General features: G+C 37.0%; 7 protein-coding genes across 8 annotated transcripts; 5 read left to right on the top strand and 2 right to left on the bottom strand.

Annotated features, from left to right (window-relative positions):
• Positions 1–10,917: 10,917 nt before the first annotated feature.
• LOC130744848 (uncharacterized) lies at positions 10,918–14,591 on the bottom strand. Its single transcript, XM_057597010.1, has 9 exons — positions 14,295–14,591; positions 12,869–13,111; positions 12,146–12,756; positions 11,890–12,063; positions 11,694–11,798; positions 11,539–11,602; positions 11,325–11,420; positions 11,170–11,229; positions 10,918–11,016 (listed from the first exon to the last, which is right to left on the bottom strand). Exons 1-9 carry the CDS (start codon positions 14,589–14,591, stop codon positions 10,918–10,920), a joined length of 1,749 nt encoding a protein of 582 aa, XP_057452993.1.
• Positions 14,592–16,005: 1,414 nt separating this feature from the next.
• On the bottom strand, positions 16,006–17,910 carry LOC130744847 (uncharacterized). Its single transcript, XM_057597009.1, has one exon. The coding sequence runs from the start codon at positions 17,908–17,910 to the stop codon at positions 16,006–16,008; it is 1,905 nt and encodes a 634-aa protein (XP_057452992.1).
• An 8,623-nt stretch (positions 17,911–26,533) lies between these two features.
• On the top strand, positions 26,534–29,728 carry LOC130746472 (uncharacterized). Its single transcript, XM_057599101.1, has 4 exons — positions 26,534–26,870; positions 27,867–28,465; positions 28,947–29,033; positions 29,339–29,728. Exons 1-4 carry the CDS (start codon positions 26,634–26,636, stop codon positions 29,580–29,582), a joined length of 1,167 nt encoding a protein of 388 aa, XP_057455084.1. The 5' UTR covers positions 26,534–26,633; the 3' UTR covers positions 29,583–29,728.
• Positions 29,729–32,450: 2,722 nt separating this feature from the next.
• Positions 32,451–42,346, top strand: LOC130746471 (transcription initiation factor TFIID subunit 12b). Of its 2 annotated transcripts, none has more exons than XM_057599099.1 (8): positions 32,451–33,121; positions 34,127–34,348; positions 35,641–36,204; positions 36,283–36,357; positions 40,312–40,390; positions 41,400–41,464; positions 41,578–41,610; positions 41,910–42,346. In XM_057599099.1, exons 1-8 carry the CDS (start codon positions 32,609–32,611, stop codon positions 42,090–42,092), a joined length of 1,734 nt encoding a protein of 577 aa, XP_057455082.1. In that variant the 5' UTR covers positions 32,451–32,608; the 3' UTR covers positions 42,093–42,346. The 2 variants fall into 2 exon arrangements, with proteins under 2 accessions (XP_057455082.1, XP_057455083.1); XM_057599100.1 differs by having other exon boundaries at positions 32,452–33,121; positions 41,913–42,346.
• A 1,048-nt stretch (positions 42,347–43,394) lies between these two features.
• On the top strand, positions 43,395–45,732 carry LOC130746470 (transcription factor MYB1-like). The gene is made up of 3 exons (XM_057599098.1): positions 43,395–43,774; positions 44,423–44,552; positions 44,841–45,732. Exons 1-3 carry the CDS (start codon positions 43,645–43,647, stop codon positions 45,346–45,348), a joined length of 768 nt encoding a protein of 255 aa, XP_057455081.1. The 5' UTR covers positions 43,395–43,644; the 3' UTR covers positions 45,349–45,732.
• A 6,374-nt stretch (positions 45,733–52,106) lies between these two features.
• LOC130746469 (transcription factor MYB1-like) lies at positions 52,107–53,462 on the top strand. Its single transcript, XM_057599097.1, has 3 exons — positions 52,107–52,293; positions 52,392–52,521; positions 52,695–53,462. The coding sequence occupies exons 1-3, from the start codon at positions 52,161–52,163 to the stop codon at positions 53,329–53,331; spliced, it is 900 nt and encodes a 299-aa protein (XP_057455080.1). The 5' UTR covers positions 52,107–52,160; the 3' UTR covers positions 53,332–53,462.
• A 6,229-nt stretch (positions 53,463–59,691) lies between these two features.
• Positions 59,692–62,377, top strand: LOC130746468 (ubiquitin-like protein ATG12). Its single transcript, XM_057599096.1, has 5 exons — positions 59,692–59,851; positions 59,932–59,990; positions 61,239–61,307; positions 61,389–61,451; positions 61,974–62,377. The coding sequence occupies exons 1-5, from the start codon at positions 59,818–59,820 to the stop codon at positions 62,031–62,033; spliced, it is 285 nt and encodes a 94-aa protein (XP_057455079.1). The 5' UTR covers positions 59,692–59,817; the 3' UTR covers positions 62,034–62,377.
• The last annotated feature ends 8,684 nt before the right edge of the window (positions 62,378–71,061 follow it).

Below are 71,061 nucleotides of genomic sequence, written 5' to 3'. Positions count from 1 at the left end.
TACTAGTACCACCACTTATAAAAAAGTACGGTTCGAGTAGTAAGCACCTTTTGCTTGGTGATACTGTTCCACCAAAGTATCTAACATAGATTTTTTTCACTTTTACTTTGTCATAAAAGTTTTTTTACTGAAGGTACTAACTTTTTTTTTTGTTACACTGAAGGTACTAACTTTGAAAATAATTTTAATGTACAAAGAAGAATAGTCAATAAAAAATAATCTATCTGCTTTAAAAAATAAATAATAATAATAATATCTAGTTTGTTTTTCTTTTGATACATAATTAATTGCAATAAAATTTCATTCACGAGCGGTACGAAGACTAAAGAGAATAGAGAAAAAATAAGACTTTTTAAAAAATAAAATAGTGATGGATAAATGTGAAAATTGAGTTAAAGTATGAATCAAGCATGTTGGGGACTTCGGAGACTCGGTTTGGATCGATGAAGTTCCCCACTTCTTCATGTCGTTGGTCCTGAATGATGTACGAGCATCAGTGCCCACTTGATCTTTCGTTTTAATATTATTATTACATTTCAAAAAAAAAATCATAATTCAATTAATTGGCTTTGGCATTCCTAAACCCTACTTCTTATTTTTAATAAAGATTTTTAAATCAATAATGAATTATTTTGTATATTGAAAAGATAAACTGCATTATACAGGAATTGATCCCTGGATCTCCCTACCCAACCAATATGTCTCGTAACTCTTACCACTTGAGTTATCATTTAGAAACAAATCAATCCTGAATTTGAAAACAAGCTACAATTTAGTTAATAATAACATAAATCAAAATTATCAATATACTGCATGTCACGCCAGGCTACAAATTTGAAATTTGAAATTATTTAACAATTATTTTAGTTTTATAATATTCATTGAAATAAAATTAATGTAGATATTTTAAATTATAACTACACGCGCATCGCACGGGCTCTTACTCTAGTATTATTAGTAGCACAAAAATACACTTCTGTATAGCAAGGGAACAATATCTTGTTAATTTTGATTTATGTTCATATTGTTTGATAAAATTATTTTTTTTTTAATGAGGAGACACATCTTATGACATTTTTAAGTGGTCATATTACATGATCTTTAAATTGTTTTAATCTTAATCATTCAAAATTAAATTTAACGGGCGTGATTTATTCTCATGTTCTTATATTACAATATCTCTCATAAAATACATCATCATTTAATGATGTACATTTTTTTTGATAAGGCATGAGATATATATTGAAAAGTAGTACAAGAGTTACTTCAAGTCACACATATATATGTATTTTTTTTTGTACATACACACATAGAGAATGTATCATGTGAGAAAGGTGTTCTTATGTGAGAACATGAGAATAAATCATGACCGTTAGATTTAATCATGAACGGTCCAGATTAAAACATTAAGTCATGTGAGTTTTTAAGAAAGTCACATGACTTTTTTAAGTGATCATGTGAGCATTAAATTGTTTTAATCTGGACCGTTCATGACTTGATCTAACAGTCATGATTTATTATCATTTTCTCACGTAAGAACATCTTTCTCATATGATACATCCCCTACACACACATATATATATATATTAAATTAAAAATTCTTTGAACAATAATGAAAATACTAATTATTGTATATTAATGACAATATTATTTACCATTAATCATATTATACATTTTAACTTTTTTTGGAACATCGGAAAGATAAATTGCACCCACCAGAGACTGATCTCTGAACCTCCATCACTCAACCTACATGTCCTCTAACTCTTAACACTTGAGCTATCATTCGGGGGCATTCTAATTTATTCTTAAATAGGTTCTATATATATAAATAATAATAGTTTTATGAAATTTTTAAAAGTGTTATTGTAATATATTATAAATAATCTAGTACTTGCACGAGGATTAAATCTTGTATATATTTATAAAATTGACTTGAAGAAAAGTGAATTACAACATTAGTTATTATTTCAAATAAAATGTTTAAATGCATTAATGAAATTTAATATTAGTAAGCATATTATTGTTTCAAAAAAATAACGTGCCGTTTTCAAGAGATTGGGGATGGGACTAGACTTGGAAACGAAATAAAAGTATGAAAACAAGACAAGAAAAATACCAAGGGAAAAATTACCTTCACATCCAAAATTCATTCATCTACACATACATAGAGAGAGAAAAAAAAAATAAACATTGAGAAGTAAATGATGGATTGAGTGATGTAATAAAAAGAAAATAGATAGGTAGAAATAAAAAATGTGTGGAATTGAAATTGAAGATAAAATGAGGTGTATGTGATTGATGTATTAAAACTCGAATAAGACCATGAGCAATGAATGTTGAGGATTAATGTTGAGGAGTGTTGGGGATTGTTGAGGGCATCCAATGGTTGTTGAGGTTTGTTGAGAGGAGAGAGGGATGGCCGGCTTGTTGAGAATTCTCAACATTGTTGAGAGGAGAGAGGGACGCCACGTGGCGCGTGGCGCCCTCTGAGAGGCCCAGCGACAAGGGGCGTGAAACCGGCTGGGAGGAGAGAGAAAACGCAGGTGGAGATAGGCATGTGACACGTGTCCTGATCTGATTGGTTCGCTGGATTTCTTTTACCCTTATCTTTTGAACTCAATTATTTCATCAAAAAAAAATTTTTTGGAAAAAAAAATTATACCAAAATTCATGATTTTTTTTCTCTATAAATAGAGACTTGGTTCGTTTGAGTTGGACACAGAAAAAAAAACCAAGTTTTTCACCATCTTATTATCTCTCTCACCATCTTATTTATCTATCTATTAGCATTTGTTTTGAAATGGATCCCAACAATCACCATTTCAACACCCAGAATTCTTCAAACAACCCATTTTACAACCAAAATCACAACAACTATTAAGATCCAAATCAAATTTCTTACCAACGTCCTCAAAATCCCACCAATTATCAAGTCCCACATCAATTCTCCAACCAACGTCCTCAAAATCCAAACTATTATCAAGTCCCACATCAATTCTCCAACCAAGGTCCTCGAAATCCAAACTATTATCCAGATCCAAATCAATATTCAAACCAACCTCCTCAAAACATACAAAATTTTAACCAGTCATCATTTGTTCCAAACTTTCATCCATCTTATGGATCTGTGAGATATTCATCTCAAACACCCCAGTCTAGTGGTTATATGCCAGTGGTTCCTGAAAATTTTCCGAGTGTTGATGTACCGGAATTTCCGGAATTTTCAACACAAGTCAATCTTGGTGGCGGGTCAGCTGATAATGAAGTCAATGAAGTCACTCCTAAGAGCAAAAAAGCCCCTTCACCCGCATGGAACACTGCACAAAATCTAGTGCTAATTAGTGGGTGGATTAATTGTGGAACAAGCAGTGTTGTCAGAAGAAACCAGAAAGAAGAAACATTTTGGAGAGATATTGCTGAGTATTGTAATGAGCATTGCTCATTCGATCCTCCGCGCGATTGGGTTGCCTGCCAAAATCGTTGGAATTATATGAACACAAGACTGGGTAAATGGATTGGCGCTTATGATAACGCTAAGCGTGAGCAACGAAGCGGTTGGTCAGAGGATGATGTTATCGCAAGAGCGCGGGAATTATTCGCAAGTGGGAAGATTGGTCAATTTACTTTAATGGAAGAATGGCGCGCTCTCCGTGATCAACCACGTTTTTGTAGTCAGGTAGGAGGAAATACTGGCTCGAGAAGTAGTGGATCTAAGAGATCACACGACAGTGATGCAAGTGCCTCAAACTCTATAGGATCAATTCCTCGTCCAATGGGTAGGGAGGCAGCTAAAAAAAAAGAGTAAAAAGAAAATTAGAGAAGATGCCTACGAGGAGGTGGACAAAGAGTGGGATTCTTACATCCAATTCAAGGAGAAAGAGCTTGAACGATTGGACAAGATAGCATCGGTGCAAGCAGAGACTAACGAATTGATTAAAGAGAAGACTAATGCGATGAAAGAGAAGACTAATGCTAAGAAAATTAGTATGTATCTAAGGCTAACTTCGGAAGAGCATCTCAATGACCGTAAGAAAGAGCTGTTAGAGCAGTTGTCCAAAGAGCTATTTGAAAATTAATTTCAAACGAGTCTTTGTCTGTATTCGGTCAAACTTGTCAGTGGTGTGAAGTCTGTAGTGTTTGCTTTAATGTTTGCTTTAATAATTTTCAAGTGGTGACAAGTATGTAATGTTTGCTTTAATGTATGGGTAACTGTGTTTGAATATGTACCACTCAATTCGAATCTTGTCCTTTTCCGATAATTAACTCCGGTTGATAACTTATTTCAAATCCACCAGTGGTGTCAAGTTTGTAGTGTTTGCTTTAATAATTTGCCAGTGGTGTCAAGTCATTAGTGTTTGCCTTTAATAATTTTAGGGTAACTGTGTTTGAATATGTACCACTCAATTCGAATCTTGTCCTTTTCCGATATTTAACTCTAGTTGATAAATTATTTCAAATCCGGCACTCAACCACCATTCAATGTACTTATATATATGGACTCATAGATCCATTGATGTACCAATATCCCAAATCTCTTCCAATCTACTTCAAATTTCACAAAAAATGGATCCATCTGATTGTCCTTTTGATCTTGCAGCATACATTCAAAATAGTCAAATTGAAGAAGCTTATGTACTCAACCGATTTAGAGAGCGTCGAAGAAAAATTCGAGAAGATACTGCACCTCGTAGTAGAAAATATCTCGGTAGAGATCATACAGCGGCAAACCAGAGGCTAATTGACGACTACTTTGCCAATGAGCCTACATATGACGATGCAATGTTTCGTCGTCGGTACCGGATGCAAAAACATATTTTCCTTTGAATCGTTGATGACCTTTCAAGTAGTGATAACTACTTCACCCAACGCGTTGATGCAGCCAATAAACAAGGTATATCACCCTTAGCAAAATGTACCACAACAATGCGAATGTTAGCATATGGTGTGGCAGCAGATGCGGTCGATGAGTACATCAAAATTGGAGGTACTACAGCATTGGAGTGTTTACGTAGATTCTGTAAAGAAATCATACGATTGTATGAGCAACAGTACCTGAGAGCACCAACCCAAGAAGACCTGCAAAGAATACTACATGTTAGTGACATGCGGGGGTTCCCAGGCATGATCGGGAGTATTGACTGCATGCACCGGGAGTGGAAAAATTGTCCTAAAGCATGGGAAGGTCAATTTACTAGAGGGGATAAGGGAACCACAACAGTTATTCTTGAAGCAGTTGCATCTCATGATCTATGGATCTGGCATGCCTTTTTTGGATGTCCTGGAACGTTGAACGACATAAACGTTCTAGATCGGTCACCAGTGTTTGATGACGTGGAACAGGGAAAGGCTCCAGCTGTGAATTTCTTTGTGAATCAACGTCCCTATAATATGGCATACTATCTAGCCGATGGTATATATCCTTCTTATCCAACTTTCGTCAAAACGATTAGACTTCCTCAAAGTGAACCCGATAAGTTATTTGCAAAAGTTCAGGGGGGATGTCGGAAGGACATCGAACGTGCATTTGGAGTTCTTCAAGCTCGTTTTAAAATCATCCGTGAACCAGATCGCTTGTGGGACATAGATGATTTGAGTATCATTATGAGGTCATGCATCATATTACATAATATGATTGTTGAGGATGAACGAGATTCATATGCTCAACGTTGGACCGATTTTGAGCAATCTAGGAAGGTGGATCTAGTACACAACAACCATACTTGACCGAGGTGTTACCCGTTTTTGCAAATCATGTGCGTGCTAGATCCGAGTTGCGTGATTCAAATGTTCATCACGAACTGCAAGCAGATTTAGCGAAGCACATCTGAGCAAAGTTTGGAATGTCTCAGGATTGAAGATGATTTGAATCGTACTAATTACGTTATTTGTGTGTTGTGTGCTTAGTTTGTTGTCTTGCATTTTAAGTTATTGTGTGCTTAGTTTGTTGTCTTGCATTTTATTTTAAGAAAATAAAATAAATTCTTGTATGTTTAGTTTGTTGTCTTGCATTTTAAGTTAAGAAAAATAAATAAATTATAGTCTATATTTTAAAAAAATTAAATTGTTAAGTGTTTATTGTTTTAATTTAATTTAAATCGATAATTGTAATTTTATGTAATCATAAAAACAAAAATATAAAATTAAATAAAAATGTGAAATAAAAAAGTGGTGGGGTAGGGTGAGTGGTGAGTGGTGGGGTAAGGTGTTGAGAGTTAAGTAAAACCATTGGAGTGAGTAATTGTTGAGAGAGTGTTGAATTAGAGAGAGAAGATGATGTGAAGTGTTGGGAAGAGAAAAAGTGAGATAGGGAAGGGGTAAACAAAATGGTTTCCAACAAACCATTGCTCATGGTAAGAGTTGGTAATGAAAAAAGGGGTTCATTTGTGAAAAAGACAATTATGGCCTTATTGTCATAAAGATGGCATGAGGATGTTGAAAGCAATCAATTCAAGTTGCCAACAGTAGTGCAATGATTTTAAGATTTTCACCTAAGAATGGAGGAAGACATCATGCGATTTTGCTTCATTTCTTTGTTTCAGTTATGTGCACACATTTTTCATCTCCTTCGAGTAAGATGGACCACGGTGCCAAATAATGCCACGTCATCATGGAATAAAACGTTTGACTATCCACTCAGGATGTGCCACGTTTGATTACAGTGAGTATTGGTACTTAAATACTTAATCAAGAGTTCGATGCAATTAAGAAGCTGATAATATAGATGTGGAAATTAGATTGGCTTCACTGACCAGATTGAAAGTAAAAACTTAGAAATTTCCAAATGGAGTAAAAACCATTTTAAGTTTTTAACAAATGCAAATATCACTTGATAGAAACTAAGGAATATAATCACAAAATTATTTTTTAATTTATGATTTTAGAGTGGAATGATTTTGAAATTAATTAGTAAAAGATTATAATAACTTTGTTTTTACCAAACACATTTTATTTCTCAAATTTATATTTAAAAATTAAAACAAAGAACATACAACCACCCCGAACGACCCCAATACCCCATTCGGAGTGATTTTTGGTTTTATGTTTTGAAATTTTTAAAACTCAAAACTAGTTTTCAGTTTCATAAATCTAGATTTAGTTTTTGTTGATTTTCAGTTTTAGAAAAGTTATCAATTTTGTAAATCCACAGTAGTCACAACAACTATGAACTTTGTAAATTCATGACAATCGCTGGCGATATAGGTTGTGGGCTTATGGAGACATGACACAGGTAGCAGTGGTGGTAGATGTCGACGTTACCTAGTGGCAACGACAATGGCAGTTGTGGGCTTATGGTGATGGAGAGTGACAGTGGCAGCGATAGTGGTGGACGTGGTGGTAATGGCAATGGTGGGCAATGGTGGGGGTAGTGGCAGCAATGGAGGTGGTAGTGCCAACATCGGCGGCAGTGGTGGTAATGATAGAGGTGGTTGTGACAGTGTCGAAGGTATGTGGTGGAGGTGAATGTTACTGGTGTCGCGACGATGGTGGCAGTGGCAACAATGTGGTTGTGGCATTGATGGTGTCGACAATGATTATGGCGATGGTCGCATTGGAGTTGGCAGCGGTGGTGGTGTTGGAGGATGGCGGTGGCGGCGTAGTGGTTGTGGCGATGTTGGAGGTTGTGGTGGTGTTAGAGGGTGGTGGTGGTTGTGGAGGTAGCAACGATGGTGTTTTTGCGCTAGAAGCTAGGAGGGTGGTGGAGCCAGTGATGGTGACAATGGTGGAGGTGGTGGTGTTGGAGGGTGGCAATGGAGACACTGAAATTGGTGGAGGCGGAGGTTATGGCGATGAAGGTGGGTTGTGGTGGAGGGTAGTGGTGGTAATGCTGTTATATGTTATTGAAATTAAAAATCATAATCCAAAACCATAATCAAAAAACCATATTTGGTGGTTTTTAAAAGAAAGCTAAAACGATTTTGAAATTCAATAAAAATTCACTTCAACTTCATTTTTGCCGAATACATTTTGTTCTTACATTTACATTTTGAAAACCAAAACTGAAAAAACTTGTAACCTCTCTGAACGACCTATAAATTAATTAGAGTATCTTCAACCATGAGTTGTTAGATGTTTGCTTAAATACTATTCTGGTGGACACAAAATGTCACATAGGATTTAAGAAACTCATAAGCAACCGATGGAGATTTTGCTCCAACCACGGTTTTTTATTTTACTTTTAGTTGGATCACACTATACCTCATATATCTACTTTTGGTTGGGTCTTGAATGAAAAAAAAAATATAATTTTAATCAATAAGCAACCATAAAGAGAATAAGCAAACCGTTAAACAACAAGGAACAACATGTCACTATGCTCACATGGTTCCTCCAAAATAAGCACCGGTCACTAAAATAAAAACCTATCTAAAGACATTTATTGAAGAAGCTCTTAGTCTGGTGATCCCATTTGTGCACATGAGAAAATTTCCACACAACTGAATCATCATTAATGGATTATGGGAATATATCACGACAGTTTCATTTGTGTCTTTTTACGTAGCTATAGTTTTAATAATTTAATCCAAAATTTTCACTTTTCGTACTAAATTAGGATCATGTTTATATGTGTGTAAGCACTGAGAAATGGAGCTACAATAAGGCTTTCCTTATCCTACGGGGGTAGATTTTTCATTATCCTAGCTACTTTGTATTATTCAACCTTTTTGAGGTAAACCATCCATTTAATTAGCTGGTATCATTCGAAACAACTATTTTAATTGATGTCTTTTTATTTCTCATAAATTATATTTTTGACAACACGTGGATTTTAAGAGAGAAAGAGAAAGGAGAGAATATGCATAGAACTATAGAAGTGAGGAAAAAATAAATTAAATTTGATAGGTTATTTTGGTCTCATAAGAGAAGATAAAAAGAGTTAAGAACCCGATGAGACTGGTGACCAAAAGACAAAAAAAAAATTAAGAAAATTACTTTTTATATTTCAAAAGAATTATAATTTATTTCATTTTAAACTACTGACAATTTTAAACACATTTTTATAGGTGTCAAACAGCCAATAGACACGCAACAAAATGCAAATTTTAAAAATACAACAATTTTATTTTTCTTTAATTTGAGGAGACCACAAAAGTTAATAGAACTTACGACTGCATCTCTCCCACTAACAATAATAGTGATACTGATCTCCACTTTATCTCTCATATTTCTCTCCTCTTTAAGGCATGCCTAGCTAACAAACAATGGCTAAATAGTAGTATCAAGTAGGGGCATCCATTTAGAACTTTCATGCAGGGTACAAATTTTGTTATTTTCTTTAATTTGCTGTTCTTTATTGGGGTTGTCTAAATGACCCATGATAAAGTTTGGGTTAAATAACCCACCATCCAATCACATTGGAGATAAGTGAGTTGAAATTTCTATATTTTATTTATTAATTTATTTCCAACTCATTTATCTCCAATGTGATTGGATGGTGAGTTATTTAACCCAAACTTTATCATGGATCATTTAGACAACCCCTTCTTTATTTTATTTAAAATTTAAACACCATTGTCTCGTCTATTGTTTTATGTGCTTTAACTTCATCAATGCACACAACCATCAGCTTGACTCCAATAAGTGCCCAAATATCTGAGTGTCAAACCCAACACTCATCACTTATAGCATTTGCAGCTAGGCATTGAACTCCTGTTGCTTGCATATTTATTGAGTTAGGAGGTCCTATTCTTTGAAATATATATGAGCTCTCTTAAGATCAACTTTTGATCTGAATCTTACATTTCCAAGCCATCATTCTTCATGTTCACATAGTTGTCCAAGGCAAGATTACACTTCATAGTTCATACCAGGAACATATAGAACATTCTCTATTACATTGCCAACTCATTCAACAACTTCTATTCTATCACTACTAGAAAAACTAGTTTTCACATCGGGTATTTTTGAGTTTTAACATCGGTTTTTATCCGATGTAAACAATGTTGATGTGGTATCTCCTAACCTTTTCACATCGGGTTTACAACCGATGTGAAAGGTATACCTTTCACATCGGTCTTTCACATCGGTTGAGGCAAGCAACCGATGTGAAATGTATATCTTTCACATCGGTTCAGCCAGCCAACCGATGTGAAAAGTATACATTTCACATCGGTTGGCTGACAGAACCGATGTGAAATGTATACTTTTCACATCGGTTAGACTAAAAACCGATGTGAAATGTACACTTTTCACATCGGTTAGACTTAAAACCGATGTGAATGCTCAACCATTTTTTATCTTTTTTTTTTTTACACGAATTTGACCTGAATATACATACTTTTTTAATGAAAATTTATTAAATAAAAAGAGAACTTGAGAACACACTCTCTCAAGTGAGTTAAACATCCAAGGTCCCAGCAAAAAAAAAAAAAACATATAATAGCCTAAAATAGCAACAGCTCATGAAAGCTAAATGGATATTATTAATATAAGGACCTGAGCCAAAATAACTCTAGGTGAAATAGTACACAATGAATAATCTGTCTAAGCACAAACTAGCTCAAAAACAACCCAGAGCTATATAAAAACCCACCACCAACCCGCAAAATGACTACAAACATCACCCAAGACAAGACCTCATTAAAACCTTGTTAGGAAAAACCCAGTGGGATAAAAACCTAACAAGGAAAAAGAGTACCACTATCTTGGGTTAGTCATTCTGCAAACGATAAAAAACAATACATTTGTTGCCCTCCTCCGGTCTAAGTTCCTTTACCTAAGAGCAAAGCAATGAAAAACAGTAGCAGCAAACGCCTCAACGGCAGCACCAGCAACAACAAGACATAACCAGCACCAGCAATCCAGATCCGCGTAAAAAACAGCAAGAACGCAGCAGCATCAATCAGCAACAGCAACAGCAAGAAACAGCAGCAAAAACAACAGCATTTACAAAAACAGCAAACAGCACCAGCGAGATCAACAATAACAGTTCAGCAAATTAATGCACCAAGCAGGAAAGCCACCAGCACCATAAGCATAAATTAGGAGAGCAGCGGAGATGAGCAACTTTGAACCCTACAAACAGATGCAATAAATACAGAGATCAACAATCCAAGTTATAATGTAAAAAACAAGTTGCCCAAACTTTAATTCAGACTGTTTAGGCACAAACTTTAAATACATACCAAATAAGTTCTAAGGTTTATACAAGTCAAGAAAGCAAGTTGCCCAACTGTTTCGCAAATCATACAACTCTTGTTCTGTTAATGCCGTTGGATCATTGAATACCTATAATTTGTAGAATAGGTTAAAATACCTATTTTGTGACATTTTGATGAAAACTCAAACAATGAGACAAATAGGGAGACAAACATTTGTAATACCTCCATCCAAGACTTAGTAATACTAGCAGAGACAATGTCAACCATATTCTTCATCACATAATATCCACAATCATTCCCATTAGGCTGCAACCTTGCCTACAAATGAATAGATTTTTATACACTGAATATATATCAAAACAGTACATATTACAACCAGTGTTAAGTAGTATAAACAGCAACATCAAGACGCAACCATAATCTACACTACACTTACTTTGGGCTGAAGCCATTGAGTCTTTTTTTTATTACCCTCAGCCAATTGATAAACCGACATAGCTCTATATAAAAAACAATCATCGAAGTAAGTTATACATTTTAGTGTAAGGACATAATAATATATAACAAAAGCGACATAAAATATACACTTACTTTGTAACAATATTCTTCATTTGTGAATGAAGATCATTGTGTAATGAACAAAGGAGAACTACAGTATTGTCTTTAGGACAAATGATTATTAATTGCCAATGCCCTCTGTACACGTGGAATAACAATTAGTGTGTTAAGTAAGATAGAGTTATGGATAAAAATAAATAAGAGAAAATATAAATTTACATATACTTACTTTTCAAGATATGGTGCTAAGTAACACACTTTGTCCAAATCACGCAACTTTTCTTGTATGTATGTTTGAACTTTATGTTTAGACTTTGTGGAATCTGGATAACTGAAGAATACTGGGTCCAGAATTCCAAACACATCTGATTTGTTACTTTCGTCACATAGACGATGGATATACCTGATTAAATTTGAAATTAATATAAATTAATATTGAATATTGCAATCATGAAAAATAATAGTAAAAATGAAAGTCTACTTACGTGCACCAAACTTGTAGAATAGAGATGTCAAGCCAAGCATCACCCACCAACAACTCTCTGATACACTTTGGTGAAATCCAAAAGTTTTTTACAGCAAGATCATGTTGTAATGGTAAACATATATGTTTTTGCTGTTTCAAAAACATGAATAACACTCTCTGAACATTGTCAGTGGTCGAGTCCTCCTTGTGATTTTCTTGTGCGGCGGTACAAGATTCTTTTGTGCTTCCATGCAGAAGAACATTTTGTTCTCCTTGTTGGTTTGTTGGGGAGATTTCAGATAAACCCATAGTCTTAAGCGTCTCCATAAATGATTGTTGCATCTTCTCACTCGCCATGATCAACTGTTGTTCAAACTCTTCTTTACATTCTGCTTTAATCTTTGCTGCAAGTTTTTGTTCAAGTTTCGCCTCAAGTTGTGCTTCAATCTCCTTAACATCTATGGACTGTGTTGGACGTGAAGACCTTCCGAAGTAGTTGCTTAGATTAGCAAATCGTCCAACACCACGAACACGACCACCATGCTCAGATGTTCCAATTGCCTTTGTCAAGATATCGTCACGTCCTTGTGAAACAAAGGTTCCTTGTTCAGTCTCTTCAGCCAATGAATCCTACATTTGCACATAAATTTAATATTTCATTAGTGGTAAAGAAGGATGTCGCATACAAGAAACACATACAACCATAATGAGAAAGTAATCATGGAAAAAGTATTTCACTTACAATTTTCTCAGCAACAACTCGGGTAGCCTCTGATGTGTATTCCCCTCCTCGCCTTTGTCTTGCTCTCTTCCATTTGTCATGACGTGACGGTGGAGATGGAATACGATCTAATTCTCCTGATGCGTCTAGTTCTTGTCTCTTTTCATTAATCCTTTTCTTCTCAAGCAATTCATATCCTCCCCGAGATAATGTATGTGGGTATAGATTCTTAGCCACATTATCCTTACCCTTTTGACTTTTTTCCTATTATAAATCAAGCTAAAGAAGTAAGCATAAAAATAAGCATAGATAAACGACCAAAGTTTGCTGGTTTGGCTGTGATATGCTAAAAGTTTTGAAAGCTTTGGCATTAGGATAACAGGAATGGTTCATGCAGCTTTGCAGAGGATAAAACGCAGTTCCTAAAATACAGCTTTATCACTCAACATTTAAGGATGATAATCAAAATGAATCACGATATATCCTAACTTCTCAGGTTAAAAATAAAACTGAAACTGCACTGTTCTTAAAATCAGTAAGGTAGTAATGTTTTCCTTTGGATAGTCAGACAGAGAGTGAAGTAAATTGAAACTTCACAAAGGCACATAATATTTGCAAGTAAACAAAATAAATTCTTATGACAGATGTATAATTTCCAGTCCATTCAATTTCTGTTTTAGGAGGGTAATAGTAGGGGGAAATTTTAGTTGTCAAAAGTTGAAATATAGATTACTTAAATAGTTCATAAAAGGCTAACTTCCAGCCACTCATCAAAAAGACCAATTTTAGAACATGAATATGACTAAAACAAGAATCAATGCAAGAAAAGAAAAATATTATTAATACTAACCTTAAATGTAGGGGTATTTCGATGCTCCAAAAACTTCTCCCATAAAAATAAGCATAGATAAACGACCAAAGTTTGCTGGTTTGGCTGTGATATGCTAAAAGTTTTGAAAGCTTTGGCATTAGGATAACAGGAATGGTTCATGCAGCTTTGCAGAGGATAAAACGCAGTTCCTAAAATACAGCTTTATCACTCAACATTTAAGGATGATAATCAAAATGAATCACGATATATCCTAACTTCTCAGGTTAAAAATAAAACTGAAACTGCACTGTTCTTAAAATCAGTAAGGTAGTAATGTTTTCCTTTGGATAGTCAGACAGAGAGTGAAGTAAATTGAAACTTCACAAAGGCACATAATATTTGCAAGTAAACAAGGAAGGCGATTGGGGTTGGGGTTAGTGATATAATCGGAAGTGAGTTGTGTCTTAAAAGCTCTCCATCGGTCCCCCAAATACTTCAACCATTTTTTCTTCAAATCACACTTATTTGAATCATCACTTTCTGTGATATCAAAATGAAGCTATACACATAAAAAAAGTTGGTGTTAGTACCAAAGAATGGGTAAACAATAGTGAATTAAGAATGCAACAATAATACCTTAAGATCATCCCAAATTGAATTTTTTGAGTCTACATCTACCAACCGCCACTCATCTATTAAAATACTACAAGTACTTCGAGCAAGATATGCTGCATAACTCCTAAACTCATTTGAATTTTCACCAATACAATCCCCAGTGTGTGGATCAAACTCAATCTTCAATTTCACACCCGTTTTCCGAACTTTGGCAATTTTAAGCATCTTAGTGCAACCTCTAACCATTCTCTTTTTATCTGAACTAGACGAATGACTAGGTCCACTAGATGAAGGAGGGGTGTTGGTTGAATCATCCATTTATCTGTTTACAGAAAACAAAAAGATTTCAGATTCAAAGCACAAATAAATGCAAAAATATAAGCATCATAAGCATATAAACGAATGACATATAAACTAATTAATCAAATAGATGGGTACTGAATTTACTAACTTATTTCAACACCCTAATAGAAACTTACTAGCTCTCCCATATCCCTTCTTCATGATCCAAACGAGTAACTTGCACATCGTCTACTTCATTTTCTTCGTTGGAGGTAAGCAAATTTGTTGCAGAAGACAGAATCTCAGAAATATGAAGGGATTCTTCACTACCATGTGTGGTTTTTGGTTGTAGAGCCACCGACCACCTTTTGTTAGAAGGATCTGTGACATAAAACACCTGTTTTGCTTGGGATGCCATAATGAAAGGTTCTTCCCTATAAGCTACCTTGGAAAGATCAACCAGTGTATATCCAAATTCATCAATTCTTACACCATTGGAAATATCAATCCACTTGCATTTAAATACAGGCACTGTAAATGTAACATAATCAACCTCCCAAATCTCTTCAATCACCCCAAAGTACGGTGTAGATGCCATTATAGGTATTTTATCTTTGGAACTAGAGAAGTGCATGGACTCGGCCACAACCATAACCCCACTATTTTGCATAGTACTTCTATCATCTTTTGATTTTGTATAAAAGGTAGTTCTATTAATATCATAAGCACTCCAAGTCATAACATTACATTTAGGCTCAAATGAGAGTCGTTTTATTGTATCAGAAGCACTTTCATCATTAGCAATTGTTTCTTTAAACCATTCAGAGAAACTCTTATTGTGCTCTTTTAACAACCCTATTTCATTCATCTTGGGGTATTTTTCCTTTATAAAGCTTTTGTGGGCAGATAAGTAAGGTTGAACTTCATCAGTGTTATTCAATATATACAAATGCGCTGGATGACGTACCTTCCAAGTCATGGACTTGACATTTAAACCTTGTGTACCCTTACCTTCACATCTTCCATCATGACGAGACTTTGGAACCCCTATAGCATCCGCTTCTGACAAATAATTTGAACAGTACTCAATAGCTTCTTCTGCAATGTACCTTTCAACAATCGAAGCTTCCGGACGGTGTGGATTCATAGTATACCCTTTTAGTATCTTCATGTACCGTTCTACCGGATACATCCACCTTAAACAAACTGGACCGCACAATCTAATCTCCCTTACCAAATGAACAATCAAGTGTTCCATAATGTCAAAAAATGAAGGAGGAAAATGCATCTCCAACTGACACAAGATGACTGCAGCCTCATTTTCCAACTCGTCTAACTTCAATGGATCAATGACTTTACTACATATTGCATTGAAGAATAAGCACAGCCTAGTTATAGTTTTCCTAACTTTAATAGGCAATATTCCACGCATAGCCACTGGTAGTAATTGCTACATCAGAACATGAAAGTCATGAGATTTTAAGCCAATTAACTTGAGATCTTTCATTGAAACAAGTCTCTTGATATTTGATGAGTAACCTTGCGGTACTTTGATACCTTGTAAACACTCACAAAAACTTGTCTTCTCTTTCTTAGACAAAGTGTGACATGCTGGAGGCAAATATGTCTTGTTACCTATCTGTTGTGGAGTTAACTGTTGTCGTATACCCATTTCAGCCAAATCTAAACGAGCACTTAACCCATCTTTTGTCTTGCCATTAATGTGAAGAAGTGTGCCAATTAGACTTTCACAAACATTTTTCTCTACATGCATCAAATCAATACAATGTCTTACATCAAGACTTGACCAATATGGAAGATCAAAGAACACCGACCTCTTTTTCCATACATTTTTTTCAGCAGGCTTCTTTTGTTTCTTTCCAAAGATAACCTTCACATGTTGTTGTCGTTGATAAACTTCCTCTCCAGTCAAGGGTTTTGGCGCAACACCATACTCTGATTTTCCGTTGAAAGCTTTCTTCAATTTACGATATGGATGATGACGGTCTAAAAATTTCCGATGCCCAAGATAAACGGTCTTCCTTCCATGATTAAGCTGATGGTAACTTGTATCTTTCTCACATATAGGACACGCTTTATGCCCTTTAACGCTGTAACCAAACAAATTACCGTATGCCGGAAAGTCATTGATGGTGCAAAACAACATGGCACGCATATTGAAATGCTCACCAGAATACGCATCAAGAACATCAACTCCTTGCTCCCACAACAATCTTAAATCATCAATCAATGGACTTAGATAAACATCTATGTCGTTTCCTGGTTGTTTTGGGCCCGGAATCATCATAGATAACATCATATATTTACGCTTCATGCACAGCAAAGGAGATAGGTTGTAAATTATCAAGAGAACAGGCCATGAATTATGGTTACAACTTAGACTACCATACGGATTCATTCCATCGGTAGCAAGTCCAAGTCTAAGGTTTCTCGACTCTTTTCCAAAACTTTGAAACTTCAAATCAATTTTCTTCCATTGCAAAGAATCAGCTACATGGCGAATTTTTCCATCTTCATTTCTCTCTTCTGCATGCCATCTAAGGTTCTTTGCGTCATTTGCATTAGAGAACAATCTCTTGAACCTTGAAATTATTGGTAGGTACCATAACACTTTTGCAGGAGGACCCTTTGTGCTCACATCATCACTGGAATCACCATCTTTCTTTTTGTAGCGTGACGCCTTGCACTTCGGACAATGATCATAGTTTTCAAACTCTTTTCTGTATAAGATGCAATCATTAGGGCATGCATGTATTTTTTCATACTCCATGCCCATCGGACACAATACTTTCTTGGCTTCATAATGACGATTCGGCATTGTGTTACCTTCTGGAAGCATTTCTTTCAACAATCCAAGCAAATCAGTGAAACTTTTATCACTCCATCCATTTTTCGCCTTCAAATTAAACAATCTTAACACAGCTGACAACCGTGTAAAGTTTGTGCATCCCGGGTACAAAGGTTCTTCCTTGTCTTTACATAAAGTATCATACACATGCACTCTCTTAAATGATTCTTCTCCAATATCATGTATCATGTCTTCCAGCCGATCATCCATATCTACACATACTTTCTCTCTTTGTGATACACTTGGCATTACTACTTCACCATGCCATATCCATTGTGTATAATTTTGACAAATCCCTCTCCAAGCTAGATGGTCCCTTATTTCATCCTTAGTAAGTTTTGGGTCCCGGTTCCCACAAGAAACACAAGGACATGGAAAGAGTCCCTTATTGTTCGGAAGATTCTTTTCAGCAAATTCTAGAAATTCAACCACTCCATTATCAAACTCATCACTTAATCGATTAGCTCTCATCCAACTACGATCCATAACTACGTTCTGCAAATTATCACATACTAAATTAAAGAATTGTGACCCTAGAACCAAACTCATCAACATTTTTCAAATGATAAGCTAAAGACAACCTAAAAATTAATTGTAAAAAATCGAACATGAACAAGCATTCAAATTAAATAAGCCAAAAACGAATCACGAATTCAGATAAAACAAACTTACAGCAAGATGGAAGAGTTCTGCAGTGGCTGGAAGAGTTCGTCGGAGCTGGAGTGGCTGGAAGAGTTCGCCGAAATCAAAAACTAGAAATCCTATCTAAAATATGAAAACAGTGTGCAATCAAAATTCCTGTAATCCCTGTCTCTGCTGGATCTGTGATCATCACGATGCCTGCAAATAACACAAATCGCGTGTAACTGAAACATCACTGCCCAACTTCTACTATCACAACGAAAAACAATTTGAAATTGGTGCTTTCAACTTCCAAAATTCTCAGAACAAAAATCAGCAGCCACTAAAACAGCACATGACATACCTTCTCCTGGGGCTGCGGCTCCTTGACCCCTGCTTTGCTCTTTCCTCTGATTCAATAATTCTTCCTTTGTGACTGCAATTGCAAGAAACTAGAGTGATTGAAGCATAACAGAATGCAAGTACCCAATAACTCTTTCCTTTGTGACTGCAAATGCAACATAACAGAATGCAAGTACCCAATAACTCTGACCAACAAAAAATCCTTATTAGATTGAAGGCTAAGGCCAATTAAACATCATCACGAGAAAAAGAAGAGGCCAAGTTATGGGTAAAAACCAAGGACTCTCTGCTGCCAATTTAACATAGAGCAACATCCAAACCCAAGCTAGTTAAAATAAGAGCTTAAACAAAACCGAGAGGAATAAAAATGAAGTTCTTTAACATCTTAATTTGTTATTAGTTGAAAGTTTTATACATCTTCAGTTCCACAGTTTAGTCTTTCATGCCATGAGGTGCAACCATGTCCTATAATTGGAAAAGCTGCACTTTTCAGGTTTGATTAAACCACTTTTTATTTCATGATAATCTCATTTTCTCATTTTTATGGAGAGGTGTTATTTTTGTAAGGAGTTTGTCTTATTTGCTGGGAGGGTAGAAATATGAGCCTCATCAAGGTTAACTAATAGAGGCCAATTAAAACTGTAACAAACTAAATGCAACCAGCAATTACAGAACAAAATCAAATACTGAAATCTATTACCTCAGAGAAATTTTATCAGGAAATGCTGACTTCACCACCAGAACTTTAACGTTCTCATCAACTGAAAGTATATCGCTGACAGAAGTAATTTCAGCTCGACTGATATTTGAAATATGCAGCAACCCACTGAAAGGCACCGAATAGATTCATTTTAAATGTCAGGTCGATGTGTACGGACAGGTTTAATTCACCTCTAACAAGTTAAATTCATGATGTTGATATCTTGTGTATGATAAGGAATTAAGGATAAATGTGTGCATGGGAATATTAAAACAATGATAGGTAGGGACACAAAGAAGAACATTATGCAGGAACTAGTATTGACCCACTTCATTAATTTGTCAAATTCAGTTGCTAAAAGAATCAATGTTCAATGAACTGGCACCTATACCTGTTACAAATCATGTAATATAGATATTGTGCAAATTGAGCAAGTCAGACAATTGAGCAAATATTTACATCAGTCAGTGTCATCTTGAAATTTCAAGGAAAACACTTATTTACATCTCTCAGTGTCATTTTGTTCCAAAGTGTGAGTGAACCCTAAAACTCCTTACTAATTCCGAATATGGTGCTTCCCAATTATTATTTTTTGGGAAATTCAACTTTCTAATTTAAAGGTTATATTCGGTCAGTAATGATCTTATAAGATGAAACTTGTTTTCTTTTCCCTGTAAGATCAGGTTTTATTCTGCTTCTTTAATAATTTGTAAATAAGGTATAACTGAGGAAATCATTAGCCAAGGAAATCAACCTGAAATAAGTTTTCATTTTTACACCGGTGGCAGAACCAAAGGACTTGGAAACATCCAACAATACTCCAACTTGGAAATTGTGATATACCAAACAGGAAAAAGATGCACAAGCCACAAGGGTTTGTTACTATATCCAAATGTCCACTCACCTTCTGTTAGAAACTCCTATCTTAATTTGGGCTCCATACAGAAAGATCTTTTTCACAGTCCCATCTAGAAGTGTTCCTTCGCGAAGAAATAGCTTTTCCTGCAACATCATTTTGCACAACAGGAATTTCAATGTAAAAAAAGAGAATGTAAGATTTGAAAACTTAAACTCATAAAATTTGAAGCAAGAAAGCAAGGAAGAATAGGAAAACGACAGATTTGAATACTAACCCAAGCTTTCTTCTCACTAAGCATTAAAGAATTAAAGAAGGTACCTGCGGCAGTGCTTCCAGCAGTGAACCGTGGTTCCTGCAAGTTTAACGACAGAGGGAGGGACCTGCGAACAGGAGAGAAAACCAGAAGGAGAATCTGAGTGAGTATTACGGATTCACGATTTAGGGATTCAATGGAGTGAAGGGAATATAGGGATTTAGTGGAGTGGGCGAAACAGGCCGGACCTGCACAACGCACGAGCGACGGCAAGCGACGGCGAGCGACGGCAAGCGACGGTGAAAGAGGAGCAAGAGCGTAGGGCGACTTAGGTTTTCAACGGTGAAAGAGGAAGAAAGCACTTTGAACGAATACTACTCTTTGTATCCTGTGTAAAAATTAAAAAAAGAATGATCTTTCACAACGGTTATAACAAAACCGATGTGAAAACTAAAAAACTGAGACTTTTCACATCGGTTATAACATAACCGATGTTAAAACTAAAGAAAATATGGACGTTTTACATCGCTTATACTTCAACCGATGTAAAAAGTACTTCATTAAAATTTCAAAAATGCCACCGCATTTAGCTTTCACATCGCTTATTATAAAAACCGTTGTAAAAAGTATTTCCTAACTACTTTTCACATCAGACATATTCCCAACCGATGTGAAAACTATCATAAAAGTTCACTATAATTTCAATATTGCCACCGCGTCATCTTTTACATCAGGTTATTGATTAACCGATGTGAAAACCCTGATGTGAAAAGTCTTTTTTCTAGTAGTGTATCATGAGCGAACCTTAATTTAGTTTTCTTGATAGCATCTAGATCAACTAGCTAGGATTTATGACTAGTTAAATGATTAGAGCATCCACAGCGCCCAAGTACCAGGATGTTGAATGAACAAAATCACCATCGATTGTAAATCCATGTTATGTGTTTGAGTCTTCCTAGACCAAATGAGCTTCATCATCAGTACTGTTTCTTTAATTTTCTGGGGCCTCGTTTATTATTTTTTCACTCCTAACCAAAGTGTCCCCATTTTTTACATTTAAAACATTGAGTCTTCGTCCTGTCAAATTTTTGTCTTCCTCTATTATTCAAGCTGTCTCCTTTTTCATTCTTGGACAGTTTGTCATTCTGAAACTCATCAGAAACATGTTGATTGTGATCGGTACCGGCAACACTAGATTCACCTGGCCTTTGAGGAACCTTCCTCCTACAACTTATCTACTATGCTTGTATCTGTTCCTTTCCCATCCTTTTACCAATTTGAGCCTGAAGTGCCCGCTTTGCTTGAGCTTTTTAGCACTGCTTCTTTCATCTAAAGGTTGCTCATGTTCTTCCAAAGAACCTTGAAGTTCTTTAATTTTCATGGAATCCAAATTCTTGTACTCTTCAATAAAAAAATGATCAAATTTGGGAGCAAGAGGTTGAAGTACCTTCTCAATGATCCTGACAGTATTGATTGGTTCTCCACAAATTTTCATGAGGTTGGTGATGGAGAGCACTTAGGTAAATTAGTGTTCCACACTCATCTTTTTTTTTATAAGCTTCCCACACTTTCTTGAATCTCCATCTGCATAACTCGTGTTGCTTTCTCAGTGTTTGTAGCTTCACTTTCTTGAGTTTTCCCTCTTGTGTCACACTTTTCAAGTGTCTTCCATGCCTCCTTCGCATTTTGTGGAGAAGCGATATTTTGAAAAGAGCATAATCTACACACTCATGCATTAAAAACATGGCTTTACAATCCTTCTTTTTGGCTTCTCCGTACGCAGTTCTTTGAGTTTTATTGGAATCTTCGCTCATATTATGAAATCTATCTATCACAACTTCACTCACATCGTGAAAGCTGAAAATGACTATCATTTGCACACACCATTGATCATGGTTCTTGCCATCAAGAATTGAGAGATTTCCTAGAAGATTTTCATTAGAGCTTAGCCATCGCAATTCTACAACGTTTACAATTGCATAGCACACACAATTTCTCAAAGTTTTACCAATTTGAGAGGGATTGTGATACAACGGAAGTCGTACTAGGATTGCAAGCGCAAATCCTAAAGGAAAAGGTTTCTGGAATCCACCAGAAAGTCTGGAATCCACCAGTAAAGAGAGAGAAATCTCAAATTTGATTATCAATAATAAACTGAAATAGGCTATGCCTTACAAATGCTTAAATAGGAGAAGAAAACATCCTAATAGAAAAATAAATAATATCCTAAAAGATCCTAATTGAAAATAAAAGATCCTAATTGAAAATAGATAAGTTCCTAACCAAAAATAAATAAGATCCTAAAAGATCCTAATTGATAATAAAATATCCTAATTGAAAATAAATAAAATCCTAATAAAATCCTTAAATGATATTCTGCGGGCCCGCGATGGATTCAGATGGGCTAAATCAGGAAATCTAACCGGACTCATCCGTCGTCGAAGCTCGCATCCAACCGCGCTACATCAGTCTCCCCCACCTCTGAAGAACTCGACCTCGAGTTCTCATCGTGATAAAGGACATCATCTGCTTGATACTTGAGGGTATTTGGGATATTCGTGTCATGTGGGAGAGCCTCCAACCGAGCATTTACAACTTCTTCAATCATCACTGGGCAGAAACAGTTAGTTTCTTTCACGCCCTCATCCTTGTCACTTTGCGTCATCACCAAGAAACTCGACTTCTTTTCTTCTGGACTCTCATCAAAGCGTAAAACAAAAGCCATAATAATTTTGTGTGCTCCCCACGTAAACAATATCACATTATCCCTTCCTTTGTATGTAAAATCAATATCAGACTGCCAAGGTCGCCCAAATAAAACATGACATACATCCATACTCATGACGTCACACAATACCTCCTCTCTATAGTGCTTCCCAATATAAATAGGCACCTTGCAAGTCTGTGAAACTTTCACCTTTGGCCCTTTACGCACCCACCCTAAGGTGTACGGTTTATCATGAGGCTTTGTTGTCAGCTTCAAGTACTCTACCAGCTTCTGGGAAACCAGATTCTCAGTGCTGCCACTGTCCACAATCAAGTTACGCACCTTGTTCTTAACGGAACAATGTGTTCGAAAAATATTTTTCCTTTGACCTTCTTCTTTGGATGATAGCAAGATTCTCTGGAGCACAAAGTTTACTCTTTCCTCAGACTCCTCTTTAGCAACCTCAAATCCTTCATACTCATTGCTTTCTTCTTCCTCCTCATTCAGAATGGCGGCAGTTCTCCTGGAAGGACAAACATTCGATCGATGACCTTGCCCACCACAACGAAAGCACTTATCACCGATCGGTTTCGCATAAGGGTTAGTTGGTTTCTGGCTGAGTGTCTTACTCTGTTGCACACCGCTAGAATTACTGGCTCATATGTTTCCAGAATTGGGATCCCTTGTTGCGGTACTCTTCTCATTTTCTTCTATTGACTCGATGTTATTTTGAGGAGAAAAGCTTGGAAAGGATGAGAAATTTCTAGGGGATTTTTCCATCAATTCCGCCTTCAAAGCAAGGCTGGATGCTTCAGCCACGGTCCACGCAGTTTGCAAAACCATCTTCTCTTTCAAGGAACCCTTCAAGCCACTAATGTATCGAGCCACCTTCGTATTTTCGGATTCTCCCAATTCGTTACGCTCAGACAGACGTATTAACTCAGTTGTATACTCCGTCACAGTCTTCTTTCCTTGCACACAATCGATATACATCTTATAAAGAATCTGCTCATAATCTTCTGGTAGAAATCGCTCCATCATCAATTGTTTCATTCTACGCCAAGTCCGGACTGACCCTTTTCTCTGCCTCTGCCTTTGAATGACAAGCTTATTCCACCACACAACAGCAGTACTCTTCAACTTGATAGCAACCATCTTGACTTGCTTGTTCTCAGGGGTGCCCATGATGTCGAAAAAATCTATCGACTCCAATCTTCCAATCTAGAAACTCCTCCACTCCCATAGTTCCGTAGAATAATGGAATATCAGCTTTCACTCGGTAGTCACAGTTGTGTTCTGATTCCCTTGGTCAACTGTTTCTTCTACATCAGATTCGTCTCCATCAGAACTTGAATTTCTCATAATAATGGGACGACTGTTGTTGCCTCCGTGTGGAACCCTACGCGGTTCTCTTCCCTCGTCTCTTCGCTGGTTCATGTTGTTGATGCTGTCAGTTAAAGTCGTCATTAACGTCGCCATCTGTTGTGTCACCTGTTGTGTCATCTGTTGTGTCATAGCAGTTAGGACCGCGGTAACAGCCGCGGTAACATCCTTCAGGTCTGCTTTGGTCACTGATTGATCTTCCATGGTTGATCAAGCAAAGAAAAGAGACAGGAGAAACCCGCTCTGATGCCACTTGATACAGCGGAAGTCGTACTAGGATTGCAAGCGCAAATCCTAAAGGAAAAGGTTTCTGGAATCCACCAGAAAGTAAGGGTTAGCAAGCACTGAACCCTAAAAAGATAACTCTGGAATCCACCAGAAAGTCTAGAATCCACCAGTAAAGAGAGAGAAATCTCAAATTTGATTATCAATAATAAACTGAAATAGGTTATGCCTTACAAGTGCTTAAATAGGAGAAGAAAACATCCTAACAGAAAAATAAATAATATCCTAAAAGATCCTAATTGAAAATAAAAGATCCTAATTGAAAATAGATAAGTTCCTAACAAAAAATAAACAAGATCCTAAAAGATCCTAATTGAAAATAAAATATCATAATTGAAAATAAATAAAATCCTAATAAAATCCTTAAATGATATTCTGCGGGCCCGCGATGGATTCAGATGGGCTAAATCAGGAAATCTAACCGGACTCATCTGTCGTCGAAGCTCGCATCCAACCGCGCTACATCAGATTGAGAGAATGAAAATAAAAGCTAAAAACCAAGACAAGCTAACAACATCCAGTTACAAACACGCAAAAACAAAGGAAGGGGACGCCTCCATACTTGTTGATGAACGCCTGCCACAATCGCATGATGATGAGCCAGACAATCCGCTATGTTATTCCTCTCACATCGAATGTGTCGGAGCTGCACACGCAAGAACCTTGACATCAAATTTCTAATACATTGAAGGACATCACGAGCCTAGAAAGTCGTCAGCATCTCCTTGAAGGTAGTAACCACATATACACAATCAGAAAAGCAAATCACATTATGGTAGTCCAAATCAAGAGGATGCCGATAAATATTTGTTTGAAAAGGAATGTATTTAAAAATAAAATAGTAATGAGCAAAACACATAAAATTTGTTTATTGAAAAAAAAAGGTTGAAAAAGGATTGTGTTTTTATTTTTATTTTTTTTAATTAACCATGACCCAAATTTATCCAACACAGACAGGCACACACACACACGAGAGTCGACATAAACAGGAGCAGATCCTGCGAGCTGAGGTTGGAGCAGCCACCACAAGCACCACCATGGTTTGGTTGAGAACCGTGACCGCCATGATCCGATCATCTCATTTCAATTAAAGATGATGACTTGATAAATTTTAGCGTAAAGCGCGCACTAATGGTTTGTTGAATCATCAAGTCGTCACATGGGCCAAGTGAGAGATTGTTAAATTATTTTAATAATTAATGTGGCCCATGTAACTTATAGAACTAACTTTATGAAAAGATCCTCAATGTGATGGTCATTAGGATATTAAAGCAATTAAAGTTAGTTGGGGTTTCATAATTCAATTTTGAATTCTCTCTCCTCTTCCTTCAGAAAATTAAATGATGAGTGGGTGGTTACAATAACCAACCTACAATAAAGGGTTTACTGAGCAGTTTTCAAAGTAACGTATTCTGCTTCACTTCTCATCCATCAGAGAATGACTGAAAGTGGAAGGCAAAGAGGAGAGAAAATGATTCAGAGAGCATAAGGATTTCCTCATGGATTCTGGCATGAATCCAGGTTAGTTATCTCCTCCCTTTAAAGTTAGTGAGAATCATATGAATTAAAGATCCTGACTTAGGTTTTCTGTATGTTGAAAACCCTAGAGTAGATGAAATTTGCTTACATGTTATTCCTGTCACGCCGAACGTGCTGGAGCTGCACACGCAAGAACCTTGACATCAAATCTCTAATACATTGAAGGACATCACGATCCTAGAAAGTCGTCAGCATCTCCTTGAAGGTAGTAACCACATATAGACAATTATAAAAGCATACCACATTATGGTAGTCCAATTCAAGAGGATGCCGATAAAAATTTGTTTGAAAAGGAATGTATTTAAAAATAAAATAGTAATGAGCAAAACACATAAAATTTGTTTATTGAAAAAAAAATGGTTGAAAAGGGATTGTCTTTTTATTTTTTTAATTAACCATGACCCAAATTTATCCAACACAGACAGGCACACACGAGAGTCGACATAAGCAGGAGCAGATCCTGCGAGCTGAGGTTGGAGCAGCCACCACAAGCACCACCATGGTTTGGTTGAGAACCGTGTCTGCAATCGCAATCGCTTTTCTTCTCGCATTCGAAGAGTGGGTGTCAGTTCCCGTTTGCAAAGTAGTTCCCAGCACCACCACCAACCACGTTCCCTTTAGAGACAACCCAGATGACTTGAAAGTCATGATAGTCGCTGACCTCCTCCTCTTGGGCTCTGAAGCTGGTTATGTCAATCACTTCTTCAGAGACTACTACATGTCCAAATTCTTTCAGGTACTTTCTTCCCATTTCCCCTTTGACTCTGTTCACCACTATCAAATCACTCTGCTTCACCAACAATTAGTAATGGGTAGCCTTATATGTTGCTTTTAACATGTTTGATCAAAACCCATTTCCAATTTTTGATTTTTTTAATGAGAAAAGCATGGGTTCCAGAGAAATGTTTTGCTGCTGGAGTAAGTTCTTACTGCATACCAGCTGCTTGGAAAAATGTTTCTATGAAGTACTTATAAGAAAAGTTGAAGTGATCTTATTATAGCTGATGAGTCTTTTAAATGATGATTTCTTTGAAGTTGACATCTGATTTTTTTTTTCAATAGCTCCCCCAACTAACTTCTTTACAATGAATCAGCTATAAGCTTATAGTAGTTTTTGATAAGTTAGTAATCAAATACTTATGTTAGTTGAGAAGTGTCTATATATAGTAGACACTTATCTAAATTGGAACTTATAGCACTTTGGCAATGGCGTGGTGTTGAAGTGGGAGAAAATAATGACCATTATATATATATATATATATATATATATATATATATATATATATATATGCATGTGGGAACTTGGGGACAGTAATCTTGCAATAGTGTTGAGTTTTCTAAATTAGAACTTGTGCTTTGAGTAATTGAGTCAAAATCAACTTTTGTACCTTAACTTCTACAAACACTTTTCCATTTAATTTTATCGATAAGCACTTATAATTTTTTGTTAGTTAGAAACTAAATGCTTATCTCAAATTAAAAAAACTCCCATAAGGTTGAAGTTAATCAAGACTGGAGCTTAGTGTAATGCTGTATTCGTGTGGCTTGTGTTTGAACTTTGAAGTCTTATGATTGCTAAGTTTTTTTCCATGTCTTGCAAAATTTTTGTACTCCCAAGGATCATGCTAAGATGTGGGTTCTGCTTCACTTCATTGTTGATTTTGTACTCAATATTAACCTATGAGTTTCATGCCTCCGACCCTTTTAATTTATTAATGCGCCGACTGGCCAGAAATCTTTTGAAACTTTGAAGCCTGATTTGCTTCTTGTCTTGGGAGATGTTTCTGCAAAAGGTTCGGAGCTAACAAAAAGCAAATGGGTGTCGGTGCTCCATCAGTTTTACAAAATATTGGGACCCTTTGTTGATCTTCCATACCATGTAATTCTTGGTGATAGGGATATTGGAAAGTGCGGCGATCTTGATGTGAACAAAGTTAATTGGATTGCTCACAAATTACCAGGATTGGACTCTTCTGGTTGCGGTGCATTTGAAATTGGTAACATCAGTTTTGTCACACTGAATGCTGTGGCCTTGCTTTGTGGCAATAGCAGTTTACGTTTTGATGTTGAAAAAGCAATTGAGAGGGAAAGCCTAGAACTTCGAGGGGAAACAGAAGGTGCAACAAAAACAATTAATGATTATACCAACTTTGGTGGTGCAAATAATAACTTCTTGTGGAGGGAAAGCAATGCGTTATCTGGATCAGGCTCTGTACTTTTACTCCACTTACCTTTGGACCAGACGAGAAATGAGCACTATGGTGGAATTGATGCTTTCAAGAGATCTTCTAGCTCTTTTATAGAGGGGTTAAATGTGATGCCAAAAAGCAGGTTAGTGGAATCCTTCATATGGATAATCTATCATACATTTTTTAAAGTCTCATTGCAAGTTTATGAACTATTTATTCATTGTTATCTGAATAAACTGCTCTGTATATCAAGTCATAAAAGCATGCTATATATTTGAAAAGGACGTGATACATCATTCTACCTTATTTTATTTTATATAATGGTGAGGAAGCGCATACAATTCAGTATTGTTTGATTGCTTTTGTAAGTCCAATTTTTCTTTTTACAAATCATAGCCGTGAGTTTCAGGCTTACCTTTTTTTTGAACTAAAATCTCTGATGAATTCTGAGTTTTGGGGATTAAAAACAGTATTCTAGAAATTTTGGAAAATTGTGCATATAGTAAGTGTTTATTTTTCGTCATATTGATAGTTTTATATTGTTCAGTTTGTAGACTATTGCAGTACTCATGCTGTTATACTTCTTATTTCATATATTAATGTGGGATTTATTTTCATATTAGGGAGCTTATTGGGGCTGGCCTGTATAATCTACTTCATACCCTCCCACTAAATGCTTCTGAATACATATTACAAGCTCTGAAGCCAAGGTAATCCAGTGCACATTTGATTGTGAGTTCATGAGTATATGACAAGAAAGAAAAACAGTTTTTTTGGTGTTAGTATTGCATGCTGTGAATGCAAGGTACTTGCACAATTGCTTGTTAATATTTGAAATCACTTCCATCCTGTTATTATCCAATATATAATCTGGTTTAGTGGAAGTTTGTTGCTAATAGTTTTTTAAATCACGTTTTGATTATATTTCGTGAGCATGAAAGCTAATTCAGTTTGTATTCTCATTTTGAACGTTTAGATTGATGGATGTTTATATGGTTTAACCTTCTGTCTGCAGGATTATTTTCAGCGCGCACAGGCATACATTTTCTGATCACGTCCACGCAGACACAACTCGTGAGATCACGGTTCCAGCAATGTCATGGAATGCAAGAGATGACCCTGGATTTGTTATTGCCACTTTTCAAAAGACAGGAAGAGCAGGGAGCATAAGCTATTGTTCTGTCGCTAGGGAATCTCATATTCTTATAGTTTATCTTTCTATAATAGTTTTCTTTTGTTTATTATGTTTAAAAGGGTAGCAGGGAAAATTACCCCCCAGAGTATAATAGGAATGATTACAAGAAAAAATGATAGAAGGGATTAGGGAATCTGAGCTCCACATTTTTTTCATCATCATTACTATCTAGAAACATAGATCTCTCTCTCCCTCCCTCCCTCCCTTTATCTACAGTGGAAACTGGAAACATAAAAACAAACAACTATCTAACAGAAGTTATTCTTTCAAATCTGTTAAAATAAACCTTCAGCACATCTTCCTCTTCCTCCTTAGCAACAAGACAAAACTGTTAAAGAAAGCAACATCATTATGATGATCTAATGTATTTTCCTTTTTTTGGTAGATGTGTTTCGATTTCAAGTAAGGTTTTATACATTTGCAAAAGTTGAGGGTTAGCTCAAGTGGTAAGAGCTAGAGGACATAAAGATTGGGGAGGAGAAGGTCCAGGGTTTGAATCCTGGAAGGGAAGTTTGAAGGGATTTTCTAACTTACTAAAACTAACCACTAACATTTGCCTATAAAAAAAAGACTTAATTGCACTTTTGGTCCCCCAACTATTGCCTTCTTGCGAAAATCGTCCCCAAACTTTAAAATTAGCAAAAAATGTCCTCCAACTATACTTGTTGTTGCACTTTTGGTCTGTCGTTTGCCTTCTGTGAGAAAACTAACGTGAGAAGCTGATGTGGCTCCCTCACGCGCGTCTCAGGTGACTTTCTTCAAAAGCTTGATGACTGGACAAGTCACATGTTTCTCACGTAACTCTGAAAGGCTCCAACGGTCAACTCCCTCCTCCATCGTCTTCTTCACCATGGAACCCTTTTAGAGTCACGTGAGAAGCATATGACTTGTCCAGTCATCAAGCTCTCTGAAGAAAGTCACGTGAGACACGTGTGAGAGAGCCACATCAGCTTCTCACGTTAGTTTTCTCACGGAAGGCAAACGGCAGACCAAAAGTGCAACAACATGTATAGTTGGATGACGTTTTTTTTGCTAATTTTGAAGTTTTGGGACGATTTTCGTAGAAAGACAATAGTTGGGGGACCAAAAGTGCAATTAAGCCAAAAAAATGTATGGATCTTTGTCCAAAACAAAATGTATAATTTATCCTAAAGTGAATTAATACCACTAGTAGATGTTAGTGAGTAGCGTTTGAGTAGAGTATTGAAGTGTATAGGGGCCAGTTTGATACTTTTTTTTAGATACTTTTATTTTACTTAAAAAAAAACTTGTTTGATAAGAATTATTTTAAAAGTTAATCTTACTTGTGTTTTATTTAGATGAAATATTTTTTCCGCATTATTTCTTCATATAATAAAATAAGAATACTACTTCACTAAATTTGAAAAAACGCCTTTAAAAAAACAGTTTTGGAAAAACCAATGAAATAAAGAATACTAACGAAAGTGTAATATTTAACTCGATTTTCTTCGTCAAATCTTGCTAGCTCTTCGCGGTTGGCAGAATTGGAGCTCGCTACGTTCACCTTATGTTGCGGTTGTTGTCACGAACTTAGAATTGATGCGTCTCACAGTGGATGGAAGTTGGTTGCTTGATGCAAACAAGATGAGTGCATGAGGGGCTCTTTGTGATTCAAATGAGAGATGAATTTCAAACTTCTCATACAGTTTTGGCGAGGGGTTTCTTTCCTTGCGGAGTTACTCAATGGAGAGTTAGGCCTCCGTTATGTATGAGAGTTGGGGTTTCGTGATGTTGTATCTCTGTCTAATTGCAGAGAAGTTGTTGATGTTCTTACTAATGATATAAACCTTGATAGATACTCGCTTAAAGAGAATATAACAACAAATTGAGAGATGTTGGGTTGAGAATGATTAGTTATTTTCTCTCATGTTCCCCGTAATCTTAATTTGATTGTGGATGCGTCGACCCATCACACGTCTTGAGATGCAACTCTTTTGCTGATGTTGAAGTTTCTTTCCAATTTGATCCCTTTTTGGCAAGATCTTCTTGTTTAGTAACTTTCCAAGTGTAACAAAACAGAAATATGTAAGATCTTAATATCTTATCCTCGTTTGATGTTGTTTTTACAGGCTTCTATCCTCTCCATTCCAAAAATAAATAAATTGTAATAATGGGAAGTAGGAAAATATAGATTTAACCGATAAAAGCTTAAACTATAGTTTCTTTGAGTTTTTTTTTATGGAAGGTTTGAACACTTTGAACTTTTGAACTTTCAATTAACTGAAAGGGGACACAATGTCTGAAAAATACAGAGTCCTTTCCAACCTCTACCTATGCAGTTTGCTGGGTTTCTTGGTATAATGACAACATCCTAGCTCTTTGCTTACCCTTTCCTTTGAAACCTAACGTATCCCTCGCTGCTCAAATACATGTAGCAGCAACCATTTCAGCTACTTCCCTCGGTGCATAGACGGTGATCAAACCACATCAATCACATAGTTTCTAGTCCACCACTGCATGCCAAGAGAACCCCGTACCTTTCTTGCCTATGGACAAAATCATAAAGAGCATTTTATTTTTATACTTTATTTTTAGGGTTAACTTAGACTATAGTTAAACTTTGCATCAAATTCAAATCCTCCTAGACTAGTGAAATCTCAGTTGGTGGACAACTCTCATCTAAAAGATTCCTCGACGCTTCTATTTAGGAGTGAGCTTCTGCTGCCCCCAACCCCCCCTGCATGTCACTGACGCACTATCTTGTAGTCCAGAGATGGAGAGATCTTTGTTATATTATTTTTGTAAAAAATAAAACTATAGTTTAAATTGAAAAATATAACTATTTTTTTTTGGTACATAGAAATATAACTATTTTACCAATACATAATTTTTAAATTGATTTTGAAATCAGGTCAACATAAAAAAAAATTGTTTTTCTATGCAGAAGAATTAATTTTCAAAAGAAGAAAAATTAGGATTGAGTTGAAACTTGAGAGGGGTGACGTGTAAAGGATCCAGATTCAGCGTCTTCCTCCTCCTTCCTCCGATTCTTTCTCCTCCGAGTTCCGGCCATGCCGGCACCGTAGCAGCCACACCAGAACGACAGACACCGCGATATCAAGCCCATCAATGGCGGAACCCGCGTGTGGATCATCACCCTCCACCACCATGGACCCTCAAGCTCAAATTCCCAACGCAATTCCCTCATCTTCAAACCCTACAATCCAATCCCCTTCTCCAATCTCAAACTCCAACCTCGCCCAGCAACAACAACAACAATCCCCTTCACTCCCTCAAATCCCACAAGACCAGCTACAGCAGCCACAACAGCAACAACAGGCGCAGGGGCAAGCCATGAATATGAACCCTAATGTCTCCACCTTTCAACTCCACCAAACGCTTCAACGCTCGCCTTCCATGTCGCGCCTCAACCAAATTCAACCGCAGCAGCAGCAGCAGCAGTTCAGTGTCTCCAGGCAGCAGCCGGGACTCTATGGCGGACAGATGAACTTCGGTGGCTCTGCCTCCGCTCAGCAGCAGCAATTAGGCGGCGGCGCCAATCTGTCGCGGTCGTTGATGGGGCAGAGCAGCCACTTCCCCATGTTATCCGGTGCCGGAGCACAGTTTAGCCTATTGTCCTCGGTATAAATTCACTCGTTTTTGATTGTTTTTGCATTTAGCTTTGCTATAATTTTTTACTGTTGAAGTATCAATTGCATTTGTCTGTTAGGCATAATCAATCAAGTCTTGTTATTATTGTTTTACTATTTTATGATGGTTAGAATGATATAGTTCATCTTTCGAGAATCTGCATTTGGGATACCCAGATTCAGAGCTAGTGAAGTGTGCAGTTCAGATAATTTAATTCTTGACGGTATGACATGGTATCAGACTCTATGACTAAATGATCCGAAGCTCGATCCGTGTTGCCCTATTATTCTAATACAGAGTTGTCAGTTTGTGGCCATGGCGTCGTGGGTTTTGGATGGGTGCACAATGCCTACTGTGGCCATGGTGGTGCTGGCCTCCATGGCGTTAATGTGTGGACAATGCACAAGCCCGCCTAACTTGTGCTCAAATTCAACTCTTTATTAATATAACGGGGCAATAGTAACTGAACTCTAGACCACTTGACACTTGGTCATAAAAGCTCTGATGCCACGTCATATTGGAATGGCAACAGCTCGACAAAGCTTATTCTGTCAAGAATTGAGTCGGACTCTTCACTGACTCTGAATCTGGCTATCACTAATGCAAACTCTCTAAGAGATGAACTGCATCATTATAAGTAGCATCACTCGACAACCAAGATGACTCTACTTGGGGATTAATTTTTAAAGAGGTATATCATTTTGGGTGCGGGGTGATGATGGATTTTGATTAATTCATGCATCAACACATTTCTGTTAACCAATTATAGTTGAAGATAAAATAATTTCAATGCTAGTTATAATGTCTTCTTTAATATTATTAAATGTATCTTGAACTTTTGATTGATTGTGCCCAATTGACACAATAATCATGCAAAAATTGCTCAGTGTTTTTTGTTTACGAGATGATTTTATAGCTTTTAATCATTGAAGTATCAGTTGCATTTTTGTGCCTTCACATTAGAAAAGTTTTTGACAGAATTTATGTTTTGTATAGCCGAGGCAGAAAGGTGGGCTAGTCCAGTCCTCTCAATTCTCTTCGGCTAATTCTGCCGGACAACCACTGCAAAATATGCAAGCGATTGGGATGATGGGGTCGCCGAATCTCAGCTCCCAACTAAGAGCCGCTGGAGCCCTTGCTTATGCTCAGCAGCTCCGGATGACTCCGGGCCAAATAAGGCAGCAACTATCACAGCAGAGTTCGCTTAATGGGCAGCAGGTATAATCTATTTTTTTATGTTTTTTGATCTTCTTTTAGGGAATTATGAAACATTAAGCTTGGCGATCTTCTGCATATATCTTTGAAGAACCAAGTTGTCTTGTGCAGTTGTGCTGACATGGTTTAGATCTTAAATGTATATATGGTCTAAGAGCTACAGTATTTTTTACACTGGGACATGTATTGCACTTGCTCTTTTACTGTTTTACAACAGTCCACGCTCCCAGATTGCCAAATATATAGTCTCTTTTCAACATCATACCACAATTTGATTAGTTTTGAGTAGAACATTTAAATGGTCATTTTTCTACGAAGTCTTAATTTAATGTTTGAGTAGAACATTTATCCTACTTTTGCTGTTCTTCATTTTGTCTTATAATTTTGGATGGCCAGAATTTAGTCATTCTTATTTCTTTGTAATTGCAGGGTAAAATGTAAAATTTTATCTTTCTTGTGGGATTACCTTTTTGTCTTGAGAACACAAGCATGGCATAAAACCTTCCAAATTGCCTACCACCTTCCATTTTATCTCTCTCTTGTACTGTCTGTCTGCATTCAATTCTTGTCCATTTCAGATTCATAGATTACCAATGATCTAATTCATGGTGGACATTATCTTCCCTGAACTTCTCAGCCTGTCTTGTGTTCACTCTCTGATTCACTTTCATTAGCTAACCAGTCTTATTCTTTTGAGTCTCATTGAGGTGCTTTTTTTCCAGCTTTGGTCCACCTCTGGAAGTTGGATCCATTTATTACTTCAGATCCATATTTATAGGTTTATAACCAATCCTGTAAGAAAAAGGAAAATAAGCAAAAGGACAGAATTGAAGCATGTGATTTGCCACAATGTCATGGGGGGTGATTAGTTTATCCTTTTTCTTTTTAGGGAAATCCCTTAGATTGACAACTTGAATTAATTGATAAACATTGACCATGTAAAATATTTAAATTGTTTCCATATATATTAATGGTTGATAAAGACAAAAAAAAAATTCATCCATAAAGTAGTTAAATGTTGTGTCTCTTATCATTCATTACTGATGCAAAAGCTAAACAAGTTTTTTCTTGCATTTAAAAATTGGTAGGGAAAAAGGAATATGAGAATAATTTTTTGATGTTATAATGAAAAAGTTACTAATAAATCTGATACACTTAAACTGTAACTAGAGTTCCTTATGTGGAGTAATATCTAGAATTACTGTAGTTTAGGTGTGCTTCCATTTGTATATATTATCTTTCAAAATGAATTGAAGCGTGATAGAATATTGACACGACAGTGCTGTTGAATGCAGGTTCAAGGTTTACCAAGGTCGTCGTCCCTTGCTTTTGTGAATTCCCAGTTGTCTGGGTTGTCTCAAAACGGACAGCCTGCAATGGTTCATAATTCTTTAACACAACAACAGTGGATGAAGCAAATGCCACCAATGACTGGCCCTGCTTCACCATTACGTCTTCAACAACATCAGAGGCAGCAGCAGCTGGCTTCATCTACTCAACTTCCACAAAGCTCTATGACCCTGAGCCCACAGCAGTTGTCCCAGGTGATGCAGCAACAGAAATCAATGGCACAGCCTCAGCTGCATCAGCAGCAGCAGCAGCCGCCTCAGCAGCAGCAACAACTTATACAACAGCAGCCACAACAACAATCTCAACTACAAGCATCTGTTCATCAACAACAACAACAGCAATCCCCGAGGATACCAGGGCCCACAGGCCAAAAAACACTTAGTTTAACAGGATCGCAGCCAGATGCTACTGCATCTGGAACTACTACACCAGGGGGAAGTTCAAGCCAAGGAACTGAAACAACAAACCAAGTCCTCGGGAAAAGAAAGATACAGGATTTAGTTGCACAGGTTTTTTCTTATCTTTGAATTTTTCTCCAAATCTTTGTTTAATGGTTCTATTTTGAATTGTAATTTTCTGTCCTTCAGGTGGATCCACAGGGTAAACTGGACCCTGAAGTTACAGATCTTCTTTTAGAGCTTGCTGATGACTTCATTGATTCTGTAAGGATTCTGATGTGCTTAACTTTATTTCCTCATTTTGATTGATGCATATATAGTGGGCATGCTAAAAAGGAGGTCATATGTCTCACACATCTTATCTAAATATCTCACATGGAAATATTCTACTTTGTTATTAATATTTTTTTAACTATATTTGAAATTCATAGTAATGAAGTTAGTTTTTTCTATTGGAAACTAGAGAGGGAGATCTCTCTCTGGGTCAAAGGTGGATGTCATGTGGGGGGATTGAAACCTCAAGCCCAGAGCAAACTAATTGAACTGGATCAGAATCAATAGAAGAAAAAAATAAAATTTATTTAAGGCAAACTCAATCCTAGGCTCCTAGCTCAAGTATCACATTGATACAAGAACAAAGATTCAGATGTTAATACAAAAAGAGATTAGAAAACACTCCTTCCAGGTATTTGAGACACTTGGCCTCTTCCACTACTGAAAACTCCCGACCATGGTTATCAAATTGAGATACGTATCGTGTATTGTAAGACCCTAATCTCTGAATGGTGAATCGTATCGTTTAATGTATCGTAGGATGCATATACAAAAAAATTATGCACAAAGTTCAAGTGCTTAATCCCTAAAAAAAGTCAATAATTGCAAACAGTAGCAATAAAATAAGGAGAGGAGGAACCAAGCTGTGAAAGCAAGAGAGGGTGGTAGACCAAGCCTGACAAAATAAACAGAGGTGGGGGATCAGCACTCGAGCACCGATAAAAAAATAGAAGTGGACGATTTGCATCGTTAAAGGGAAAAACACATCAAATCACGATACATATCTCACGATTCATGGATTCTAACTACCATGCTCCCGACCAAATCAGAAATACCTCACTTACTATTCCTCTTCCCTATTTATTTCAGCCCCTCCTTTATTTCTATTTATTGTCTACTTAACAGTTACTAACTCCCTACTTCCCTATTTATTCCTCTACCTCCACCATCTATCAATTGTAAATCCTTGTGGTTCAAATCTTCTGTTACCACTCTTCCTCCTCTTCTTATTGTGATCCTTCTTAATGAATTGATTATTACTAATCATACTCCCTCAAAAGTTTCACTGGCAAAACTATTCATGCCATCCCCACACATTTTCCCACCATCCCCCAATTTTACAAAACCCAAAAATACCCCTAACTCTATACTCCCCTGCCATCCCCTCACATTCTAACACAGCTACCGCACTTTAAAAATGCGGTATGGTTTTTTTATGGTAACAAAGCTACCGCTTTTTAAAACGCGGAGTGTATTACATTCAACATTTTAAAATGCGGTAGCTCTGTTGCCATAATAAAATAAGTACCGCACTTTAAGCTGCGGTATGCATTTTTTCCATTGAAAATACAAAGAAAGTGTGTAGCAGAGTGATGTGCATAGTGGTCTTATCATATTTAATATTTTTATATTTGGCAAAAGGTGAAACCATCATCACGTCACGGATTCATGGTGCCTTTTTTTATTTTAAATTGTAATTTAAGTCGTGCGCCAGTGCCACTTACATACCGCAAATTGAAAAGTGCGATATGTATTACAAAAAGTAACTCAGCACTTACAAAATGCGGAACAGTTAATTGAAATTGTATACCGCATTTTAGATTGCGGTTCATAACTTTAAAATATACATACCGCATTTTAATTTGTGGTATGTAAAATGTTGCAAGAGCGTTTTGGAAATGGGATGGTGGCATTATGCTAGGGGGTGGTATCAATAGTTTTGCCCAAGTTTCACCTTGTCTTCAAGGTGAACTTCTAAGACAATGCTCCTTCATCTATGGTCATGCAGAAACTCATCACCTTCTCATTCTGATAAACATTCCTCCATTATTAACACATGAAATTGTTTGTACTTGCATGCATGACTTTGATGGTATTTCTCATCACACCTAAAATTAGCCCTTTCTTGAACTTCTCCTGTAAACTTACCTCTGAAAGTACCCCCTTATCTGCTTCCAAGAGAACTTTTGAATCTACTAATTGCTGAATACCTCACTGATTCTCCTGCTTTGGCTAATTTGTATTTCTGAATCATTCGCCTCCTTCTTGTTGGCTAGTCTGCTCAAGGAGCCTCGAATTAGCTTCATAAGTCATTGTTTTGGATAAAGGATAGCTTCGACAAGTTGTCCCTCCTTGACTACTTGAAGAGAACCCTCCCTTGGCCAGTGCTCTTTTTTATTCGCCAATCATTTGGGCATTGTTCTTCAAGTCTGATAGTGTAGTTGCAGGGTGTATTTCAATTCTGTTTCAATTTCTTCCCAGCAAACCATTCAAGAAAATCTCCTTAAGATATTTTTTATCAGTACTTCACAGGGTACACATACTGCTCAAATTGCTCCGTGAATTTTTCCACACCGCTGTAACCCTGGTAACAGTTCATAAGGGTTCTACATCATCGACAGTCGAAACCTCTGGGTAACGGCAGTCTTGAACCCCTCCCGAGATGGTTTTTCTGTGCTAGATTCACCATTGGAACCAAGTCAAAGCTCTTCCCTGCATAGCCGTCATTACTAAGCCTTTTACTCCTCCAATACATCTTTAACTTGGAAATACCTCCACAATCAACTGACCCACCCGTAAGCATCATTCCCCTGGAAATACGGATTTCTAATCTTCTCCATCGGTCTTCTTTCTGACCACTGAAGTTCCACCCACCAGTCCCTCTTCCTCTATCTCTGTTTTCGGATGCCCCTGAAGTTGCTTTATTTTCTGGTCCCCTTCCCAAGGAATGCACGAGGCTCTCTAGGATATCTTCCATGTTCCCTTGATGCCTGGCCTCTTGAAGCTCTCCATATGTTTCTTGGAATTACCTTGATGCCTCCATCTCTCTTCTCCATGTTGCAAAACTCTTCTCCAAAGATTCCAGCCGTCCTTCCATTCTCTTGCACACCATGAACCAGCAAGACTCCTAGATTTGGGAAGCTCTGATACCAGTTGATAGAACTGGTTCAGAAGTAATTTGAAAATAGAAAATTTTAAGACTAGACCCCAATCCTACAAGAACTGAGATGGAACTGGCAGAATGCAATAGAAACAGCTTCCAGGTATTTTGAGAGACCTGAGCCCTTCCCTCTAGAGTAACTCCAAACCAGCTCAAAAGTGTCATTATTCTCCTTCCCTATATAATGAAGCCCACTTTTATTACAAATTATTGTCCACTGGACAGTTATGAAAACTTCTTTATCCCTATTTATTCTCGCCCCTCTTTATTATAAATGATTGTCAATTGGGCAGTTAATATTATGAATGACTAACGGGTGGTTTCCTAACAATATACTTCCCCCCTAAAGATTCACCCTTCCATATTGATTTTATCATAATTAGACTTAGCTAATAAGCACGCATGTTCATTTTAGTTTGAGCTAGCAAGCAGACCCTTGCCACTGAAGATCAGGGGAGGTAACATGTGAGCTGAGGCTCACCCAACATGAATGAATTAGTATTCGAGAAGTTGATAAATGGAATGATTTTATCATAACTAGACTTAACTGATAGGCATACATGTTAATTTCAGTTAGAGGGATTGATAATTAATCTTTAATGAGTCATGCTCATTGTTGATAGTATGATCTGTGGCTAATAGTTGCACGACTCATTGAGATGTAATATACATCTACTTCAGTACTAATTGTGCTTGTTATGGTGATGGAGAATCCTTTTTTCCCCAGTTTTGTATATAGTAAATGAGTCATACTGAAAAAAGTGGGAACGTTTTGAGTTTTCCTATTAGTGCTTATATGATGAGTGCGCAATTTTTATTTAATGACAGTGATGAGCTGCTTTTTCAATCAATAACTATTTTATCAATTATCATGCTAAATGTCTTCTATTCTATTTCTGTGTTTTGCTGCTAATATCCATGGTCAATGATTTAGTGTTTTAGACTTTTAGGTGAGATTTTTTTTCTCTTTTTTCAGTGCAAGCTTATCTTTTTCTTATATGCAGGCAACTACACATGGTTGCGTTTTGGCGAAACATAGAAAATCATCAACATTGGAGTCCAAGGATTTATTGCTACACTTAGGTATGTTGTGAATATTTCTTATTTTCAATCTAGGCTCCTTGAAAGAAGAATGATCTATTACATATTTCAAACCATGGTTTATCTGTTAGACTAAAGAATTGTTCACAAGATTTACCACTAGAGTATTATTGGCTACTGTAATTGATTATATAAGAAAAAATATTATGTTATCTGAATTGTATTGGTTAAAAGTGATGCAAGTGATGTATCGTAATGCCATTATGGTTTTTGTCTGTGTAGTGAAATCTGCTCCCTGATCTGAATATTGGGGACTCATGTGAAGAGGGGTGGGGGGAAGTTATATACTGTCTATCTTTTCAGTTTATTTGTCTAATAATATGCTTCAATCCTTTTCTTTCTAGTCCTCTTTTAGTTCTTTCCTGACCAGGGTTTCTTTTACCTCAGTTGTTTGTGCTTGTATTCTATGTTCTTTGTTTGATCTACAACTCTCTGTTAGCAGAGTGATAAAGTATTGACTCGTAATTAATAAAAATCGGATTCCAATTGATATTTGTATCTCAGATTTTCATGGTCAGATCTAATACACTTAGTAGAATACCCCTGTTCCAGAACGCAAATAAGATTAATATGTCTAAAGATGAAGTGGATACTGGATGTTAGTGGTTACTACTCTCCAAAGTTTATGTCAAACGATAATATGTATGACCTTGATGCCTACGTATAAACTGATGTTTTGATAATAAGTAGGAATTTCATGGGACTGGCTGCTTGATGTTGTCGCGAAGTTTTCCATCTTTATTTTGGGTCTGTCTGTAATCAAAAAATGACTTGTTTTATTTTGGGTCTCTCTCCCTGCTTTTTGTTCCCTTCTTTTATTTTGAACATTACTTTGAATATCATTAATTATTTGAAGCTTGGATGACGTATAAAAGATCATATCTTGAAAGCTTGGATTGATAGCATTCTATTTTTTATAAATCATATTTGATAAGAATGGACAACACAGCTTTGCTGATTTACTTGTTTGTTTCCCATGTCACTTATGCAGAAAAGAATTGGGATCTCACAATTCCAGGATATTCAAGTGAAGAGAAGAAGTACCAGAGCAAACCTGTGAGCACCAAATTGTTTCTCCCTCTTCCCCTTCTGCCTCCTTTTCCTCAAATTAAGAAAGTCAATATCTTATAATAAGCGAATTCTTACTGCTATGCTTAAACTCCCTGCAGTTAAATGACCTCCACAAGAAGCGCCTAGAAATGGTAAGTTTAAAGGATTCACGCGAATGATTGATCTATGGATGAAGATCATCTGTCGCAAAATGATGTCTCATTCCTTGTCCCACCAATGAGATTGTGCCATGTCAATTTAAAACCACTCATGTAAGGTTATAAATGTCATATCCAAGTATTTTTTTAATTGACATGTCATAATTCATTGGTTGGGACAGGAAATGAGCACCATTTGGAGAAAGAGGATCTCGATCCTTGATCTAATACGCTTCTTCCATTGGACAATTATATAATTGATATGGTTTTTCATTGTTTGCTAACCCTTCAAGCAGATTTGCACATTGATGGAATCGTCACACTCCGAATCAAGCATTAACAGTTCTAAAGAGATGAGTAGGCAGGGCCTTCCTAACCCTGCGAGTGCCCACCACCTAGTAAGACCCTTGAGTTCGGAGCAGTTGGTTTCTCATTCAACTGGTTCTCAAATGCTTCAGCCGATGACAAGGTTTTAATGTGTCTGGTTCTGCTGCAAAGATTCTTGGGTTCATCATTCTTTTTTTCCCCTGTAACATATCACTCTCCCCTCTTTTTAAGTCGTTGTCTATTTATATCTGGTTACTGTTAGAACTAGTCAATCTAGTCCAAGCGATGTATAATTTACTGTAATCAGTATTTATCTTTCTCAATTTCAAATTTGCAATGAGAAAATTACTGGAACCATTTCTTAAGATTTGAATGCAAAAAACATGTATATATTTACTCCATAGTCAGAGATTTCGCTCTTTTTTCTTTTCTGGTCAAAACAGTTAAATTTCATTCAATTCTTCAAAGCTAGAAGCTATACAGAGCTTGGCTAGTGGCTAGAATTCAAAGGCCTTGTTGTATACCATCAAATATTTTAGGGTATTTTGAGGTTTTCGCGTCCATTTAAAGGTCTTGTAAATTGTAAACAAGTCATTTTGCCCGGCCATTCCTCCACGACCTCCCACCATTGGTGCCATCATCGCCACCACTTTCAGCCACCCATCCCTACCTCAGCCAATGTAACCGATGCATTATGAGCTAAAAATAATAATGTGTGAATAAAAAATAGAACCTACACATGAAGGAAAAACTGGAACTTTGCACGTTTCTGAGCATGCATATCTCCTACTAAGTAGAGTTTTCTTTAATGTAAAAAATCTATGAATTATGTTGTTTATCAGCTTATGTTCATGAACTATATTTTATTTTTCCTTTGTATTTGAAAGATGATGAGGTTTAATCAGTTTATGTTCATGTTGTTCTCTTATGTACATGTTTCTGGGTCGGATTTTTAGGTTTTTTGCTGGTTCGGTGCTCACATCGGGTTTTGGGTTCGGGTAACCCGGAACCCAAGGGTTTGAGTTTGAGTTTAACTTTTGCACCCATATTGAGTTTGGATTTGGGTAAGTTCGGGTTCGGGTTCGGGTGTGAGAATGGTTAAACCCGCACCCACGGGGCCCCTTACCAACCGTACATCTTGTGGATGATACTTAAGTGCACAAAAAAAGAATATTGTAAATAGGACATTTAAAATGAGAGAGAAATATTGTAAATTTTGAAACACTAATTCAATGTAATTAAAATTTAGAAAGAATAACAAACTCATGCAATTATGAAGAACACCATCTCAAGGTTTCCTTAAAAAAAGGGCTGTAATGAAGTCTACCCTACAAAGCCACAACCCCCCAAAGGGTTTCCAATGCATGAGGGGCTTAATATGGAAGAACAGCACTCAGTTGTTAGTTGGTCCCCTCCAACTCCAAGGAGTACGGCACGCAATACCCTCCCTCATATTCAAATGGCTAGGCACTTTTTCTTTCTTTCTTTCATAATTTTTTCATGCATTAATAACTCTCATTGTGGTCCTTTTTCCCCACCTAATATTGTTGATCTGGGAAGTACGTTTTGCTAAGCTACTCAGATATGTAATAAAAGGCACTGACCAATTTTATGTGTAGTAGTTAGCTAGTGAATGAGTGTGTGTGTTTTTCAGTGCAAGCAGTACTCATCATAAGAAGAAGAGATATCAAGCAAAAGAACATGGGTAGACGTCCCTGCTGTCCCAGGGAAATCAATAAGGGTGCTTGGTCTCGAGAAGAAGATGAAGCCCTCTCCAGATATATCACCATTCATGGAGAAGGGAAATGGCAGAAGGTTGCCCAAAATGCAGGTACATGATCATGTTTTTTCTTACAGGTATCCTTTACAGAGAAAATCGTGTTTGAGCTCGGTAGAATCACTATGGACGACGGCAAATATCCCTCAACCAATTGTTTAATCAACTGGATCATCATGATTATTGATTCTCTATACCCATGCCACTGATTTCTATTCTAGTTCGTTCTTTTGATCCTTCAGCTTTTTGTGGTGTATATGTAAATGATGAATGTTAGTTTTGTTCTCAAGAAATTGGAAATTAATATTAATATCCTCTTTATATTATTTTTTGGTTAAAAAATTTTTAGGGTGAGAGGATGGCGTCTGAGTCCAAAGACACTTGATATTTAAGTTGAACTATGTATCTTAGTGAATAAATAATGTTTAGATATGTGAGAATAACTTTCTCTTTCACATTTGGATTTACTTCATCTCCTTCTTTCCCTGATTCTTAATTTTTATTATTTTTTTCTTAATTAGCTATATTGGCCCTTTTGGTTGTGTAAATAATAATATGTACAGAAATTATATTTATAAAATAGATTGTATAATTTATTTATGAAATGAAAATGAGAGATAGAACGATATAAGATAAAATAAATATGGGATGTAATGAAATTATTGATATGATAGAGAGATCATAAAATATAGTGTTGTATAGGTTTGAAGCGGTGTGGAAAGAGCTGTAGACAAAGATGGTTGAATTACCTTAAACCTGGTATAAAGAGAGGTGACATCTTTGAGGATGAAGAGGACATGATCATCAGACTTCATCGTCTTCTTGGTAACAGGTGATTTTTGTTTGTTTTGCTTTTAATTCTTGAGTAACAAGAATCTTAATGAAATGAATTTTAGGCATGTATAAGTGTTTATTCATAAATTAATCTGACCAGCTTAAGAAAATAAGTTCATGATACCTAATAGCTAGGTTATAAGCTAATTATATAAGCTTTGCATAGGGCTTGATTACTATAATTAAGATATAAACCATGGTTAAAGTTTCATATTTCACATTTTCCTTCATTAATTAATGATTTTGAGATCATTAATTAGCTAGAATTATGAATTTTGTTGTATAGATGGGCTTTGATAGCTAAGAGGCTTCCGGGACGAACAGACAATGAAATCAAGAACTACTGGAATACCAATCTGTCTAAGAAGTTACATAAACAGCATTCACTTCAACATAGCCAATACCCTGATCACAAATATTGTGAACAAGAGAAGATCCAAAGAATCCATGTAGCACCAGAAGCTCCAAGGCCTAGAAGAGTTAAGGCTTTTAAATACAACAACAATTTTATTTTGGAGAGTACTAATAATGGTTGTAAGTGTGAAAAGCGTAGCAGTGCTAGTCCCTCAAACAAAATAGAGGGTGGTGGTGATGAAGCTTCACTTATTGATTTCTTCATTGATATTGATCAAAGCCAAATGCTGGTTGCTGATGATGATGACTTCCACTCAAAACCAAATGCTACCTTATCTCCTAATTCTGATCACTGTAACCATGCTTCATCAGAGAAAATTGACTCTCTGGATGTAGAGCTCAAGAAGATGGCTTCCTTTCTTGGAATTGAAAATATATGATTGAAATTAAGGATTTATTGCAGCAGTGAGAGGACCAAGAGAAGAAGAAAAAGTTCAAATGCTTAGGGAGTCATAATATATAAAGAATTCTGTTTGGATACAAACTAAAGAGCGTTTATTGAAGTTTGTCTACTAAAAAAAGCATTAGATGAACTCCAATTAGTATTTTTTGTTCTGCATCCAAACTGGTTCATATATAGCCTCTGCAATCGCCACCAATGTAGCTTGATGGATAAATCCACGGTTTCTTTTTGTTTCTCTTTTTTTTCCCCTCTTCAGTCACTTAATTGGCTGTGAACTCAAGAACCCTTATCTTACTCCAAAATAACACAACCACAGATTGTAACATCTACTGTGAAGAAAATGTTGGATTAATCTTTACAATTCTCGTTTACCTTATATAAGTGGTTGGTTCTTTTATTTCATACTTGGTTTAAATAGTACATGTTTGAATCCCATTGAGTAATTTTGTAGGTTTGAATTTTGTGTATAGAAAAAACTTTTGTTGGGAGAGTTAGTTCCACAAGTATGTGAATGTCCAGAACTCGAATATAATTCCTTGACCCAATGTATAAGCTAAGTTTATCAGTTTTATAGCTCAATTAAAGAAACAATTACCACTACGTTGGCAAAAATAGGCAAAGCCTGTTTATGTTGGGGACAGTGTTACTTAGAAAATTATTTCTGCTTTCAAAGTATATTTGATCATTAGAACTACAAGAGTAAATATTATAGTTCGCACCACCAAGCTGGGAGGTCTCAAAGCCCTCTCTTGTATCTATGGTCAACAACAGGTCAAACATCTACAACATAGTGAATGCAGGGCTTTTATTTTGGAGCAACTTAATTAATTCACCTCTTTCCTAACATTCTTGTAGAATATTCTGAATGTTTCGTGATAAAGTAACCTCAAACTAGACATTAGTTTTTTTTTTTATAAGTAATGGACTAAATATATTGAAGAGAAGTAGAAAGGGTACTTCAACCCAATACAAGAAAATACAGGTACAAAAGGAAGGGATTAGTAGAATCAAAGGAGCCAAACTAATGCTCAAAAAGAACCCACCCCCACCCCCACCTTGGAAGCAAGATCAAAGAGAGAGGCCTCATTAAAACTTTACTAGGAAAAACCCCTTGGAAAAAATTAGACATTAGTTTCTTTTGTGACAGGCTCTGTAATATAAGTGCAACATACACAGTTTATTAATGTCCTTGACTAGCTCATATCCCATTTCATCTAAAACTTAGTCACTATTTCTTTCTTCATAAATATTTAGAGAAAAACTTTGTCTCTACTTCTTTCTTCATAAATATTTAGAGTACCACACATATTTTATAACTCTAAAGAAAAATCTATATTTTCCTACAAATCCTAACTCCTACTATTATATAAACTAAAGTATTGAAATAAAAAATTTATTTGGTATCTTGACAACATTAAAAGTACTATTCAATACTTTCTTTAGTTTTTTTTTTTTGAAATACAATACTTTCTTTAGTTACTCCAATAGGTAGGAGGATGAAGAATGGAAATTTACAACTAATCAAAATTTAACATAACAGTGTCATGTAAAGTTTTTACACGAAAGGATTTGATCTATCACAATGGTGCCATCCACTTCACCAATACGTAGCTGCCAATGTCATTTTTCCTACAACGATGCTTGCATTCACCAATTAAGCACATTGACAGTAACAAAGCAAGAAGAGGAACAATCAATGTGAAAGAAAATTTATCCAAAAAAGAACTTAGTTTGATTAATACTCTATGGTGTTCATTAATATCAATAGTCCCTACAACTGAGAATGGAATTAATTATTTCTTTTGCTCTACAACTATACAAGGGGTTTCTTTCCAATCAACCTATTTTACATGTCTATAGAGTTCATTTCCATTCACATGTAAGTCTCACACAACAAGAAAACATATCTATCTCCCATAATTACTCTGTAACCAACCAAGTTATAATTCGAATGAGATCTTAGGTTGGAGTATTTAATTTAATACTCAATGTATTAGCTAAAAGATAAAGTCTGACAAAGGATAGTTCAACTGAATTAATGTTTAAATTATATAACTTTAAATTGGACATTGTTTAAGTTTATAGGTGTTTAATTATCATAAATGGGACAAGTCTGAAGCAGAAGAATCTGCTCTGAACCATTGAATAAAGAGATTACTAAAATCCTTTATTGCATAAAAATGGGACAAATTAAACTCGCAAATATTTGGCTATAGATTAAGAATATTGGAAAATATTGATTAAAAATGCATCTTGATGTCCTGTTATTAAACGTATTTTCAGCAAATACTATTTCTTAATTCCTCAATAAAAACACCGAGGGCAAATGTCAGAAAGACAAAAAATACATGCAGATTAACATTGTGGAGGGTTCTAGCTGCTGATGGAGAAGACTATGGCTATCAGATTTCTGCAATAATTTAGGTGGTGCAAATCCTTTTCTAGCAAAGTTTTAGGCTATTCGCACGACGGTGAAAACTTCTCTTGATTTGGACTTCCCTTAGGTGATTATCGAGAGTGAATTCTATGGAGGCTACTCACTAAGTTTCTACGGTTCAAGATCCTTCTCATCCTTATGCTGAGGTAGTTGGGCATATTTGCCATAATAATTCTGTTCATGGGGGCATCTCTTTTTTTCCAAGTGGCTCAAATTTAGAATTTTTTTAATCCTTTCATCTCGTTGTTCTTTGTTTTAGGTTCTTTTTTTGTTGGTCAACTTTGTTTTAGGTTAGATTAGTCGAATTTTTCAAAAGAGCCACGTCTTGGGCCTTCAATACAAAATATTGGTCGGCCTCTTTAGTAGTCATGTTGTAATTCCTAGCCCATATTGAAGGTGTGGTGATATCTGAGCACCCAAAAGAATAGTAATATTCGACAAAAAAAAAAAGAATAGCAATATGCTTGATACATGAAAATTGACCAAATCCATCGTTCACGAAGGTTTACTTTATGGAACCTTGATCACCATCTCAAGTTGGAAGAATGTTGCAATGTTGTGAATTAGAGAAAAAGACAATGTAGAGTAGAAGAAACAAGTTATATATGCAGGGGCAAACCAGTTAGAATACAAAAAAAAACATCAAAACTTCGCTTCTTTGCAACATCTAGTGGAACCACATTAGGCTTCGTCAGATACGTATATGCCATTTTTAGTGAGGACTACAATTAGGGATTACATATATTTTAGGGACTCAAGTACAACTTTATTCTTTATTCTGGTGAACGAATAAATTTGGCCGATAGTATAGAGAGGGAAAAACATATTTAATTTTAACTCAAAAGAGAACTATAATCACACTATTTAAAGATGAGATTTTTCGAGCAACACATCCTAAACTTTGAATAAATTTAGCTTTTGAGTATTTTTTTTATAAGCCTAGATTAATGAGGAATACAAGGGGTGTCTCAACCCGTTAAAAAAAGCCAAACACTAGTAGAGTTGAGTTATTCACTCTATGAAATCAAGTAGTCATGCCAAAAGACGCACATGTGGCCCTTAGTTGTTTCTAGCTCTATGGCTTTGGTGGGTTTTTTAGTTTGCTTGGCTGGTTTGGTTTCTATTTTGCAGGTGCCGAACAGCTTAATATGATCCCTTGTCAGTTGATGCTGGCGATGTTTTTCGACTTTAATCAAAACCTTTCTAGTGGGTAAACATTTGTGGTTTTATCAAGGTGTTGGCTTCGCATTTTTAGTAATATCGACTTTTTCTAGTGGAGGTCGAAATTTGGATTATTGAAGGTTGATTTTAATCAAAGTGTGAACGAGCGTGCTGCATGGAAGTCGAAAGCTTCATAATTCGAATATTTAGTTCTTTGAGTTTTCGACTTGGAGAAAAAGCGGTTCCTTGATGATGATGACTTGAAGAACACGTGTTGGAAGCAGAGACAAATGAAGGACACTTGTAATGACATTGAAATTTTACCGTTAGAAGACAGTTATTTTACAAGTCTATAAATAAAAGGTTTTACATTGTAATCAGGGTACACAATTCATTCTACTCGAATTACTCTTAAAGCTTACAGTCGAATTCAATGACTACAACTACAAGCAATCTCAGAGGAAAAGAGTACGGATCTTGTGAAACTATTGCACTTTTCATCAATTATTACATATAAATAAAGTTTACCAATTCATTCCAATTTCGTATTGCTTTCTTTATTTGATCCTTTCATACACATTTATGTTTATTAAATCTTAAAACATCAACCATTTTCACTAAAAGAGCCTAAGATGACTCGAATCCAGTCATCAGATTAATCTTTGGATTCTCTATATGTTTTATCAAAATTTAGTGTAAACACAAGGTTTTTGAAAGTTCTTGCTATAGTGATTGGCTAGGTTATTGTACTCATATTGAGATGAGTTGTTTTTCAACATTTTATATATATATATATTATCATTTCATTTTAAAAAATAATATTATTATTAATATATTCTTGGAATTGTCCATATCGATGGGAAGAAAGTCGAATACAATCAGAATTACATGTCAGCAGATGTTCGGTTTTTTAGGACAGACAGGTAGTCATTCTATCTTCTCACGTGCAATGTTCTCTTTCTTGACCTCAATCGAAAAGCACATTGGCAACCATTAAAAATGTAAGCAAAGGACTCAATTGCCTGCGATTTGGAACAGAAAACCATGTGGCTTGTGAAGAAGTTGTACGTTGTACCCTGGATTGTTGTTTCTTGTCACTCCAATTTGACGTCGCTGCACTACTGTGAGATATCATATCATTATTGTGCGCGCCGCGTTCCAAACTTCATGATAGTGCATAGTTTGCTAGCATTTAGCAAGGTGGTAAGAGGCAAACTTCATTTTTTTACTTCATTTAGTTTGCAATGATTGAAAATAATTCAATCACGTGTCAAATGGACTATTAATTTAGAAAAGAAAAAAAGGACAAAAGAAAATAAAGGCTTTAGAAAAGCCACACCAAACGCATCAACTTGCAAAAGCGACATAACCTCAACTAAATGAGCACTCCAAACACTGAGAGCACTCGTATGAGTTGAACCAAGCTTGGCCAAATGATAAGCAACAACAGTTCTTTCACAAAGCATGTGTCGGGAATGAACAACCCAACTTCGACGAAGTAGGCTCTTGATGCTACCAATTATGCAAGCGTACTGATGAAGCGGAGGATGATTTGTGCAGTGATAATTCCTAAAGCAAGCAACGAGTTGGAGCTTTTCAATTAACTATTAATTAAAAATAACAGTCAAAACATAACACTTTTTATGAATATCTTTTGCGCTTTTATTTAGAAGCGAGTCTCTGCTGATCGATATCCTCGTTAGTATGTCATATGAAAGTCTTAGACTACAACAAGAACACACTAAATGTTCGGTTGAGGTTTATTTTTGATATTTTAAAACAGCTTTTTCCCCATTATATATGGGCACTAATATGATGAAATCCACAGTAAAATTCCAATATCTCAAAACAGAACCATAGACCTGCGTTCCAGGACCAGAAAACCGAACAGGACTACAACTTCATCTGGTCTCACTTAAATTTTATTTTGATTTTCAGAATCCAACAAACTTTCAAGAGCTCGAGAAAGTTAGATAGAAAGTAGATGCACTCATATGAGCCCATGAATGGCAGATGGAACACAATACTGGTGTATTTCTTAATTTGATTTTTTTTTTCTTTTATTTCAATTTAGCTATTCTCATCTTACAAAACGTGGGCAAAACTGTGCCCCCGCTAAAGGCACATACGAATTTGAAAACTAAATTATTGGTGGTGGATACCCTAGCTAGCTATAGCTGGACTTCAGGACCCGCTTGGGGTATTATGTGACAAGAAAATCTGAGCTCTCTCAATATCTTTGCTAATTAGGGCAATGTGTTGTCCTTTCATTTTTAATTATTTAACTAAACATTAATAATACTCAGACATAAGCAAACAGTTCAGACATTTAATCAATACTCTATTTCTTTCGATCTTTTTTCTCGAACTAATACTTCTTGCTTTTCTTTATATTTGTTGGATGTTTGTACTATTTTACAAAATCATTTTCCTATTTTAAAGTTAGTTATTACTCTCTCAATTTTACAAAGATTGTTGTTTTAACATTTTTTATATATTCTAAGATGTTGTTGTTGTTTTGTAAAATGAAAACTCATTTTCTAATTTTTTTCACCTATATCCTTATTTAATAAATGAATAAAGATTGGTGAACACCCTTTAGGTGTAGACCACTATAGAGATAAGAAGAGAGGGAAGATAAATAATAAATATGATATATAATGTGATGTAATTAGAAGAAAGAGATAGAGAAAAAACGGTGTTCTAAGAGGTTTGCACTTTTTTAGTGGTCTATATATTATTACTATTAATAAATTTCTCACACTTCTCACATTTCAATTAACTAACGACAATTATTTTCTATTAACTACATTCTTCTATATCATAGATATAATTTAATAGTTGCACATTGTATTTCTAAAATTAAATAATGTATTTTAATAATATTGTATTATCAATAATTGTCATCTTACTCTTTGTGTTACCATCTTAAACAATAATTTGCGAAACAGGGAGTATTTGTATGATATGGCGTTTACTGCACTACACAATCACATATTAATGATCAAGGACAATGCTAAATTGATCAATTATGATAAAAGAGAATTAAGCGCATGAAAAAGTTTTCCACAACAAAAAAAGTAAATTATATATAGAGGACATGACCAAACATTGCTCAACCTATGATCGATCTTTCTCACTGATCTTTCACACAGAAAACGCCTGCAGCACACTCAACACAACACAAGGAGATGGGAAGGAGTCCTTGTTGTCTTAAGGAAGGTTTGAACAAAGGAGCATGGACTGCTATGGAAGACAAGATTCTCACCGAATACATTCAGATTCATGGCGAAGGAAAATGGAGACACCTCCCCAAAAGAGCAGGTAAATGGCCGGGTTGTTATATCAGTTGGAGGTTTGTTTAACACACATTGCATTGATTGGTCTAAATATTAACTAATTAATATAATGGTTTCTTGCAGGTCTTAAGAGATGTGGGAAAAGTTGCAGGCTAAGATGGTTGAATTATTTAAAGCCTGGTATTAAAAGAGGAAATATCACCAATGATGAAGAAGAGCTTATTATCAGGCTTCACAACCTTCTTGGAAACAGGTACATTAAAAAAAGTTATTTTTCTTATTGAAAGTACGGGTAGTACTACATGTTTTGTTACACGACCGCCACAAAACTTAACTATTACTTTGGTTTCCACCTGCATTAGTTTCACATTAAATAAAGCTATGATCAAATAAACTTTTATAACAAGTGTACTGTATCGATTTTAGGTGGTCTTTGATTGCTGGACGGCTTCCAGGACGAACAGACAATGAAATCAAGAACTACTGGAACACCAATATTGGAAGGAAACTAAATCAAAGTGGTGGTGCCTCAAAATGCTCCATGACAAATTGTGGTGCACGAAGCTCATTAGTTCAACATGATCAAAACATCGTGAAAACAAAAGAGTGGCGTTGTCCTTGCCCAAATAAGGGTGTTGTCCAGACAAAAGCTACAAGGTGGACTAAAGAAATGATCACCACTCAGTTACAAAATGAAAGGGCTGCTGAGAGCAATGTTGTTGTTAATGATAACAAAATGATCAAGGGATCACCGGTATCTTCACCTTCTTCAGAGAATAACAATATTGATAATCCTTTGGATTTCATGGCAGATTTTGAGATTGATTGTGATTTCTTTACGGAGTTACTCAAGATGGATTTACCTGAACTATCTTCCTTCGGAAATAACATGCTGCAAGGTAATAATGGTAACCCTAGTACAGTTGAGTTTGACAATGGTAATTTGTCTCCAGGATCATCCGATGAAAGTCACTTCCCTTGGGGTGATTCTTTATATGATAGTACAGGTTTTGATTTTCAATCAGTGGCAACTTTTATGGAGTTCGGATTGGATTGGCTATGAAATAGGAAGTTAAGAGAGAATGAATTCAGGGTGTGTGTTTTGGTCTTTATCGGGTGTAAAGACCGTCTCAGAATTTCAACTTGTGTCCAGTTGGTCTTTACCACCAGACCAGCATGTTCTTGGAAATTCAATGTGTGTTTAGATTATTATTACTATATATATATTCTTCTTTGTTCAAGGTAATGATTATGATTTTTTTTGTTGATCTTTTGATTGTAAAATAAGCTGATGTTGCAAACATTTTTCTTATCATTAAGTGCTTGTTTGAAAGTTCGTTCAAAATTACATGAACTAATGTACTAAATGATAATTGATTAAACTCTGTAGCAAGAAGTTAATTAGTTAATTGCATCTGCTTGGTCTTAATTTTATTCTTCAGCCGCTATATTTGTATTTTTTATTTTCCTTTATTACACCACATTTTCTCTCTTCAATTCCAATCACACTTTGAATATTGGTTTAGATATCTGCATTATAGAGGTTTATAAGTCATTCTCCTTTGTTTTCATTTTCTTTGTAATTAACAAATAAATGATAGTATTGAGGAAAAGAAGTTAGTTTTGTCTAATATCATCTTAACCTTTTCGTGTCCTCCGGCTTCTCCCATTTTCAATGTAAATAATGGATCTCTGCACCCTGCCAACTTATGTAGTAAACGATGCGAGGAGAACATACACATTAAAAGGAATTGAATCATCAGGTATTGCAATTTGGACTAAAAATCTTTGGCTGAACATGAAATTGTCTTGGCCAAAAAGGAATATGTCCGATTATGTCATTGTCTACTGAGATCATTTGTCCTATGAAAAGGAAATTTCTTAACTATGTGACACTTGTGTTGGCAAGGACTAAAGTTGTGTCATTTTCATAAAGATTTGTCAGAATATTATAAGTGGGCTACCAAAAGATGTAGTGGTTTTACCTCACTTTTCATTTGGATATAATTTAATTAGACAACCTCTTTCAAGAATAAAATAAATTACAGGGGAGTTGCATCATGCATGTTTTCTCTAATTTTATTTAGAGGGTTGTGTTACTTTTTAAAAAATATGTATATAAATTTTAGAAAGGGTTAAATATGTTTTTATCTCATATGGTGGGATTTTCTTTCATGGATTTCAATTCTTTGGATTTTATTATATGGCACCTTATTATATTAGTTTAGGTGTCTCTCATTTTATATATCATGCATATGTTTGAGAGAGTTTGTTCTCAATGTTTCATTTCTTAAAGTAAGAATGTAAGATACGGAGGCGTTTACTATGGACCACTTTTTTGTGGTCTATAGTTGCACCACCTCCCTTTTGACCTGTTATTGCAGGTTTCCCGGTTTAAAAAAAAAATAAAAATACATATTTATTAATCACAAAAATTAATTAATTTGTGATATTTATTAATTAGTTTTAACCTTTTCTTCTTCATGACCAAACCTTCAATTTTTTCTTGGCACCACCACCGGCGCACGGCGGCGATGTCGCCGGAGAAGAACCGAGGGCTAGTACCTCTTCTCCTCGTGGTGGGGATCATCGTGGTGGTGTTGGTTTCTTCAAAGGCCAAAAGAATCGGCTGGAAAAGCCATTTACAAGTGGCGGTGGTGGCGGCCGGCGGTGGTGGAACGACGATCTGACTTGGGGGTTTTGTTGCGGAGGGCGAGGGGAGCATTATGGTTGTGGTGGTTCCTTCATATGACTCGTGGTTTGGCCGGGATCGGAGAAAGAAAGTCGCGGTGGTGGTGGATGAAACAAGGCCTGCAACAACCAGATCTGAAGAAGAAGAAGCCATAAACTTGGTGGTGGTGCGGGTTATGGGTATTTTGATGATGATTCTGGGTTTGATTGCTGGGATTTGGTGATTTATTGGGGCTAGTCATTTGAGCTTAGAAACTTTCCGTCAGACAATGTTCGTTCAATCTCCACTCTCTCTGTAAAGTTCAAACCTTTCTGTCTACAATTTCTGATTTCAAAGTTACCCATTTCCTCTTTTGGTCTCTCCCATATTGTTTAGGAAGCTCAGAAATTGATTAGAAGGAAGTGACGGACCCAGGTGGTCTTCGCATCTTGAAGGTCTCAGTTTTAGATCTGGTTTTCTGCACAACAAGAAGGTGGATCCCAACAAAACCCCCAAATTCGGTATGGGTTACTACAGAAAATTCACCTTCTTCTTGAAGCTTTTCTGCACAAATCTTAGATATGGTTTCCATCTTCGTTGAATTTTCCTTCCTCTGCACTTTCCTTCATCGAATCATCGTCATATTGCTTCGATTGGGATGCTTATGCTACTGTTTCGTTATAGATTTATACAATTAGTTAATTGAATTGCAGCAAGTAGTAGAAAACTACGCGAGGAATTGGTTGTCTCTGAGGAAAATTATGTTATTATATGATGACCTACAATAATAAAACAATCCATCATCCTCTTGCATTTGTCTTGTTTCAGAGGGAGGTGCCAAAGCTTGCAGCCTTCGATTTGTTGTTTGATTCAATAGTTAGTAGTAGTATAATTGATAGTGTTTACTGTTTAGGATTTGCTAATTGAGGATTAATGTGTTTGACAATTTAGGTTAAAAGCTAACTTAATTAATCTAATAATTAATTAAAAATTAAGAAAATATATTTTTTTTTATTTTTTATTTTTAAAAACCTGTTATTCTAGGTCAAAAGGGGGTGATGTAACTTTGCACCACACAAAAGTGATCCATAATAAATTTTTCCGTAAGATACACTTATTCTTACATGGAGCAATCTACAAGAAAGGCAACATCAGCTGACAGCTAGTCTTGGACAGTTGAGGAAAGGTATGATGAGTACTAACAAAAGAAATTACTATGACAACCATTTTAAAGGAATGAAGGATAAAACTATTAGTCTCAAACATATATTACTGAATTCTAGTTCATGGTATATAATCATCACCCATCTTAGTGTCGTTGCACTGCCATAGGCCCATAGGGACCTTCATCGAAGCCAACATCTTGTATGTACCAGCAGCTAATAAATTTCCTGCAAAATCCCTGACGATGACCGTCCTAAAAGCCCACCGCATGCACCAGATTCAGAAATAGCAGCATCAACTTTGACCTTATATTCACACCTTGAAATGGCGGCAGAGCCCAGCCATCAACAACCATATATTGTAGCTAGCTAGTATGTGTTAGAAGAATTATCAGCGCTATGGTATCATAATAAGTAGACTAACAAGTTGAATCATGCAAATAACATATTACTCCCTCCGTTCCTAAATAACTGAAACTTTTTGTTTCTAATTATCTGCCACTTTACAAAGTTTAAGAGAGCATTAACTATATTTTACCAATTGTACCCTTCATTTATTGGTAGTAAGAAAACTGAAAAGTTAGAATTAATAAGAGAGATAAAGGGTATAATAGGAAGTTAGATAGTAGTTTTAATAAAACAAGAACATTAATTGTTATTTCTTAATACTTGTCAACAACCTTAAAGTATCAGTTATATTGGAATGAAGGGAGTAATTTGTTTAGAATTCGTTGAGCTGTAAGCATTTGTTGTTGAAATCCCCATATTTTCTAGGTCAACCATATTTGCCCAGATAATTGTAAAATTTACACATTCACTGCTCTAAAAATGGGTAATTTTATAGTCAAAATTTAGCGTTAGTGTCGGCTTAACCGACGCAAAGTGTAAAAAAACTCACTCGATTTTGGTGTTGGTTTGACTGGCACCACTTGATGTCAGCTCAAATAGACGCTAAAAGCATTAGCTAAAGTAGTGTCTGTCTACCATCAGGTAGCGGTCGTTGTCGACCGACGCTATATATATTACCGACCATTTTAGTGTGGTTGTGACTAATGTCATCCTAGTCAACGCTAATCTTCATTGATATCCCTGCCCTAAATTCCTTACAAGCCTCTTTCTCCCTTAAACATGTACTCTCTCTCTCTCTCTCTCTCTCTGACAACCTTCTTGCATCATACTTTTGCAGCCCTCGATCAACCTGCATCCAGCGACGCTATGACCCTTATCCTTGGCCATTGATCCTCTCCCTACCCTCACCATCTCTTTGGCAACGCCACCTGATCTTACCCATCCCTTCTCCCTCGTCACCATCACCTTCTTCCTTGACCTCCCCCTCTCCCCACACACGAGATTGTCCTTCCTACTCGAGTCGCGTTGCCTCCCACCCCATTGTCGCACACCGCCCCACTATCACGCTGTCACTGCATTCACTACCTTCCAATGGATCTACTAGTGTGTTCATAGGATTTGTGAGTTATATTCTTCTTAATAGATTTTAAGTGCTGATTTTTGTGTGAGTTTAATTCTCTATGTTGTGTGTGTTTTTGAGAGACATATCAACTAAAATATGTTATGAATTGGTTTCCATAGTGGAAAGAAGGAGATCCTTAGGCACGAGCGACTAGCATAACTACTGCTAGTATGCTTATCTGATTTTTGAGTTTTATTTTGTTGAACGAATTAATTTTGAATTATGATTTGTATGAGTTTTATTTTAATTACTAGATTGTGGCATTGATAGACGTATCGAAGAACACAACCTTGTCTTTGTACAACAACAAAACTGAGTTCGAAATAATTTGACTATAAAAACATACACACAATATGTAAGGGACGACACACAATATATGAATAAAAAAGAGACCAATCTCAATATGAAAATAGTTAAAATGGGCTATGAAAGATGGAAAATGATGATTATTATTATTATGGGTAAATGGTCACATTGGTCCCTGGATGTTCGCACCGACTTCAGAATCGTCCCTGGATGAATTTTATTAGGCTCGCGGTCCCCAGATGTGGCAAAAAATAGTCATATTAGTCACTGACGTTAAAATCCCCATAAAAGTCAACATTATCTTTCTAATTTTCTTTCACTTTGGTCCCTTTCTTCTTTCTTCCACCCTCTTCACCCCCTGCTTCCATCATTTTCACCAAAACCCACCCCCCATCATGCTTCAGAAACCCAGAATGTAAACCCACAATCTTCACCTCCTTCATCTTCATCGTGTTCATCTTCACTTTATTCATCTCCATCCCCTTCTTCCATCATCTGCAGTTTCCAACCCATTCTCCACCGTCAGATCTCGACGTCGACCTTATTCGTCTTCCTCATCGCCTTCAAGCACGCGCCCATTTCGGAGGGGATTTGGTAGAATTGGGGGTTTAGGGTTTTGAGGTGGAAGTTGATTTAGGATTTGGGGGTGCTGGAAGAAGGAGAGAGGAGGAGTGTGCCTTGAGAAGAGGAGTGGAGAAGGGGGTGGTGGTGGTGGCGATTCTTCTTGGTTGGTTCTGGGTTCGAAGCAGACGAATCGGGTTTGGGTTTCTTGAGACCCGACATGAAGACGCGAAGTTGGGTGGCAGATTTCAACAATGAAGCGGTGAACTAAGGTTTGTTGGCTGTGGATTCGGTGGAAGAAGGGTCCACCTCTACTATCTTCCGCTTGAAGAACAAGTGGGCATGACCAAAAAGGAATCAAGCTCTCTCCTTTGCAACATGAATGCATCGAAAGTGAGTTCCAAAAGGTGAGGAATTAGAACTACACATGCAACAATGAATACTTCATCATAGAAGTTGTGTAAGGTTCTAAATCAGTGGGAGAAGCTGAAATTGAAGCCCAATGGGTAGTTGAAGAAAAATCACAGTGAAGATCTGGGTTTGGCTTCAATTGCACATGTGAAAGAGAAAGAAGAAACACAAAGAGAGGAAGAAGAGGGAACGTAAGAGGAAACACATAGTGGAAGAAGAAGAAACACAGCGATGACTCTAGTAGGGCATGGGGTGGATTAATGAATTTGATTTTTGATGATTTCTGGGTTCAAGACTGTGTTGCTATTGTGATTGAATTGGGAATTGAGTTTAATTTGGGGGAGAAATTAATTTTATTAATTAAATTAGGGTTAGAATAAGGGGAGGAGTTTTTGGTGAAGATGATGGAAGAAGGGGATGAAGATGAATAAAGTGAAGATGAACAAGATGAAGATGAAGGAGGTGAAGATTGTGGGTTTACATTCTGGGTTTCTGAAGCATGATGGGGGGTGGGTTTTGGTGAAAATGATGGAAGCAGGGGGTGAAGAGGGTGGAAGAAAGAAGAAAGGGACCAAAGTGAAAGAAAATTAGAAAGATAATGTTGACTTTTATGGGGATTTTAACGTCAGGGACTAATATGACTATTTTTTGCCACATCTGGGGACCGCGAGCCTAATAAAATTTATCCAGGGACGATTCTGAAGTTGGTGCGAACATCCAGGGACCAATATGACCATTTACCCTTATTATTATTTATGTTTTAGTTTGTAGGACAAAATTAAATTAAATATTTGTTTGAAAAAAGAAAGAAGGTGTATTGCATAGTTGGGACACTAACCCTAAACTTTGAAAAGAATTAAATTAATTTAATTGCAAGGCTGCAACTCTTGATCAAGCAGAGAAGGCAAAAGGGAGTGACTGAAGAAGACCAGAGAAAGTGGTTCTGTGTTCGGCGAACGGAGATCCATGTCGGTTGAATCGCCAAGCTCTGTTCGTAAAGGTGAATGAATGCTCCTTCGCGAATCAACCCAACTTTTCTTTTTTTCTTTTCTTTAATTGAGTTTTTGTGTTTGCTGGCAGTGGTTGTTCATCTGAGAGCTACCGGTGATGCTCCGATTCTCAAGCAATCCAAATTCAAGGTCAATATTCCTTTTCGAACTTCCCCTCCCCTGTAATCGTAATCGTAATCGTAATCGTAATCGTAATCGTAATCGCTCAACAATTTGTTAATTCAAGCCCCTTTTCTTTTCTTGCTTTCCTTTTTTCTATCATACCAATCGTTATATGCTTTATTTATTTGTGAGAATGCAGAATTGAGAGCAAAGTAGAAAAATTTAGGACTGTACATGAGGAATACCCAATTCAGACTCAAATCTTATATCGAAGGAAAGAATGTGCTTAAACCTAGAATAAATCATTATCATGTATAATTAAATATTATCATTTACCTAGACTTAGTGGTGAAATGAAAAAAATTACATCAAGTTCGTTATCTCCATTTTGTCAAGTTCTCCATTGAAACAATGACAAATGGACTTTATTTCTAAAAGTAAATGATATTTATTAAGACTTAATTGTTAAATTTAAAAAAAAAAATTAGACACATGTCACTACATGATTGAAGAACTTGATCCAAAGGGATATAAGGAACTTGATGTAAGTTTTGTTCTTTGTTTTTGTTTGGGATAAAACTTATATCAAAGTTCTTTATATCCATTCTATCAAGTTCTCCAATCATGGAGTAACATTTGTTTAATTTTTTAAAATTTAACCACTAAGTCTTAATAAATTTCATTTATTTTTAGAAATAAAGCCCATTTGTCATTGTTTAAATGGAGAACTTGACAAAATGGCCATTAGGAACTTGATGTAAGTTTTTTCCTTTTGTCTTTGTTGTACAGTGTACTTTTTAATAATGCAACAAACAACAATCAAGAATATCCCACTTAATGGGATTGGCCATTTGATATATGCTATTGGGCTCTCTCTAACACCAATTTTTTTTTCAAAGTATTTAGATTATGTAGTTTACCCTGAAGTTTCTGAGATTGTCTTCTGTCCTTTTAGACCATATACATTTTATTCTCTGTAAAGTTGAGACTGCCCTCTAATTTTCATGCTGATAAGGGGGAAAGAAGGGTGCAGACTTTGTTCTGCTTGTGGATTTGTTGTGCTTAAAACTAGTATGAATATACAATGCGCCCTTTCTGACATATGGAAAATGCTGGTTTGAGGTGGATGGTTATTAAACTCAATAGCTTTAAACTCATGTTTGAAAGTTGTTATTTTGAGGAATGCCTGCAATTATATATTGAGCGTAATTTGATGATGTTTATTCTTATTTCTTGAAGTTTAGAAGAATTTGACATATTTATTTGACATGGTAGATAGCTGGAACTGATAAGTTTGCCAAAGTGATAGACTTTCTTCGCCGACAGCTCCATAGGGACACATTGGTAAGCAATCACTATGTATTCTACCCCATTTAGTTATCTTAAGGTTCTTCAGTCTCAAATTTTTTCCCTCTGTTTATGCAGTTTGTATACGTCAATAGTGCTTTTTCACCAAATCCTGATGAATTGATCATTGATTTGTATAATGTAAGAAATTACTGTATCCTTTTACCCCTTAATTTTTATATCTTTGTTGAATGTACGTGATGCATATTTCTGATTCTGGTCCTGAAGTTATTAGTGATAATACTTATGATTGGTGTGGATGAAAAATTGTAGGTTTATGCCTGGTGTTTTTAGTGCACGGACTGGAAGTATAAAGATAGTGATAAAATATGTTAAAATTTGATCAGTATTCGCTAAAAGTTGCTTTAACCTATTTGTAGATATCTTCTTTGTTTTGTAAAATAGATAAAAGGCATCTTTAGCTCTCATAAGTTAGTTTCAACCACGAAAAGGGAATGAAAGTCAGGATTATTGTAAAATCTTGATTAAGAAATCTGGTGTCCATTTTCAACCACACAAAAATTGCTATAGTAGTCATTATTCTGATTACTGTGTAGACTGTTTTGTTATCACTTCAAACAATCTATCTTATTATGCAGTTTATTTATCACATTGTGTCATTAACTTATTTCATTCCTCTTGTGGGCTGCCCTTACTTTTCAGAATTTTGGTTTTGATGGCAAACTGATAGTCAACTACGCTTGTTCCATGGCATGGGGCTAACTCTGAATGATGGTTGCTGATTATTGGAGTGAACTTCACTCACTCACTTGCATATACTATAAAAGTACACACGATTTCTTTATAACTTGGAAGATTCTGACAAATACGGAAATGGAACAAAACCAACACGGTAGGGACTCTTCATGATTTTGGTTTGAAATGTTTTTTTGGGAGTGTCTACTTTTATAGCAAATTGGAATCACCCTTCTGGGAATATTCATGTCATGATAGTTGTGGACTGACAATTATTTAGAGACTCGTAGTGCTTGTTGAATCCTTTAGTTATTCATTCTGTAATAATTATTATTTTGATGTATATAGCTTCGGCCAATTTTTTCTTTTTCTTTTTGAATTGTACATCTTAGTAGTAAAACTTTTGAAACTTGCTATCTGTTCGTTGGTTAGAACATCTCCCGTGGAGATCTTAAGTTGAGATCTTAAAATAAGAGATGGATCTAACAAGAACTTGTCATTGGAGTTATCCTACATGGCATGAGATTTTTAGCAAAAGCTTCCTCTTGGAGCTGTAAAATTTTGATTCAGTTGTAGATTGTGACTTAAAGAACAAATTAATGAAATTATGTGTCCTTTGAGTTTTGCAAATTTGCACCGGCTTGTGTCACTTAGATAATAATTAAGCGCTTTTATGAAAAAGTGTTTATTAACATAAATGTTTAATTAAGTTGTTTACATAAAAAAGGTTGTTTACATAAAAAAAAATATGATTAATAGGATATGTATTTTGCCTTCTTTGTCTTTCTCTCTGTTAAGCCAAAATTAGAAGCATTACAATTATCGACACCATGGTACAAAAAAATGGTTTCTCGACAGAAGGGGTTGGGCGAAGCCGGCAACTCAGCACACGATGTCCCCCAAAGACAAGTTAGTAAAAAGCCATAACTCGACACACTCAGAAGATGAAGAAATCTCGATCATCTCAATGGAAGAAGCAGTTACCGAACAATAAGCAACTGCAAGCACGTGCGTACACCCACGACGCCACGAATAGCAACGGTTGCCCACGACTCAGAACCATCCACGTGGCAATAGAGTCACGTGCGCGAAGACCATCGGCTAAACGTGGGGATGGCGCCAAAATTCAAAACCCACGAAGCCATCGTGCATCCAAAGAAAACCGCCAAGAACATGGGCAGAAAGAACAATATAAATAGAGGAAGCAGCAGCAGAAGAGAGGGTTCCCAACTGAAAAAACTCTGAAAATTCACTAAAAGCTCTAAACGTCCGCATCAATGAGACTTCGAGAGCAGAACGTGATGATGGAGGAGTATGTTGCAGAACCAACGCTTTGATTTCCTTGCATTTCAATTCGTTAATTTCCAGTTTTTATGTGTAGCTTGTTTTGTCGAAATTTGCTTTCATGTTATTTTGGTTTGCTTGACTATTTTGTAATCGACTCATATTCAATAAAATCCAGTTTCGTTTGAAGTTGTTTATTGTTGTCGAAAACACATCCGTCCACACACTACACTTTGGCAAAACGTTTTCTCAAAAGGACCCTGAAATCTAAACTTCCTTTAGTCGAACTAAGAGGATATTTGTTTACCAAAAATCCGTGTAAACAAATTGGCACACCTGGTGGGACCGTTTTTGTGAAGACTAAGTTTTACAGAAGCGTTTTGTGTGTTTTGTTTGCTGCATGCTATTTGGTATTTGCTACTTGCCTAGATTGTGATTTATATGCACCTGAGAAGTGGTAAGACTTTGAGTATGGCAAGCAACCGAGGAAGAACCTCCCCTCAAGGATCTAACGTGGGTAATCAGAGTAGTCCCGGGGGAAGTAGTGGTAATAATAATGAAGAAGTGTCTACTGGAATGGGGCATGGCACCAGTATGCCAACCTAGAACGTGGCAATTTCTGCAGTTGCAGAAATGCCTGTATCTACATCAGTACAGGCACAAATTGTTCCAACGATTACGAGGGACATGCCTTATGGTATGCCTACATCTATGATGCAAGGCATACAAGGCACGTATTCGACGTTCCCTGAAAATGTTCCCCCATTCAGCATACCCCCTTTTGGGGCAAATGGAACAATGTTAAACTTGGGAAGTCGAGTTAGTCCCCCTATTCCTGTATCTAGTTCACAAATTTATTTATCTACAGGTATGAATAATGGTTCACTTCAAGCCATTAGGCAGCAAGTAGATGATAGTAACCATGAAATGGTTAACATGCTATCTCGACAGATAGGTGGGCTAATCAACCCTGTGCTCCAAAATAATAATGCCAATAATCAGCATTTGGCACGACAGATGGATCGTTTGGCGACAGCCCTGGGGGCACCAGTCGAAGTCCAACCGGCACCAGGGATTAACCAAATCCCGTTGCCTAACTATGTCCCTGCCCCGGTGCGCTATCAAGCGCCGCAACACCAAGAGATGAGGGCAAACCCTTTGTACGAGGCAGTGCAGCCACCATTGCAAAATGTGTATATGGTAAGCAGGGAAGAACACGCTGATGGTGTGCTAGAAAGAATTCGACACCAGAACGCTGGGGGGCAACAAAATGTTGCTGCTGTGGTGGAGCAATTGTTGAACCAACATGGTTTCAACGTGGGTTTCGCGAATAGACCCCATTTTGTGTCAGCCTTTACAGAGGAAGTTCTCGAATCAGAACTTCCTCGAGGCTGGAAGGTCCCCAAATTCACTAAGTTCTCAGGGGATTCAGGAGAGTCCACAGTAGAACACATAGCCAGGTACCAAATCGAAGCAGGAGACTTAGCCATCAATGAGAATTTGAAAATGAAGTACTTCCCGAGTTCTCTAACCAAAAATGCATTTACCTGGTTCACCACCCTCGCTCCTAGGTCAGTCCGTACATGGGCCCAGTTGGAAAGAATTTTCCATGAACAGTTCTTTAGGGGAGAGTGCAAAGTAAGTTTGAAAGACCTGGCTAGTGTCAAAAGAAAGCCAGCAGAGTCTATTGATGATTACCTAAACAGGTTTAGGATGCTTAAATCTCGATGCTTCACCCATGTTCCTGAACACGAGCTAGTTGTCTTAGCCGCTGGTGGTCTAGAGTATTCTATTAGAAAGAAGATCGACACTCAGTATATTCGAGATATGTCTTTGCTCGCAGATAGAGTGAGGCACATCGAAATGCTAAAGGCCGAAAAGTCAGAGGAAAGGGCCAAGACTACTAAGTGGCCAAAAAAGGAGAAGGTAGCGTACATAGATGCGGATTCAGTAGGTCAGAATCCATGTGTCTATCGAGAAGTCCCTGCGGACGTCGATTTGAATGACGTCAATCTGGCTGAACTTCAGCCAGGGGATCCTTATGTGTGTAAAGCATTGAAACCACGTGAAAACAAACTTGGGGAGGAAAATCCCAAGAACACGATTCCTGCTGTAAAAACTTATACTTTTGATGTGGCCAAATGTGATGCAATCTATGATATACTTGTGTCTGATGGTTTGCTTGTGGTCCCCAAAGACCAAAAACTTCCTTCTCCTGAACAAAGGAAAGGGAAGAAATATTGCAAATATCACAACTTTTTTGGTCATTGGACCTCACAATGTGTTCGTTTCAGGGACCTCGTGCAGGGGGCATTGGACTCAGGAAGGCTCAAGTATGACGAAAAAGCCAAAAGTCAAATGAAGATTGACTCCGACCCACTGCAGGTAGCTGAAGCCAACTACGTGGAACCTTTCTACATTGGCATGGTTGACATTTCCGAGAAGCTGAATCTGGGCCTGACACTCGAGGAGGCAAAGGAGGAAAACACGGCTATCGAAGAACCAGACGTCGTGAAAGAAGTAAACTTGGAAGAGGTTTACCCCAAGGCTGGAGAAACCCTTGTCGAGTTTCTATCCCGCAGCAAAGACGGCGAGAGAGAGGTTATGCTGTGCCCTCGATGCAGCGCTGTTTTCGACAAATCCGCAGCCAAGGCCTATCAAGATTCAGAAATGAAAAGGCATTATCAGAGGAAGGCTCCTGTATCCAGGAGACTGAAGTACCCTCACGAGGAGTGGGTCGAAAGAGACCAGGAACTCGATGGCCATAAAGGCCAAAAAACAAGCAGTAAAGACAAAACTTACCTCCCCAATGCTGGATTGCCAAGAAACCAATGGTTCAGGCCAACGCCTCCAAGGCCAAAACCATACCCTAAGTGGCAGAAAATCGACTTAGGCCAGGGATCCTCTTACATCAACAATTCTCGTGTGTCACGAAGCTACTCCTATGGCTCTGAGAACTACTATGCCCCTGAACAGATGACCAGGACTCAGTTCAGGCGTTTTTTGAGGAAAAGGAAAGCTGAGAGGGAAAGAGGTGGCAAGTTCCGTTCACTATGGGACATAAAGCCAGAAGATAACTCTCGCAATGAACCTAGTGTGGCGTCGATTATCAACCAGCTGGATCACGCCATCAAACAGGGAACAACCATACCACCAAATCCAGCTAAGGAAAAAGGGAAGGATGTCGTCGAGGATGAGGATGAAGACATGCTCGAAGATTTCGACGACAGTGAGGGAGAAGAGCTCAACATCATCTGCATTGTGTCCATCCTACCTGCAGAATTCGATAGAATATCAGAGGTCACTGAAAGCGAGGAAGACTACTATGTCGACGACGAACCAGATGACAATCCTTTGTGTTATTATGTGATGCAGAGAGGATCCGTCGAAGATGAAAGAGCTATCTTCCAAAGGCCAACCGAGCAAATGAAGAGCCATTTGAAACCGCTATTTGTTTGGGCCAGAGTCGAGGAGAAGGGTGTTAACAAAGTCCTTGTCGACGGGGGAGCTGCAATTAACCTCATGCCCGGATTTATGCTCAAGAAGTTAGGAAAAACTGAAGCGGATCTAATCTCACATGACATGGTACTTTCCGATTATGAAGGAAAGACAGGTTCTTCCCTAGGGGCAATCATGTTGAACATAACCGTATGAACAGTAGCCCGTTCCACATTGTTCATCGTGGTCCCTTCAAAGACCAATTACAATTTGCTGCTGGGAAGAGAATGGATTCATGGCGTGGGGGCAGTGCCTTCGACCTTACACCAACGTATATCCATTTGGAAAGCTGATGGAGTTGTCGAAAATGTACAAGCAGATCAAAGCTACTATTTAGCAGAAACAAGCTGCGTTGGTAAGAAGAATTTCGAGAAGAGTTTAGCCACAATTGCTCCTTTAGACACAGTGGCTAGCCAGTACTTCAACCCCTACTCAGAGTACTCAGTAACGTTGGACCCCATCCGGGGCCTAAACCTCAATGAAGCATGTAAACCTGATGCCATGAGTGGATGACACAGTGATGAAGAGAAAGATGTCACTGATGGGTGGCAAGCCAATGATAAAGATGATTAATTCGAGCATGGCTCGAATTTCGGCTTACGCAGCCGAAAACAAAATAAGAACGGCCTTGGAGGCCGAGAGGATGGCCAAAGAAATGGCTATAGACGAAGCTAATGTCTCAATCCTGCCTGTCGAATTAACACCTCAGGAGGAGGCAACAATAAATAAGGATGACACGTGCATAGAAATAAACGAGCAGAGTGCTGAGAAATGCGGATTCGAGGACCTATGCAATCTGAGGCTAGATTGCATCTATGATGACGGCCCATTAGGCTTCGAGAAGCCAGTGGTCGAATTGTCCAAGAAAATGGAAGCGCAAGACCCTTTAGAAGAAATAGACCTGGGTGATGGCTTAGAAAAGAGGCCAACGTATATTAGTGCTCTCATTGACCCGGAGCTAAAAGACAGGATGGTGAAATTACTCAAGGAATTCAAAGACTGTTTCGCTTGGGATTACGATGAAATGCCTGGCCTCAGTCGAGAAGTGGTGGAATTGAAGTTACCCATCAAAGAAAACAAGAAACCAGTCAAGCAACTGCCCAGGAGGTTCCATCCAGATGTGTTGGTGAAAATCAAGGAAGAAATCGAAAGACTCCTCAGGTGTAAATTTATCAGAAAAGCTCGATATGTGGACTGGTTAGCCAACGTGGTTCCAGTAATCAAGAAGAATGGGAAGATGAGAGTTTGCATAGATTTCCGAGATCTTAACGCTGCCACTCCAAAAGACGAGTATCACATGCCTATTGCTGAGATGATGGTGGATTCAGCTGCAGGTCATGAATACTTAAGCTTGTTGGATGGTTACTCAGGCTACAACCAAATCTTCATAGCAGAAGAGGACGTGTCGAAAACAGCTTTTCGATGTCCCGGTGCCTTGGGGACGTACGAGTGGGTGGTCATGCCATTTGGGTTGAAAAACGCTGGCGCGACCTACCAAAGGGTAATGAATACCATTTTTCATGATTTTATAGAAACCTTCATGCAGGTTTATATTGATGACATTGTGGTGAAATCCCCATCAAGGGATGACCATTTGTTGCATCTAAGGAAATCCTTTGAGAGGATGAGAAAATATGGCTTGAAGATGAATCCCCTTAAATGTGCCTTTGGTGTTATTGCAGGTGATTTTTTGGGTTTTGTGGTGCTTAAAAAGGGTATCGAGATCAACAAAAACAAAGCTAAAGCCATTCTCGACACTAGTCCACCAACTAGCAAGAAACAACTGCAATCACTATTGGGAAAGATTAACTTCCTAAGGAGATTCATTGCTAACCTCAGTGAGAAGACCAAGTCATTTTCCCCACTTCTTCGACTTAAAAAAGAAGATGCGTTCCGCTGGGAAGCAGAGCATCAAAAAGCGTTCGATGAACTCAGAGTGTACTTGTCTAGCCCACCTATAATGGCACCACCTATAAGAGGAAAGCCAATGAAGCTGTACATCTCTGCCACGGATGGAACCATCGGAAGCATGCTGGCTCAAGAAGATGAAGATAGCAAAGAAAGAGCCATATTTTACTTAAGCAGGGTGTTAAATGATGCAGAGACTCGATACACCATGATCGAGAAATTGTGTTTATGCTTGTACTTCTCTTGTGTAAAGCTGAAATATTATATAAAGCCAATCGATGTAATGGTTTTTTCTCATTATGATATAATAAAGCACATGTTATCCAAACCTATCTTGCATAGTCGAATTGGTAAATGGGCTTTAGCCCTAACCGAGTATTCACTAACTTATGCCCCACTAAAGGCAGTTAAGGGACAAGCAATTGCTGACTTCCTGGCAGACCATACTTTGCCTCAAGAAATCATAACTTACGTAGGCATCCAACCTTGGAAGCTATTTTTCGATGGTTCTAGCCATAAGAATGGCACTGGGATCGGGATGTTCATCGTATCCCCAAGGGGCATCCCCACAAAATTCAAGTTTAAGATTAAGAGTAACTGCTCAAACAATGAGGCTGAGTATGAGGCATTAACATCAGGCCTCGAGATCTTGATAGCCCTCGGGGCAAAGAATGTCGTCGTAAAAGGGGACTCTGAATTGGTAATAAAGCAACTTACCAAGGAATACAAGTGCATTAGTGAAAATCTAGCTAGGTATTACACGAAAGCTAGTAATTTATTGGCCAAGTTCGACGAAGCTAGGCTAGGTCACGTTTCCAGAGTGGACAATCAAGAAGCCAATGAATTGGCACAAATCGCATCAGGATATATGGTCGATAAATGTAGGTTAAAAGAGCTTATCGAGGTCAAAGAAAAACTGAACCCCTCTAACCTCGACATCCTGGTCATTGACAATATGGCACCTAATGATTGGAGAAAGCCAATCGTCGATTACTTGCAAAATCTTGTGGGTACTACAGATAGAAAGACAAAATACAGGGCAATGAGCTATGTCATCATGGGAAACGAGCTATTCAAGAAAAACGTCAACGGAACACTACTGAAGTGTTTAAGTGAAGACGACGCGTTCATAGCGATCTCGGCCGTTCACGACGGGCTATGTGGTGCCCACCAGGCAGGAATCAAGATGAAATGGATCCTATTTCGACAAGGGATGTATTGGCCTACTATTATGAAAGATTGTATGGAGTATGCCAAGAGGTGCCAAGATTGTCAGAGACACGCGGGGATACAACATGTGCCAGCAAGTGAACTACACTCGATCATTAAGCCCTGGCCATTCAGGGGTTGGGCTTTAGACCTAATTGGTGAAATTAACCCATGTTCTTCTAGGCAGCATAAGTACATCATAGTGGCTATAGATTACTTTACCAAGTGGGTGGAGGCAATTCCTCTACAAAATGTGACCCAGGACACGGTGATCGAGTTCATTCAGAATCACATAGTGTACCGCTTTGGGCTACCTGAGTCACTTACTACAGACCAAGGCACAGTGTTTGTAGGCCAAAAGGTAGCATCATTCGCAGAATCTTGGGGTATAAAACTCCTAACCTCGACCCCCTATTATGCTCAAGCGAATGGTCAAGTCGAAGCGGCCAACAAAACGTTGATCTCCTTGATTAAAAAACATGTTGGTCGAAAACCTAAAAACTGGCATCAAACGTTAGGCCAAGTGCTTTGGGCTTACAGGAATTCACCTAAGGAGTCTACCGGAGCAACGCCTTTTCGACTAGCATATGGTCAAGAAGCGGTACTACCAGTAGAAGTATATTTACAGTCATGCAGAATTCAAAGGCAAGAGGAAATTCCAAGTGAAGATTATTGGAGTATGATGCTTGACGAATTAGTCAATCTCGACGAAGAAAGACTATTGGTGTTGGATACCTTAACCAGGCAAAAGGATCGCATTGCTAAAGCTTATAACAAAAAGGTTAGAGCTAAATCTTTTATGCTTGGTGATTACGTATGGAAGGTCGTCTTACCAATTGATAAAAAAGATAAACGTTACGGAAAATGGTCCCCAAACTGGGAAGGCCCTTTTTCAGTCGAGAAAGTGCTTTTAAACAACGCTTATTCGATTAAGGAATTAGGAGGTAATCGACAAATGACGATAAATGGCAAATATTTAAAAACGTATAAGCCAACATTGCATGAGATAAACATCGAATAAAGAAGTAAAAGAGAATCAATTGCCAAATGCGAATGTTTTATTGAATAGAATAGAGCATTACAACTATGGCAAAGAAATTTTAAAAAGGAGGGTTGGCCCTACAACTATTGTATCTGGCCCTAAGAGGCTCCATGC

This window comes from Lotus japonicus, chromosome 3 (genome assembly GCF_012489685.1).
Source record: "Lotus japonicus ecotype B-129 chromosome 3, LjGifu_v1.2".
In the NCBI taxonomy this organism is placed as follows: domain Eukaryota; kingdom Viridiplantae; phylum Streptophyta; class Magnoliopsida; order Fabales; family Fabaceae; genus Lotus; species Lotus japonicus.
The sequence above is the reverse complement of the archived record's forward strand: the minus strand, read 5'-3'. Positions and strand labels throughout refer to the sequence as shown.

Coding starts and splice junctions, on each gene's coding strand:
- LOC130744848 (XM_057597010.1), bottom strand. CDS start 14,591: ATGGATGATTCAACCAACACCCCTCCTTCATCTAGTGGACCTAGTCAT. Junction 12,757..12,868: donor GAGTTGTTGCTGAGAAAATT/GTAAGTGAAATA, acceptor GTGCAAATGTAG/GATTCATTGGCTGAAGAGAC. Junction 11,230..11,324: donor TTACTAAGTCTTGGATGGAG/GTATTACAAATG, acceptor TACAAATTATAG/GTATTCAATGATCCAACGGC.
- LOC130744847 (XM_057597009.1), bottom strand. CDS start 17,910: ATGGATCGTAGTTGGATGAGAGCTAATCGATTAAGTGATGAGTTTGAT.
- LOC130746472 (XM_057599101.1), top strand. CDS start 26,634: ATGGTTTGGTTGAGAACCGTGTCTGCAATCGCAATCGCTTTTCTTCTC. Junction 28,466..28,946: donor AATGTGATGCCAAAAAGCAG/GTTAGTGGAATC, acceptor TTTTCATATTAG/GGAGCTTATTGGGGCTGGCC. Junction 29,034..29,338: donor TTACAAGCTCTGAAGCCAAG/GTAATCCAGTGC, acceptor TTCTGTCTGCAG/GATTATTTTCAGCGCGCACA.
- LOC130746471 (XM_057599099.1), top strand. CDS start 32,609: ATGGCGGAACCCGCGTGTGGATCATCACCCTCCACCACCATGGACCCT. Junction 40,391..41,399: donor GGATTTATTGCTACACTTAG/GTATGTTGTGAA, acceptor TCACTTATGCAG/AAAAGAATTGGGATCTCACA. Junction 41,465..41,577: donor AGAAGTACCAGAGCAAACCT/GTGAGCACCAAA, acceptor AACTCCCTGCAG/TTAAATGACCTCCACAAGAA.
- LOC130746470 (XM_057599098.1), top strand. CDS start 43,645: ATGGGTAGACGTCCCTGCTGTCCCAGGGAAATCAATAAGGGTGCTTGG. Junction 43,775..44,422: donor GAAGGTTGCCCAAAATGCAG/GTACATGATCAT, acceptor AGTGTTGTATAG/GTTTGAAGCGGTGTGGAAAG. Junction 44,553..44,840: donor CATCGTCTTCTTGGTAACAG/GTGATTTTTGTT, acceptor TTTGTTGTATAG/ATGGGCTTTGATAGCTAAGA.
- LOC130746469 (XM_057599097.1), top strand. CDS start 52,161: ATGGGAAGGAGTCCTTGTTGTCTTAAGGAAGGTTTGAACAAAGGAGCA. Junction 52,294..52,391: donor ACACCTCCCCAAAAGAGCAG/GTAAATGGCCGG, acceptor GGTTTCTTGCAG/GTCTTAAGAGATGTGGGAAA. Junction 52,522..52,694: donor CACAACCTTCTTGGAAACAG/GTACATTAAAAA, acceptor TATCGATTTTAG/GTGGTCTTTGATTGCTGGAC.
- LOC130746468 (XM_057599096.1), top strand. CDS start 59,818: ATGTCGGTTGAATCGCCAAGCTCTGTTCGTAAAG. Junction 59,991..61,238: donor TCAAGCAATCCAAATTCAAG/GTCAATATTCCT, acceptor TTGACATGGTAG/ATAGCTGGAACTGATAAGTT. Junction 61,452..61,973: donor TGATCATTGATTTGTATAAT/GTAAGAAATTAC, acceptor CTTACTTTTCAG/AATTTTGGTTTTGATGGCAA.